This window comes from Lactuca sativa, chromosome 5 (assembly GCF_002870075.4).
Source record: "Lactuca sativa cultivar Salinas chromosome 5, Lsat_Salinas_v11, whole genome shotgun sequence".
Classification (NCBI taxonomy): domain Eukaryota; kingdom Viridiplantae; phylum Streptophyta; class Magnoliopsida; order Asterales; family Asteraceae; genus Lactuca; species Lactuca sativa.
In genome coordinates, this window is record NC_056627.2 from 181,045,945 (window position 1) to 181,118,033 (window position 72,089).

The 72,089-nt window shown below is 36.7% G+C and overlaps 3 protein-coding genes across 14 annotated transcripts in view; all 3 read left to right on the top strand.

Annotated features, from left to right (window-relative positions):
- Positions 1 to 1,492, top strand: part of LOC111897596 (lysine-specific demethylase JMJ26) — a 16,565-nt gene extending 15,073 nt beyond the window's left edge. For all 5 annotated transcript variants that reach the window (XM_023893546.3, XM_023893547.3, XM_023893549.2 and 2 more), the window contains exons 13-14: positions 328 to 389; positions 719 to 1,492. In XM_023893546.3, coding sequence (XP_023749314.1) covers positions 328 to 389; positions 719 to 1,280 — 624 coding nt within the window. In that variant the 3' untranslated portion in view covers positions 1,281 to 1,492. The remainder of the gene's footprint in view (positions 1 to 327; positions 390 to 718) is intronic.
- A 26,185-nt stretch (positions 1,493 to 27,677) lies between these two features.
- On the top strand, positions 27,678 to 43,923 carry LOC111897599 (lysine-specific demethylase JMJ26). Of its 8 annotated transcripts, none has more exons than XM_042902650.2 (13): positions 27,678 to 29,940; positions 30,052 to 30,173; positions 30,487 to 30,583; positions 30,683 to 30,824; positions 31,263 to 31,326; positions 31,413 to 32,166; positions 32,412 to 32,741; positions 32,935 to 33,555; positions 33,665 to 33,737; positions 33,811 to 33,896; positions 40,863 to 40,982; positions 41,368 to 41,448; positions 43,646 to 43,923. In XM_042902650.2, the coding sequence occupies exons 1-12, from the start codon at positions 28,150 to 28,152 to the stop codon at positions 41,443 to 41,445; spliced, it is 4,278 nt and encodes a 1,425-aa protein (XP_042758584.2). In that variant the 5' UTR covers positions 27,678 to 28,149; the 3' UTR covers positions 41,446 to 41,448; positions 43,646 to 43,923. The 8 variants fall into 8 exon arrangements, 6 of the variants coding, with proteins under 6 accessions (XP_042758584.2, XP_042758585.2, XP_023749322.2 ...); XM_042902651.2 differs by lacking the exon at positions 43,646 to 43,923 and adding an exon at positions 41,891 to 42,220; XR_002852330.3 differs by lacking the exons at positions 40,863 to 40,982; positions 41,368 to 41,448; positions 43,646 to 43,923 and adding exons at positions 34,802 to 35,399; positions 35,535 to 35,681.
- Positions 43,924 to 57,054: 13,131 nt separating this feature from the next.
- Positions 57,055 to 60,210, top strand: LOC128125935 (uncharacterized). The gene is made up of 7 exons (XM_052771800.1): positions 57,055 to 57,096; positions 57,238 to 57,435; positions 57,517 to 57,640; positions 57,845 to 57,979; positions 58,069 to 58,542; positions 58,612 to 58,824; positions 59,081 to 60,210. Exons 1-7 carry the CDS (start codon positions 57,055 to 57,057, stop codon positions 60,208 to 60,210), a joined length of 2,316 nt encoding a protein of 771 aa, XP_052627760.1.
- Positions 60,211 to 72,089: the final 11,879 nt, after the last annotated feature.

The window sequence follows — 72,089 nt, forward strand, 5'->3', positions numbered from 1 at the left end:
ATTTAATGTTAGACTCAAGTAAATTTCTTGCTTTTAGTTTTATAATATGTTGTTTAGTTTTTCACCTATTTCTTGTCAATATATATATATATATATATATATATATATATATATATATATATATATATATATATATATATATATATATATATATATATGCTTTTGTTACTTTATAGTTTATAGGATGTGTGGCGTCATTTGGTCTGATTTATATAATAGTTTCTAAACAGTAAACATCATAAGAGTCAATTAGGCTCATAATTTCATCACTTTGATTGTTTTAGATTTGATATGTTACAAATTAAAATTGATTTCACTAATTTACAGGTGAAGAAGATTGCATTTCATGCAGTGGAGGCAGCTGTGAAGGACTTGAAGTTTGTTGCCAAGTAAGTTGATACCATTTCTTAGACTATATGTTTATGGTCATTGGTCAGGTATAAAAGGAGGAATTAAATAAAGAAAATAGAAAATAAAAACAAAACACCGAACTAGTTGACTATCCAACCATGGGTTTGTCATTTTTTATTTTTATTTTTACTTCCCACGTGTCATTTTTTTTTTTGGCTGATCTATATTTTTCATAAAACTTTTCTTATTTAAGTTACATTTATTTTTATGTTAAAAAATTTGTAAATAGAGCCTAATATTGGCATATTCGTATATGTGTATATTATATAATGCCATTTTTGTATCTTTAATTTCATATTTTCTACAGTGGAAGCCCCCAAAAAGATTTAGGACTAGTGGAGAAAGGGACTATTCAGTCCACTCCAACCCAAAAACACAAAATACCAAAAAAAGTGCAAGGGGCAAAATGGGAATTACAGATTGATCGTAACACATGTTCCCATCGTGTGGATAATGAAGAAAACGGATATGAGGTGAATAATGAAGAAAGTGGCGGCAGCATAAAAAGATCAAGGACTAGTAAAGAAAGGGACTATTCTCCCCACTCCAACCCAGAAACACCAAATAGTGGTGGTTCAACAGTTCACCCTCCTACGAGTGGAGATGCATCTAAGATGAAAGGAAAAGCTAAGGTGTCACAGTCTTCTTCATCTCCTAATGAAATTGTTGCAGAACTTCGTGCAATGAGGGTTACAAGAGACAATGAAGTTGAACTCATGAGAAAAAGACTCGAGTTGGAGCAAAAAAGGGAAGAAAGAAAGAATAAGAAGATGTATCACATGCATCTCAATGCATTGTTGATGAAAGACCACTTATCGCCAGAAGATGAAGACATTAAACGTCGTCTCTTGGCGATGTTGTGTGGATAGTGATTGTATTTAGATGCACTTCCATCTTTTTTTTGTGTAATATTGTATATTATGCAAATGTTGTAACATGATTGTTTGATAGTTATACCTAATTATTAATATGGTTTAGGAATGTGGAATGATTTTTCTTTAGGGAAATAGGAAATTGTAAGGGATACATATGTTGTTCCCGATTAGTAAAATCTTCTCTAATTCTAACAACACTTGTTAGACGGTTTTGTTTTGCATGCAACTTATTGATCTTATTTGCATTTTCAATCCACTTCTTAGCTTGTTTCACTTCTTTCATCGCTTCTGTAACTCATTTTTCTTTTTCATTTACTTGTTTTGCTAGATTGTCTGCACGTTGATTTAGTGTGCGACTTGGTCCAAAGTCAAAAATCAAGGTCAACAATCCATGTTGACCCAACACGTCGTGTTTCTCCATCATCCAAACAGTCGGAAAAACTCCAGCCAACATGTCGTGTTGTTTTCTTCGATTCCAAGAGGGCCCAAAGCTCAGATCTAGCCCATAATATGGTCTAGAATAATAAAGTTTCCAACTTTATCCAATGAGACTACCCAAAAAGTTTAATACTCAATCCATAAAGTTTACTTATGCAATGGCTTAACCAATACGTACTTAATCATTAAAGTCCGAAGTACAAACATTCCAGAAGTGATTCTAGTACCAAAACCATCCCAAAGGTTGGTGCTTTATAGACATACATGTCTAATGCATGTCTTGAACCCATGTTAGGTAAAAATGGGGACTTATGACCTAATCTTTATGCATGACATCAAAACTTGATTATAATCCAGATCCAAAACACTACAAAGTCAACTTGACCAGGAGATTCAGAAAGTTGCAAACTTTATGAGATCTAACAATTCCATCATTCAAGAACAAGAAGTTAAAGGGACAAAACTAAAGATCTAACAACTTGAAATGATAAAAATCGAGTCGTGGATACTTACAAAGGTCCAAAAGAGTGCCAAGGCGAAGAATGGGGACTTACTCGCTGATCTTTGCTTCCTTCCTCCTCCTTCTTCCTTCTTTAGCGTCAAAAAGTACCAAACTAGCTCAAAAATGGAGGAAGATTATTAGGGTTCTTTCAGGGCTGATGGAGGACAAACCCTAACTTCCTTATCCCTTTAAATATGAAGCACAAGCCCGAAAGATTAGGGTTTATTCCAGCAGTCAACACATCGTGTTGACCTTAATGAAAGCCGCGTTTTTTTTTTCTTATCTAGACACGCCGTGTTGGTTCCTCCAACACGTCGTGTCCAATCCTCAAAAGGGGACTATTCCCAACAATTGTTCCTCAAGATTTCGGGTGATACAATGAACTTCAAGCTTAAGAGTTTTAAGAGTTTTACAAGACTAGCATCTTAAATCAAGTTGATTTCTTGTTGGTGTCTCAGAGATTTCCATACTCTCCATCAACTTCCAAGCCTCCCCTTGAGGATTCAAATACTAAAAAGGTTGTTATGCTCTTCTTCTTTTTCTTTGGTTCTTGTTTTTGTCCAAACTTTGCAAGAAGATCTATGGTCGGTTATAACTAGTTTATAATTGTTCAAAAATACTCAAGTCTTCTGTTGCTAAAATCTTGTTTTTTGAAACTATTTTTTGAATAAAAACCCAACAATTGGTATCAGGCCATCCTTGCAAGTTTGGTTAGATTTTATGATTTTTGAAAATCTTAGTTTTTAGAAAATATGGATAACTTGTTTTTGTAAGAAAATGAGTTCATACATATTTTCTATGATAACTTTGTAATTGTTTGTAACACCCAAAATCTAGAAAGTAATTATGGAAATAAATTATCCTTGCTAAAGGCCAACTTGTCGAGTTTAGGGAAGGAAACTCAACGCGTTGGAAGTCTTGGGCACACGCGTTTTTGAGAATCAACTCCACGAGTTGGTGAAGGCCAACTCGACAAGTTGGATGCTGTTTGAGAAACCCTAATTTCAGGGTTTTGCATCCTATTTAAACACCTTAAGTTCTAGGTGTTGGCCTCATTTCCAGCCTCCATTGCCCATTACCCTAATCTCAAAACCCTAAAGCTTCCTTGAGTGTTATGAGCCCATTTTAAGTGCATTTTGGGTGTGTTTGAAGCTTGTTGAAGGAAAAGGAGCTTAGTGCAAGGTGGTGATTCAAGATGAGCTTTTAGATCTTGATTCTCTGCTCCATTTCCATCAATTTTTGGGTATAAAGTCTCAACCTTGCTTATTATATGCTTAGATATCCTTGCTAGGGCTAGTTTCCATGGTTTAGCTAAGTTTGAGTGGTTAATGGGGTGTTGGTCGTCCTGAAGGAGTTATTCTTTCAGATCCATGGCTCTTGGGAACTCTTGTGGCATAAAGGTGCTAACTTTACTGTCTTAAGGGCTCCATGCATCCATTAAGCCCTTCTTTTGGCCTCTTTTGAGCTTTTGAGCTTCTTCTAGCCTTGCATGAGAGTAAATGGGTTACTTAATCAAGTCTTTGGTAATACAATACGTATGCTTATTTCAACATCTAAGATGCTTCTAATTGATGATAGCAAAGCTATTATTTGAAAAATATTGTCTTGATTGTTATCGTTTTATGAAAGTCTGTCTCTGAACTTAACTGTTATATAAACTTTTGCATAAATGTGTTGTTCTTTAGCAATCACGTATAAAAGTTGCATTGGAATTTGTTTCTCCTGAAAATGTTGGTGAATGCATCCGATTGACAGAAGATTTTCGTCTTCTTCCCCAAAATTGTCACACCCCAAAACCAAGAACGGCGGAAACGTTCTGGGGCGGAGGACGTCATGTAAGGTAATCACAACACAGTAAATGTAAATAGGCAAACAACATCATCCATTGCATTAAATGTATAAATTTAATACATGTGTGTTCTGTAAAATTTTAGACACCAAAAATATAACGTAAATCAAAATAACAAAATGATGAGTCTTGAGTACGCTCCATCATCTCAAAAGCTGGCATCGGTACCTGTCTACTGATGACCTGAGAATACAAGTTATTTTGAAAGAGTTTATCAACATTAAGCTGGTGAGTTCATAAGTATTTTAGTGTCAATGTTCATTGTCAAAAACGTTTGAACTTGTCCCAATGTATAAGTTTGTAAAAATGTAAATAAATGTTTAAAAGTATTTGCAAAAGTTTGAATCTCTCAGAAAATCCTATATTTTCTATAATAGTAACCTTCTACCAAGGCTTAACTGTTTTGTGAACTCGTCTGTTGTAAAAGTGTGTGATTTCCCAAGTATAACTATCATTTGATAAAATATAGTTTGTACATTAATGCTTAAGTGAGATTATCACCAAAATATGTAATGGGTAAATCATTGTAGTACTGTAGTTTTGTATAATAAGAACTACTGTTGTACTGATTACTACTACCTTAAACCGGATTTATATTAAGGTATAACGTGATAATTGCACCATACTATCGACTGATAACAACGACATAAAGAACGGTCGTAATAACGGAATGACGTTTGGCACCCGCAGACCTGCAGGTCCGGCTGTAGCTAGCAGCAAGGTGTAGGATAGTCAATCCAGTATAGATCTATACGCAAACTCAACGCTCTCCCTCCAAGAGAATTCTGGCTACAACTCGGGCCATGACATTTAAGGCATGCTCCGATACAGTGGATCACATTTGTTATCGTATTCTTGCATGTGTGATGAAATGTTTCTTGTTCTAGTATAGTTGTATATGTTCTCGTAGTATAGTTGTATATATTCTCTTCCTAGTATAGACTCATGAATGAACTGACTCATTGATCTAGCAGTTGTAATAGTTTGATTCTGTGTTACCCCGATGGTAACTTGTTAACAGTGCGTTTAGTACATATGATTATGGAAGTACTTTCATGTCTATATATGTATATTTGATATATAATTAATATGGAAACGACCTTCGGATGGTCACCCAAAATCCTATCAGACCACATCCAAATCGAGGAAAAGGAAACAAGGTGGATAGCCTTCCTAAGTCCTTTAAACATTATTTATACGTCTATACATATATGGGCATGCAATTTGTAATATAAAAGCATAAATAAGTATTTATAAGGCATTTGAAACATAAGTATTATTTTTAAAGAAAGATTGACTTGATGTCAATCTATAAAACCATTTGAAGGTGTAGATTTGATTAAAACAGTTTAAGTATAAGGAACATTTGCTTAAATCACAGTTGCAGTGTAAATTCGAAAAGTAAATGGGTTTGGAAAACATTTAGAAGTAAAACAGTTTGATAGATAGTTTGAATAGTGATAAAACCACTGATTTCCCTAGTTATTAATCACATGTGATTAGTACAATCACAGGTGAATGAAACAATAACTATAAGTATTTAACTTGCATTCCCCCCCCCCTTTTGAAAGCATATAAAAGCATTTAGAATATTTAACAGGTTGATTAAGGGGTATGAAACTCACTTGAAAGTTTGAAGATAGCGAGATGGAAAACCGGGCAGAGTTTCGTCTCGGGAAACGGATTTTCCTCGGGGTTCTCGGGAATCTCGGGAGTAAAATCGACCTTCGGGACTTGAGCCAAAAAGACCAGAGCTTCGGGTTTGAACGGACACGGAAAACGAGGCAAAGTTGGGAGAGAGAGAAGAGAAATGAACCCTTTCTTTGGAAACCCTCGCATTCTATTTATAGGAAGGCTGGTCTGCCTCGGTACGCGGGGCGTACGCTCGTACGCGCTGCGTACGCGTACGTCATGCATGACCGAAGCCTCGACTGCCTCGGTTCGGATGGGACGGGTTGTTGGGTTCTCGGGTCGGATGGGACGGGTTGCTGGGGAGGTGGGTCGGATGGGACGCCGGGTCGGATGGGACGTCGGGTCGGACGGGTCGGGCGGGTCGGATGGATCGGATTCCTCGGATATGGCGACGTGGACGATCCGAGGCCAATCCTCTCGGTTACGCGGGGCGTACAGGAGTACGCAGCGCGTACTTCGGAGGAGGATGCTGACTCCCCTTCGGATAATATTCGAATTTTGAATTAAATAAATAATTAATTTATTTAATAAACTTCAAAAATCCATATCTTCTTCATACGAACTCCGTTTTCGATGGTCTTTATATCCTCGCGTAGGTGAGACTACGCTCTACAACTTTCGTTTAGACTTCGTCGGCAAATTCCAAAATTATATTTTTATTATTTATTAAAAATTCATCGTGTTTAAGGAATTTCTTAGAAAATTCATAACTTCTTTATCTGATGTCGGTTTTTGCCAGACTTTTTACCGCTGGAATACCATTGACGAGACCTTCGATTCTCGTTTAGGTCATTCCGGCCAAAAGTCGCTCGATTTCCGATTCGAGTTTTTAGCTGTCTGTTGCTAAGCCGAACTTGGAAAAATCACATCTTCGCTATATGAAGTCGGATTTGGGCGTTCTTTTCACGTACGATTATGTTTCAAAGACATTAAATCATAGAAGGAAATTAAGTAGAACTTATTTATACATGTTATTATGAAGGTAACTTTTTATTATTCAGAAGTGGTTACAATACTTGACCCATTTTGGTCGTTACAAAGAGTTGAAATATCGGGTTGTCACATCATCCCCCCGTTAGAGAGAATTTCGTCCCGAAATTTAAAGTAGCAAAGATGCTAGTGAACATGAAAGAGATGAGGGTACTTTTGTTTCATCTGATCTTCGCGTTCCCATGTGAATTCAGGTCCCCGCTTGGCGTTCCAGCGAACCTTCACGATGGGTATGCGACTTTGTTTTGTTTGTTTGACCTCTCGGTCCATGATCTCTATAGGTTCTTCCACGAAGTTGAGGCTCTCGTTGATTTCGATCTCGTCGAGTGGGATTAGAAGAGTCTCGTCGGATAGACACTTTTTCAAGTTAGATACGTGGAATGTAGAATGTACGTTACGAAGTGCGTCTGGTAGTTCGAGTTTGTAAGCTACGGGGCCGACTCTTGCAAGAATCTCGAAAGGCCCTATGTACCTCGGATTAAGCTTTCCACGCTTGCCGAAGCGTATCAAGCCCTTCCAGGGTGAGACTTTGAGGAGGACTCGGTCTCCCACCTGAAATTCCAAAGGTTTCCTTCGTTTATCAGCGTAGCTCTTCTGTCGGTCTCTGGAGGCTTTCAATCGTTCACGGATCTGAACGATTTTCTCTGTTGTTTCCCGAATGATCTCCGGACCGGTGAGAGTACTGTCGGAAGTTTGCCCCCTGGCTAATTGGGTATCACCCACCTCAGCCCAGCACAGAGGGGATCTGCACTTACGGCCGTAGAGAGCTTCAAATGGAGCAGCCTTGATGCTCGTGTGATAACTGTTATTATAGGAAAACTCGACAAGGGGTAAATGAGTATCCCATGCCTTCCCAAAGTCAATCACGCAGGCTCGCAACATATCTTCCAGAGTTTGGATGGTCCTCTCACTTTGTCCGTCGGTCTGAGGATGGTAGGTTGTGCTCATGTCCAGCCTTGTTCCTAGAGAATGTTGTAGTGATTGCCAAAATCTTGAGGTGAACCTACTATCTCTATCGGAGATAATGGACATAGGTACACCATGTAGCCGTACGATTTCCCTAATGTATGTTCTCGTAAGCTTCTCCATCTTGTCGGTTTCTTTGATAGGCAGGAAGTGTGCAGACTTGGTCAATCTATCAACGATGACCCATATGGTGTCAAGTCCACCCGTTGTCTTGGGCAACTTGGTTATGAAATCCATAGTGATCCGCTCCCACTTCCATTCCGGGATCTCTGGTTGCTGCAATAAACCAGAGGGCTTCTGGTACTCGACCTTAATCTTTGCGCAAGTAAGGCATTTACTTACGAAGGTAGCAATCTCTGCTTTCATATTAGGCCACCAGTATAGCTTCTTAAGATCCAGATACATCTTATCTGAACCTGGGTGGACGGAATACCGAGTGTTGTGCGCCTCGGTCATGACCAAGTCTCGGAAGCCACCATGTTTCGGTGTCCAGATCCGGTTCATGAAATATAAAGCTCCGTCACCTTTGGCTTCTAAATTCTTGTCCATTCCTCTAAGGGATTCACTTGACACATTTTCAGATTTCATGGCCTCAAGTTGAGCCGCCTGAATTTGCTTAGTCAGGTGTGAATGGATAGTTATCGATAATGACTTGACTTTGCGACCAGAATATTCCTTCCGACTTAGGGCGTCTGCTACTACGTTGGCTTTACCCGGATGATAACGAATATCGCATTCGTAATCACTGAGTAGCTCGACCCATCGTCGTTGTCTCATGTTGAGCTCCTTCTGATCGAAAATGTGTTGTAAACTCTTGTGGTCGGTAAAGATAGTGCTCTTCGTTCCATACAAGTAATGTCTCCAGATCTTCAGAGCAAACACTACTGCTCCTAGCTCAAGATCGTGGGTCGTGTAGTTAACCTCGTGTGTCTTCAATTGTCTTGAGGCGTAGGCGATGACCTTACCTCGCTGCATCAGAACACATCCGAGTCCTTGGTTTGATGCATCGCAATAAACTACGAAGTCTTCTATTCCTTCGGGAAGGGATAGTATTGGTGCGGTGCACAAGGCTCGTTTGAGCGTTTGGAACGCTCTTTCTTGTTTCTCTTCCCAGTCAAAGGCCACACCCTTCTGGGTTAGGGTTGTAAGAGGCTTCGCTATTCGTGAGAAGTTCTGAATGAACCTGCGGTAGTAGCCAGCGAGACCTAGAAATTGACGAATTTCTGTAGGAGTCTTCGGTGCTGACCAGTTCTCAATGGCCTTAATTTTGGATGGGTCCACGTGGATTCCCTCTTCGCTTACCACGTGTCCTAAGAATTCGACTCTTCGGATCCAAAATTCACATTTCGAGAACTTCGCATAAAGTTTCTCTTTTCGTAATGTCCCTAGAACTTGTCGCAGATGATCGCCATGTTCTTTCTTACTTCGGGAGTAGATTAGGATGTCGTCAATGAAAACGATGACGAACTGATCCAAGTAGGGTCGGCATACTCTATTCATCAGATCCATGAAGACTGCGGGCGCATTGGTCAATCCGAATGGCATCACCACGAACTCGTAATGTCCGTAACGAGTTCGGAAGGCGGTCTTCGGCACATCCTCCTCTAGCACTCGTAACTGGTGATATCCGGATCTCAGATCAATCTTAGAAAAATAGTTCGCCCCTTGCAGTTGGTCGAATAGATCATCTATGCGTGGTAGAGGATAACGATTCTTGACCGTCAGTTTGTTGAGTTCTCTGTAGTCAATACACATACGGAAGGATCCGTCCTTCTTCTTAACAAACAAGACCGGTGCTCCCCAAGGTGAGAAGCTTGGCCTTATAAAGCCCTTGCTGAGCAGTTCGTTAAGTTGACCAGAGAGTTCTTGCATCTCGGCTGGTGCTAAACGGTAGGGCGACTTGGCTACTGGGGTAGCTCCTGGGACTAAGTCGATTCTGAACTCGACTTGTCGTTGCGGAGGTAATCCGGGTAGTTCTTCTGGGAAAATGTCGGGGAAGTCGCTCACTACTGGGAGGTTCTTTAGTTCTTTCGTTTCTAGGTCCGTGTCGACGACGTGAGCAAGGAATGCGTGGTATTCCTTACGCAGGTATTTCTGTGCTTGAATACTTGATATGATGCGAAGACTTGCACCGGGTTTGTCGCCATAGACTATAAGAGTTTCGTTAGACGGGAGGTTTAGACGGACTGCTTTCTCGAAGCACATGATGTCGGCACGATGAAGGCTTAACCAGTCCATGCCAATGATGACGTCGAAACTTTTTATTGAGACTGGCATGAGGTCGATTGGAAATGAATGGTTGTCTAGGGTTAGGGTACAACCTAAGTATATGCTACTCGTATTTTCAGTTTTTCCATTAGCCATTTCTACTGTAAATAGTTCTTTGAGTGCGTGCGGTGGTTGATTAAGCATGCGAGCAAATTTATGGTTTACGAAGCTTCGCTCCGCTCCACTATCGAATAGAATGCATGCATAGGAGTTATCGAGGAGGAACGTACCGGTTACTACTGTAGGGTCAGCAACTGCTTCCCCGTGGCCTATAGCCAGTACCCTCCCTGCTCCTCCAGCATTCCTCGCTTTGGGGCAGTCCCTCTTGAAGTGGCCTGCTTCGCCACATCCATAGCAGGTTGGGCTCGCGCCAGAGCTAGGGACTTGGTTGATAGGTTGTGCCGGGAATTTACAGAATCGGACGGTGTGTCCTTTCTTGTTGCAGTTAGAGCACTGCAATTCACGGCAGGGGCCGTTGTGGTGGTAGCTGCATTTGGTGCACTTGGGCGAACTTCCAGCATACCGACTCACCGGAGCAGTAGTAGCAGTAGTAGGGGTTACTGCGGCATGAATTGCCACCAATTGCTGCTTTTTGGCAGCCTGATGCTTCTTCCTTTCATCCCAGAATTTCCGCTTAGTATCGGCGGGTTTGGAGGGTTCCGGGATGGCTAGGGTGGTTGTGGTTGCAGGGGTTTTGACTCCATGGTCAATGAGTCGTTGTGCCAATCGTTTGGCACTGTCGAAGGTAGCGGGGTTTGACGCTAGCACATTCCCCTGATACGGAGGCACTAGCCCCCATATGTACCTCTCGATCTTCTTCCCCTCGGTGGGAACCATATTGGGGCAGAGGGCCACCAGCTCGCTGAATCGGGCAGTATAAGCGACCACATTGGTGCCCTTCATCGACAGGTTCCAGAGTTCCTGCTCCAGTTTCTGGATCTCGCCCCTCGGGCAGTATTCCTCAGTCATGAGGTCTTTCATTGTTTCCCAGCCCATGTCGTTGGCTACGACGAGAGTTAGGGCTTTGACGTGGCCGTTCCACCACGTTAGGGCTTTACCCTCAAAGGTGCAGGCGGCATATTTCACCTTGCACGCAGCAGGGCATGAACAGATTTCGAAGACTGATTCAGTCTTCTCGAACCACTGCGAGAGAGCAATGACTCCGCCGGTGCCATAAAAAGGCTTCGGCTTGCAGTTTGTAAAATCCTTGTAAGAGCACTCCCTTGAGCGCACAGGGATTTCGATCGGAATAGATTCCACAGGGGTTCCACCTCTGCTGGCATCAGAAGAGTGATACTGAGCCATGGCAGTTGCCACTGCTGCAGCTACAACAGCATTCAGGGCTACAGTATCGATGACCGGAGGCGGAGGAGGTGGTGGAGGTGCAGGATTATTCCTATTCCTGGGAGACTTGCGAGGAGGCATCCTTCAACTGAAAGTTTAAAAAGATAAGAAAGATGGTAAGAATCAATTTGTAAGCAACGCGAGAGTGACACATGGACTAACTAAACATAGTCCAACAGTTGAAAGGGTGCTTGAAACCACAACAAGCATTATAAGTAGGAAAGCACAAGTGTATAGATTTTTCCCCAGATAGATAGATCTCAAAATTTACTGGTATTACTGACGTAATAAGTTCAGGGAAAATCGACCTAACAGTAGGTCATACATCATACCATAAAGAAAAGTTTGACAGTTCTTGGATTTCAAATTTGAGTACGGAAGTTAGAAACATTTTACACACAAGCGCTACTTGGAGCACAGATGTTAAAGGCTATTCTTTAATTAAAAGACGGAGCTGTACTAGACATCAACCAACGGCGATGGGAAAATCCCGGGCGAGTACTGCGGTCGGATACTTGACGAAACACTTCTTGAATGGGTCGATCCTGAGTCCTCTGACAAGCTCGAAGTTCCAATATTTCAGCTCGTGAGGCAGCCAACTGCTATTGCAGGGTTTTATTTGTCCTCCGGGTCCGTTCCATGTCTTCTTCAAGACGGCGGATGCTGACTGTGTTGACATCTGAGTCGGCATCAATCTCTATGACCCGGTCGACGGCTGCTCCACCTTGCTCGACAATACGAGCTATTCTGCGGATAATGACAGGCAGAGCTCGGTCAGTAGAGCCACCATTGCTGACGTTGTAAAAGGCTCGGTCCCCAAAGTATGGTAAGGGTTGACCCTGATCATTACTCCAGCGGTTCAGGTTGTTGACTTTAGGCTCGGAGTCGGATCCATCTGAAAAGCCTTCTGCAAGGTGATCATCCAAAGGGATTGGATGATCAACTTCGGGCTCTTCATCGATCCACCCGGCATTGCCTTCATTGGGAAAGTACGGGTCGCCATGATGGATATCTAGCCATCAAGATCTATGCGATAATAGAGGTATAAGAATATAGTATACGTGTAACTAGTAGCGCAAAATACTCCTATAGTATTTTAAGTTTAAGTTCTATTGATCTTCTGGTGGTATTGTTGGTAAGTTTTTAGACTTGCTAACCTATCACAACCATTCTAAGGCATGTGCTAATCACTCCTAAGATCAGCATAGTTGATCAGGCTATGCCATTCCCAGGACTGACCATACATCCCCGAGCTCACTTGTGATATTTAACAATCGTAATACTTTTGTTCTTGTCATTGTGACACTTATTTTAGTATGAATGCAGACTAGTATACTTAGTTAAATATTTTATTATTTTAAGTATAGACTCTTGGTCAGAGTTAAATCCCCAATGGGTTTATAGTTTAGTATATCTTTTATGGGTTGATATACTCAATTCACTATAAACAATGCTCTGATACCAATCTGTCACACCCCAAAACCAAGAACGGCGGAAACGTTCTGGGGCGGAGGACGTCATGTAAGGTAATCACAACACAGTAAATGTAAATAGGCAAACAACATCATCCATTGCATTAAATGTATAAATTTAATACATGTGTGTTCTGTAAAATTTTAGACACCAAAAATATAACGTAAATCAAAATAACAAAATGATGAGTCTTGAGTACGCTCCATCATCTCAAAAGCTGGCATCGGTACCTGTCTACTGATGACCTGAGAATACAAGTTATTTTGAAAGAGTTTATCAACATTAAGCTGGTGAGTTCATAAGTATTTTAGTGTCAATGTTCATTGTCAAAAACGTTTGAACTTGTCCCAATGTATAAGTTTGTAAAAATGTAAATAAATGTTTAAAAGTATTTGCAAAAGTTTGAATCTCTCAGAAAATCCTATATTTTCTATAATAGTAACCTTCTACCAAGGCTTAACTGTTTTGTGAACTCGTCTGTTGTAAAAGTGTGTGATTTCCCAAGTATAACTATCATTTGATAAAATATAGTTTGTACATTAATGCTTAAGTGAGATTATCACCAAAATATGTAATGGGTAAATCATTGTAGTACTGTAGTTTTGTATAATAAGAACTACTGTTGTACTGATTACTACTACCTTAAACCGGATTTATATTAAGGTATAACGTGATAATTGCACCATACTATCGACTGATAACAACGACATAAAGAACGGTCGTAATAACGGAATGACGTTTGGCACCCGCAGACCTGCAGGTCCGGCTGTAGCTAGCAGCAAGGTGTAGGATAGTCAATCCAGTATAGATCTATACGCAAACTCAACGCTCTCCCTCCAAGAGAATTCTGGCTACAACTCGGGCCATGACATTTAAGGCATGCTCCGATACAGTGGATCACATTTGTTATCGTATTCTTGCATGTGTGATGAAATGTTTCTTGTTCTAGTATAGTTGTATATGTTCTCGTAGTATAGTTGTATATATTCTCTTCCTAGTATAGACTCATGAATGAACTGACTCATTGATCTAGCAGTTGTAATAGTTTGATTCTGTGTTACCCCGATGGTAACTTGTTAACAGTGCGTTTAGTACATATGATTATGGAAGTACTTTCATGTCTATATATGTATATTTGATATATAATTAATATGGAAACGACCTTCGGATGGTCACCCAAAATCCTATCAGACCACATCCAAATCGAGGAAAAGGAAACAAGGTGGATAGCCTTCCTAAGTCCTTTAAACATTATTTATACGTCTATACATATATGGGCATGCAATTTGTAATATAAAAGCATAAATAAGTATTTATAAGGCATTTGAAACATAAGTATTATTTTTAAAGAAAGATTGACTTGATGTCAATCTATAAAACCATTTGAAGGTGTAGATTTGATTAAAACAGTTTAAGTATAAGGAACATTTGCTTAAATCACAGTTGCAGTGTAAATTCGAAAAGTAAATGGGTTTGGAAAACATTTAGAAGTAAAACAGTTTGATAGATAGTTTGAATAGTGATAAAACCACTGATTTCCCTAGTTATTAATCACATGTGATTAGTACAATCACAGGTGAATGAAACAATAACTATAAGTATTTAACTTGCATTCCCCCCCCCCTTTTGAAAGCATATAAAAGCATTTAGAATATTTAACAGGTTGATTAAGGGGTATGAAACTCACTTGAAAGTTTGAAGATAGCGAGATGGAAAACCGGGCAGAGTTTCGTCTCGGGAAACGGATTTTCCTCGGGGTTCTCGGGAATCTCGGGAGTAAAATCGACCTTCGGGACTTGAGCCAAAAAGACCAGAGCTTCGGGTTTGAACGGACACGGAAAACGAGGCAAAGTTGGGAGAGAGAGAAGAGAAATGAACCCTTTCTTTGGAAACCCTCGCATTCTATTTATAGGAAGGCTGGTCTGCCTCGGTACGCGGGGCGTACGCTCGTACGCGCTGCGTACGCGTACGTCATGCATGACCGAAGCCTCGACTGCCTCGGTTCGGATGGGACGGGTTGTTGGGTTCTCGGGTCGGATGGGACGGGTTGCTGGGGAGGTGGGTCGGATGGGACGCCGGGTCGGATGGGACGTCAGGTCGGACGGGTCGGGCGGGTCGGATGGATCGGATTCCTCGGATATGGCGACGTGGACGATCCGAGGCCAATCCTCTCGGTTACGCGGGGCGTACAGGAGTACGCAGCGCGTACTTCGGAGGAGGATGCTGACTCCCCTTCGGATAATATTCGAATTTTGAATTAAATAAATAATTAATTTATTTAATAAACTTCAAAAATCCATATCTTCTTCATACGAACTCCGTTTTCGATGGTCTTTATATCCTCGCGTAGGTGAGACTACGCTCTACAACTTTCGTTTAGACTCCGTCGGCAAATTCCAAAATTATATTTTTATTATTTATTAAAAATTCATCGTGTTTAAGGAATTTCTTAGAAAATTCATAACTTCTTTATCTGATGTCGGTTTTTGCCAGACTTTTTACCGCTGGAATACCATTGACGAGACCTTCGATTCTCGTTTAGGTCATTCCGGCCAAAAGTCGCTCGATTTCCGATTCGAGTTTTTAGCTGTCTGTTGCTAAGCCGAACTTGGAAAAATCACATCTTCGCTATATGAAGTCGGATTTGGGCGTTCTTTTCACGTACGATTATGTTTCAAAGACATTAAATCATAGAAGGAAATTAAGTAGAACTTATTTATACATGTTATTATGAAGGTAACTTTTTATTATTCAGAAGTGGTTACAATACTTGACCCATTTTGGTCGTTACAAAGAGTTGAAATATCGGGTTGTCACAAAAATCATTGGGCAAAAGAAGATAAGTTGGAGGTAAAAGATTATCTTCTTTATATTTTACAAATAATTTCTTTTTACCAACATATTATATATTGATTACTTACAAAATTAATATAACAGAAATTATTATATAACCTGTCCAGCCTACCCATTTTCCCACATATTTAATGTTGGACAAGTAAATTTCTTAATTTTATTTTTATGATATGTTGTTTTTCACCTATTTCTTGTCAAAGTATATATATGCTTTTGTGACTTTATAGTTTATAGAATGTGTGGCATCATTTGATCCGATTTATATAATAGTTTCTAAACAGTAATCATCATAAGAGTCAATCAGGCTCATAATTTCATCTCTTTCATTGATTTCGATTGATTTGTTACAAATTAAAATTGATTTCACTAATTTACAGGTAAAGAAGATTGCATTTCATGTAGTGGAGGCAGCTGTGAAGGACTTGAAGTTTGTTGCCAAGTAAGTTGATACCATTTCTTAGACTATATGTTTATGGTCATTGGTCAGGTAAAAAAAAGGAATTAAATAAAGAAAAATGGAAAATGAAAACAAAACACCAAACTAGTTGATCATCCGACCATATGGGTTTTGCCATTTTTATTTTTATTTTTACTTCCCACCTGTCATTTTTTTATTGGCTGATCTATATTTTTCATAAAACTTTATGGTTTAAGTTGCATTTATTTTTATGTAAAAAAAATTTAAATAGAGCCTAATATTGGCATATTCGTACATGTATATATTATATAATGCCATTTTTTATATCTTTAATTTCATATTTTCTACAATGGAAGCCCCCAAAAAGATTTAGGACTAGTGGAGAAAGGGACTATTCCGTCCACTCCAACACAAAAACACAAAATACCAAAAAAAAGTGCAAGGGGAAAAATGGGAATTACAAATTGATCGTGACACAACATGTTCCCATCGTGTGGATAATTAAGAAAACGGATATGAGGTGAATAATGAAGAAAGTGGTGGCAACATAAAAAGATCAAGGACTAGTAAAGAAAGGGACTATTCTCCCCACTCCAACCAAGATACACCAGATAGTGGTGGTTCAACGGTTCACCCTCCTACAAGTGGAGATGCATCTAAAATGAAAGGAAAAGCTAAGGTTTCACAGTCTTCTTCATCTCCTATTGAATTGTTGCAGAACTTCGTGCAATGAGGGTTACCAGAGACAATGAAGTTGAACTCATGAGAAAAAGACTCGACTTGGAGCAAAAAAGGGAAGAAAGGAAGAATAAGAAGATGTATCACATGCATCTCAATGCATTGTTGATGAAAGACCACTTATCGCCAGAAGATGAAGACATTAAACGCCGTCTCTTGGCGATGTTGTGTGGATAGTGATCGTAGTGTATTTTAGATGCACTTCCATCTTTTATTTATGTAATATTGTATATTACGCAAATGTTGTAACATGATTTATAGTTATACCTAATTATTAATGCTAGTAAAAGAAATCCTGGCCGATGGTTCAAATAAGTTTAGTGAAATCTATGGAGTTTTGATTGAAATTTGTAAATGTCATGATGTTTCTAAATGAGTTTAATCAATAATAATAAGGTTTAAATGCAACAAAATAAAAAGCATACTCCCTCCGTCCCATATTAATAGTCCTAGTTTCCTTTTTGGTTTGTCCCAAAATAATTGTCTACTTTTAAAAATAAATATGTCTTTTACCATAATACCCCTCATTATTAGTTAAATTACCATAAAATTAAACGCAACTACCATAGAATTAAATGCAACAGAAGGATAAGACTGTTATTTCCTTTAATAAAGTTAATGGTAATTAATGTTTTCTTAAACTGTGTGTTTTTTTGTCTGTGGACTATAATTTTGGGACGGAGGGAGTATTTCTATTGATTTGTTCATTTTACAAAGAGAGTGTTAGAGCACAAAGGAAAAGTCAAAACTGAAAGAATGATGAAATTTGTAGAACACATGTAGTAAGAGACCCAAAGTTTAACATTACCAAAATTGATGTGGCAAAAACCCAAAGACACTATACTTAAAGGACGAATTTTGTAGAACACATGTAGTAAGGGCCCAAAGTGTAACATTAGCAAAAATGATGTGGCAAAAACCCAAAGACACCAAACTATACTATTGCCAAAGGTCTAAGGGACTAAAAATGTAACATTTACAAAGTTTTGTGGTAAATGTCTAAAGGACCTAAAAATTACTATTCTTAATAGCCATGTGAATATATATATATATATATATATATATATATATATATATATATATATATATATATATATATATATATATATATATATATATATTACTATAATATTATATAAACCTTATTATTTCTAAAAATAAATTTAAGACGTGCAGATATTTAAGCTTAAAATAAAACCGAACACAAAAGAAAATATAATAATAAAAGTTTAAGACGTTTAGTCTAAATGTTTAAGCATTAAATTTAAATACAATAAATCAATGCATAAGTATCCTTAATTGTCGTGACTTTTTTACCGACCCCATATCTCGCTTATTTAATTTTTAATTTTTTCTTTTTATCTTGATCTTTGACTTGGTCTTTTCGTTTGAATTTAAAACACACCAAACATCGGAGTATGGTTGCGATCTTTGAATTCCAAAATTTCAAATTTCAAAAACTGAGGGGGTGTTTGGGGTTGTTTTTTAGGCTAAAAAGTCATTTTATACAAAAAATCTTTTTGACTTTTGGCTTTTTACAAAAGATGGTTTTAAAATGTGTTTGGTTTATCTTTTGAAAAGTTAAAGGCTAAAATCCTAAAAGTCACAAAAAGTCACTAATTTATGACTTTTGAAACAGCCCATTTTTGTTCTTGCCAAAAGTCACAAAAAGTTGATCTTAAAATGACTTCTTAAGTTACCAAACATCTTTTTTACTTGTAGCTTTTCCAAAAAGCCAAAAGTCCTTTTCAAAAGCAATCCCAAACACCCTCTGAATACAATCACTCTCCAAACAACTTCCACTGGAATTCTTACGCCTCCCATCATCGCCAACAACCTAGATTCTCTTTGATTCCAGGTAAAGTTTTTGACCTAGCTTTTGATTTATGTTAAACCCAAATGGAGTTTTTAGAGCTTTTTATTTGTTCCTAATTTGCAGATTTTTACTGGATTACAAAGGACAATTGAGGTAGTTTTTTGTGGTAAGAAGTATTTTTAGTAGTACTTTATGCAGGGTGTATAAATCTAAGATTTTGAAGGTTCATGAGGCAAAATTGTAAAATCTAAGTTAGAAATGGAGATTGTGGTTATGGTTCATCACTTCATTGGACAAAACTATGAATTACAACAGAATGTGATGACTTTTGCTTTTGTTCAAATGTAGGTTAGAAATAGAGATATTATTATTTCTTTCTTCTAGCATGTCTAACTTTTTTCATTTAAGCTTAAATTTATGCACTGTAGCTTTGGTTTTTTTTTATCATGTTGTACATGACATATATATTCTTTTTAGGGTCATTGATTTTAAAAAGTTGGCTACATTCCAACTTCAAATTTATGATTTTGAACATGCTATCACGTCTTCATGCAAAGAATCTATGATTTTGAAGTTGTTTTACCACTAACTATTGGTAGTCGTTTATCTAATCTAAAAATGGTTCGTGTTTCTATGATAGATCCTTGTTGAATCTATCGTAAACCCCAGGCATTGTAACACTCTTACTAACAGAAATTCTTGATAATATTCATAAAGATAGTTTTCTCACAATTCTAGAGGTGAGAGTCTCTCCAAAAGAAGAACAAAGTTCTCTTACATATTAATTCTTAGCTACTCAAAACAAAATCCTACAGGGAGATAAAATACTAAACAAGACTCAGGGAAGTGGTCCCAAAAAACAGACCCGGGACAAGGTTAGTGCTCCCACATAACCAATAACAGATAAAATACCAAAAAGACCAAACTACCCCTGAAACTTCTAATAAAGCAAATCTACTAAAAGCAAGGCTAAGTTGGGGCTTATCATTCTAACATTGTTGAAATGTTTTTTTCATCCTAACACCGCTTTTACTTTTACATTTTGATAGGAGATTAATAGCAGTAAAAGCACTTAGTCAACTTTGGCAGTTATGCAAAAGTTTTTCATCTTTCATGAGCCATTATCTACAAAATCCGCTGAAGAGCTTGAGGAAATACAAAGAGATGTAAGATTTTAAAACTTTTTGTTGTTGAGTTTGTATTTGCTTTTAGCTCTTACACTTTTCTTTAAAATGACATCATTTGTTCTTATGTCTTTACAGGACCACTGTATTTGGTGCGTTTACTTTGGACTTAAAAAATCATGAAAACTTTTCATACTAACTAGAGAGGTACATGTATGTTTACGAGGTTATATCCATCTCTTCTCTCTCAATGAATCAATTAGAGAAACGACAAGATTTGTTTGTAACGTTTTACTATGTTTATTTATAAAAATCTTTAATAATTTTTTATTCGGATTTTGGGTCATCATGTGAGGTATATGTCTCTACTTTCTGAAAGTATAAAGGTGTAATTAGGTTGATTTTTAAACTACAACTTCTTTTTAAGAAAAAGAAACTACAATGTTGTAAATCTTAATAGTAAGAATAAAATTGTTTTCTTCAAAAATGTTGATCAAAAGATAGACCATGGGTGTAACAACGTAAATTTTCAAAACAATTTTTCATTTTTAAAGCATACATTTACTCATAGAATAATGTCAAAACATACTGTATAAATTGTTATCATCACAAAACGTCTCCCAGAATCTCAAACATAAACTCCATAAGTGTGTACAAATCATGTCGGCGCCTTCCCGCGCTCATCATTAGTACCTGAAACACATAACACAACAACTGTAAGCATAAATGCTTAGTGAGTTCCCCAAAATACCGCATACAACATATATGCCACTCGAGGCTATAATACGACCTTCTGGTCGATGTGTCTCAGCGGGACCCTCCAGTCCCGTAGCTCGTTGGACCCTCTGGTCCGGTCATAGCTCGTTGGGCCCTCCGACCCGGTCTATATCGTTATACAGCATACATATAACACATAGCACATAATCTCATACATAACACATAAGACCCTCTGGTCTACACAATATACCACTCTAGGTAACGTATAGTGAGAAGACTCACCTCGATGTCTCGGTAAGTATCTGACTCGGTAGAAATGTGATCTAGCCTCCGCCTAATCACATAAAGTAAATACTCTCATAAATACAACTGTACTCAACCCTAAAAGTCAACAAGGTCAACGGTCAAACTTTGACCCGACTCGTCGAGTGCACTAGGGCGACTCGGCGAGTCCACACGTGTCCGCTGACTCTCTTAGACCCTCTCTTGGCACATCGAGTACTTCCCCTGACTCGAAGAGTTCCACCTGGCATGAATCGCGAGGCCACCCCGACTCAACTCGCCGAGTCTCAAGAACAACTCGGCGAGTTCCAACCTGAACTCAGACTCCCCCGACTCTCCCTGACTCACTGAGTTATTCCCCAACTCGGCAAGTCCACTCGTTGAGTGATTAACGGGCAACCTTCATACTACTCGCCGAGTCTGTTCTTTGGACTCGGCGAGTTCATGCCATGCACAAACTCTATACAACTCCTGAGGTCAGATCTGTTCCATATAATCATAGATCTGGCCTCCCAAAGCATGATAATCACGTAAAGTTCGGACCTTGGCACTCATATAACATCTAAATGGTCCAAAATGGTGATTTAGCCCCAAAAATGACATTCCTAGCCCATGGTTCCCAAAAGGACTCATAAAGCTCCAAGGGTTAAGGCCTCTGGACCTCTTTGGGTCCAGATCCATAACACAAACTCGAAAAGGGACCAAATGCTCCACTTAATCAACCTCTAAAAGGGTTAGAAAACCATAACACTAAGAATCAACACCAAAAACTGAAGAAGGTCCGAGAATAATACCTCAATACAATTTCTATGAGCTCAGAAACCACCAAAATCGCACCTCCTTCAGCCTCCTCTCGCCTTGAACACTTCCTTCTTGCAAAAACACCCACAAAAGGTTCAAGAATGGCCTCTCCTTCCTCACAAATGCTCTAGATCTCTTAGGGTTTCTCTCTGGGGGTTGGTGGCCGCAAATGACGGCCCTAAGACCCTTTAAATAGGTCTCAAACCCTGGAAATTAGGGTTTCATTAAACAGCGTGGACTCGCCGAGTCCACTCATGAACTCGCCGAGTCCAACTGTGAACTCGCATACGAATCCGCGACCATACTCGGCAAGTCTAGACGCCAACTCACCGAGTCTCCCCTCAACACCCAAAATAAAAGAGAAAAATATAATACCTGGGAAACCGGATATTACAATGGGGCAATTTTTACAAATTTGTTGTTATTCCAAATTACGTAAAGAGAAACATGGCCTTAGCCAAACTACATGTGTCCAAGAATTCGAATTTATATTTGAAGGGTTCTTACTCTAATATTAAGGTGTTGTAGCAGGAGCTGATTCTTTTTACCTTCAAATATACAGTGAGTTTTATCATTTTTATTTTTTCCTAAGGTATGAAGATTGAGAAATAACAATGCACTTTCATTTGTTTGTCTAAATAACATCTTACTTTCATTTCTTATTTTTTTTTATTTATTTTTATTTTATTTTATTTCTTTCCTATTACAATTTTAAACTTTGAAAGTACAATGTTATAATTGAAGGTACAATGCTAGCTCAATCATGATTCATGAGTATGGTTGTAATCCAATTTCATTTCTAATTTTATGCAGGTGGATTTGGGGTCAATGAGATTACATTGTTAAGAGTACAATTGTAAATCAATTTTACACAAACTCTTAATCTTCTTATTAAAATGTATTTGAACATGTAAATATTTTGATGAAAATAATAATATGTTAATGCCAAAATGTTGCTGAAAATGTAAATACTTTTTGTCGAAATGTTGCAGGAAAAGGTAAAATGATACTATGAAAATGCATTTTTTTTTCTTTTGCCATTTTGAAGTCGTTGTCTATACGACGTTTTATCCACAAAGATAAAACATAAAATAAGTTAAATAACAGATCAAGTACTCGATTAAGAGTCCATTTGAGTATGGCATTATGATGTTTCTTTTAATTTGTTTATTGCAAAACTTCTAAAACCTTGTATTATAAAAATGTAATAAAAATGTTTAGTAAGAAAATTTAAACTACACTTGTATTATAAAAATGTTTAGTAATAAAATTTAAACCAAAATATTTCCTAAAACCTATGTTAGTCGGTGTTAAGTTTTCAAAAACATATGGAAGATTTTTTTACTCTTTGTTTTTTTCTATAATTGAAATAAATTGAGTATTTTTTTTTTGTTTTTTTAAGTTATATGTTAACAAGTTTAAACGTAAATGATTGTTCTGTATTTGATCTAGGTCCGAACATACCTGAATTTTCAATTCATGACTAAGATTTTTTCAAACTCATTATTGAACAAACTTTGAAAAAATCAGACTTTATCAACAAAATTGTTAATCAAATATATAAAAGCTAAAAAAATACTAAATTTTCTAAACAATTAACATAAATGTGAATACCAAAGGAACATGAATTGTGCTCACCCATAAAATAAGTATTTTTCAGTTCGTTGTGTTTTTTTTAGAATGACATGTTTCCTAAAAGAATTTCTTCGTCGTCGCTGCTTTGTGCGGGTAACGGCTAGTGTGTGTGTGTGTGTGTGTATATATATATATATATATATATAGAGAGAGAGAGAGAGAGAGAGAGATGAATGATCATTTGAGAACCTATAGTTTCCCGAGAACCCGAGAACTAAAAGTGGAATGTTAGATCAAAACTTTTCATAGCCTAGATCAAACATGACATATTTATAATTATTAACAATTTCAATGGTAACATTTGCTTTTTACAATAAATTACAAGGTAGTTAATAAATAGAAATTAAAATACCTAATAATTAATCAAAATTAATTTTGAAAATACAACTCTCTCTCTTATCGTCTTTCTTTCTTCCTCTCTCTCTCTCACCGTCTTTCTCTCTTCCTCTCTCTCTCTCTCTCTCTCTCGTCTTTCTTTCTTCCTTGTGTTCATCTTCATCCCAGATTTAGAGATGAAATCGCCTAATCTTCCGCCATCCACACTCCCTACTCTCCAGATCGTCAATGACGAATTGAAGAAAAAGCAGATTGTCGATGACCTAAATTGTTCGGTGGTGGATCGACGGAGCACTCGTAGTTGCCGCCTCAACCTCCATCAGATGGTTCTGTCAGATGGCGTCGTTGCCGCCTTCGCCTCCGTCAGATCAACGACGATCCTTCTCTGATCTAATTCAACACCTAATCTCCATGTAGAAGGAGATCAATGGTGCACCTGCATATCTTCGACGATATATCCCCATTTCCTCAACCACGTCTTCTAATCGCGAGTAAATTCTGACATAGTTGGTGAACACAATGCTACCTCTGATTACATTGATTTCGCCATCTCCAAGAGATTGACGTTGTTCGTTTTCATGTTCAATGGCAACAGTAATCGTCAAATCACATTTGTGGATCACTTCGATCTGGGAGTGACTCTATTTGCCTAACCTCTGAGACCAGATTTTTATGAGCTTCGATCTGACTCTAAATTTGGTATCTGCTGATGAAAAGTTATGCATCATATGTTTCTATTGTTGACTCCTGACCTTTGTTTGACCTTTATGAATTATTATTGCATAATCGTTAAGTTGAACCTGTTTTGTCATTATGTTTTTAAAAAGAGTTAAATCCTTGTGTTAATTGTAGGTATAAAAATAGACACGTGTGTTATTGAAAAATATAAATATTTGTGACAACCTGAAAATTTTTGCTTTATAAGCTCAGTCAGTCAACTCAACTGAGTGTCAGACTCATTGGTAATGAGTTCTAGCCTTGTTGAAGATCATTCTAAGGAGATTGAGCCTATTACACTTAAGGAATAAGTGTTAGGAAGTACCTGCTAGAGACATCGTTGAAATAACCCAACCTTAACCTCACCAAGAAGAGTTCACGGCCTCAAGCACTTGAGTTTACGACCCTAAACTCAAGGAGGGTCGTAAACTCCCCTTTATAGGCTCGTATTCTTCAACTTTCTTCATTAGTTCATTTCTACCTCAAGAACACTCCATTTCTCTCTCAACTATCATCCCGGTCTTCATACTTGATCTTCAAAAATCGTAAGTGTTCTTTCTCTAGTTTGTTGTTAATCCTAGTTAACTAGCATCATCTCATGATTTCATCCATGGAAATCATGTTTTCTTAGATCTTCAAGTTTCACCAAGAACATACACTAGTGTTCTTGGACAAAATCAACCATTTCAAACTTCTATATCAGAAGTCCTCCTCCCTATACTTGATATCTAGTTAAGGCTCATACTTAGAACCTTGAAAACACCAAGAATGCATGACCAAAAGGAGTTTACGGCCAAGCCATCTCCCATGGCCGTAAACACCTATAAATGTGTCATTTGAGCCCTAAACTCTTCCTAAGGCTTGGATTTGAGGCTAGAACACTCCCATGTGCTTTGTAAGACCTTGAACCGTCACCAAACTCATCATTTAGAGAGTTTACGGCCCAAGAGTAAACACCCTTGGCCGTAAACTCTAATTAAGGTCAAGTCTTGGATCTTAAACTCATCTAGACTCTTGCTAAACCTTAGAACACTTAAACCCTTGAGACTCCCTACCTTTAAGACCTTAAATGTGACCATTTAGAGAGTTTACGGCCAGGAGTAAACTCCCTTGGCCGTAAACACCTCAACACTCTCCATAGAGTTGGCTTTTCTCATCCTTGTGTAGAGCAAAAGTCCCTCAAGCTTCCCTAGCCTTCAAACCAACACTTATGCATGTTTGACCATGAGTTTACGACCGTAAACTCCTTTGGGCCGTAAACCCATGGTAGTAAACTCATGTTAGAGTCATTCCACTTTCCTTAGTCCAATCACATGTGATTCTAACACTTGGTCAAAGTGTTTCCTAGTCCCGGAAGGTGTTTCCTTTCATATAGTTGCTTATAAACACTATATTCATGCCAATATATGTTATTTATGACTTATTGTGTCTCGGGACCTCATTCGTGGAACTTCTCATCCTTACACACGAATTCGTTGAATCACCCACATCAGGTGAGTTCATACCCCATAATGAATCTTTTAACTATTTTAAATGCTTTTAAGGGGGGAGGGATACAAGTTGAACACAATGATAATCGTGTAATTTTTTGTTATAAACATTTTTCAAAATGTTGCTTATGTCTTCTATAAGTGGTCAAAACATTTCAAAAACTATTTTACAAGTGTTTTTTTTTAAATTTTGGTATAACTTATTTTTTTTTTTTTAACTTTTATTTTATTTTAAAAAAAAACTTTGATTTTTATAAATTTTTATTTATGGATTTTATATAATTTCTTTTTATAATTTTCATAAAAAATTTATGTTTTTTAAAATTAGTTTTTTTAGAACAAAACTATTAGTTTCTTTTATATTTTTCAAGTTTTTTTTAAAAGTTTTATAGTTTTCATAAAAAATTTATGTTTTTTAAAATTAGTTTTTGTTATAAACATTTTTCAAAATGTTGCTTATGTCTTCTATAAGTGGTCAAAACATTTCAAAAACTATTTTACAAGTGTTTTTTTTAAATTTTGGTATAACTTATTTTTTTTTTTAACTTTTATTTTATTTTAAAAAAAAACTTTGATTTTTATAAATTTTTATTTATGGATTTTATATAATTTCTTTTTATAGTTTTCATAAAAAATTTATGTTTTTTAAAATTAGTTTTTTTAGAACAAAACTATTAGTTTCTTTTATATTTTTCAAGTTTTTTTTAAAAGTTTTATAGTTTTCATAAAAAATTTATGTTTTTTAAAATTAGTTTTTGTTATAAACATTTTTCAAAATGTTGCTTATGTCTTCTATAAGTGGTCAAAACATTTCAAAAACTATTTTACAAGTGTTTTTTTTTAAATTTTGGTATAACTTATTTTTTTTTTTAACTTTTATTTTATTTTAAAAAAAAACTTTGATTTTTATAAATTTTTATTTATGGATTTTATATAATTTCTTTTTATAGTTTTCATAAAAAATTTATGTTTTTTAAAATTAGTTTTTTTAGAACAAAACTATTAGTTTCTTTTATATTTTTCAAGTTTTTTTTAAAAGTTTTATATTTTTGTTTTGTTACATGTTCTTTTTAGTATTCTTTCAATGTTTTAAAACTATAATTATTAAAATTTCGGTGTTGAGAACTATTTTCAATTTATAAAATTACTTTATTTAAATTTCAGCTTACTGCAGCAGATGTTAAAAAACAAACATGTTTCTTATTATATGATGCAGCCGTTTGTTCCACCTCTTCTGTTATAGAAGATTACAGAGATGGTCCTTAGACTTCATAAATTTTCTTTTCGTAAAAACAAACAGCACCTTAGTTTTTCAAATCTAAAAGATTAATTTTTTTTTTCACAAATAATAAAAGTTTAATACATATTGATTGAAGGCAAACGGGCAACAAGTTGCGACGCTAGCCCTTTCTGGATGGCAAAACCAATTCTTTTGAAAACAATATTTGTGTATCTAGGAGATATGACATTAGAATGCATGATCCACCTCTTCTGTTATAGAAGATTACAGAGATGGTCCTTAGACTTCATAAATTTTCTTTTCGTAAAAACAAACAGCACCTTAGTCTTTTCAAATCTAAAAGATTAATTTTTTTTTTCACAAATAATAAAAGTTTAATACATATTGATTGAAGGCAAACGGGCAACAAGTTGCGACGCTAGCCCTTTCTGGATGGCAAAACCAATTCTTTTGAAAACAATATTTATGGATCTAGGAGATATGACATTAGAATGCATGATCCGTTGGACTCTATTGAGGAGCTCCACCGCCTCTGGTGCAAAAAAACCAAATGTATCAGATACAAAAGGTACAAACACATATTAATTTTCTATACATACATGAATGCTTTACAACTTTATACGCACAACTGTGCAGCTGTAAAACCCGTGCTTCCTCCTGTATCCATCCAAATAACAAAAGATTAAAATCTTAACAAAATCAAATTATAAGGATCATCGTTAGCCAAGTTCAGGATGAAGTTGGGGGACGGTGATCGCTGACACCACCTCAACTCTTATCTAAAAAAACTTAAAAAGATCATGATTTTCCTGTAACAGATCACAATTTCATAATGTTAATTCGAAGGTTCCAATTCCAGTAAATATTATATATGAGTTGGTTTTAAGGCGAAATCAAATCACAATATCGCCATAACGATAATTCTAGGGTTTCGATTCCAGCCCGCTACCCGTTCATGGTCCTTATTTCTCTCGATTCTTTGTGCAATTGTGTCCTATGTTTGCGAAACCCGCGAAGTGGAGTTCAACAGGCGGCAATCCCTCGGTTGAATACTTGAATCAACAGCAAACCCCCACTGTATTCAAAACCCTAACTGCACCCACCGTTTCTCTTCCTCCTGTATAGTTTTTTTTTTTTTTTTTTCCTCTCGAGTCTCAAAATTAGCTTTTTATTGATGGCGACAACGATTACAGCGAATGGGAATCTTGTTGAGGCCAAATATGATGGTGAAATCGATGACAGGGTTATGGATGTCGATGTTGCTGTTGATGATCAGGAACGATGTTGTGTTGGTGTTCATGTTGACGGTGTACCTTCGTCTTCTTCTTTGCCTTCCCTTCGTACTCTGCCTATCAATAACGAAAAACTAGTAGAAACTAATATTATGTCTTCATGCTCGGCGAAAACAATTACAAAGAATGGGAATCTTGTTGAGGACAAAGATAAGGGTGAAATCAACGGCTTGTTGATGGATGTTGATGTCCCTGTTGTTGATCAGGGACGATGTCGCGCTGATGTTAATGTTGGCGGTCTACCTTCATCTTTGCCTTCTACTCACACTCTGTCTCGCAATCACGAAAAAGTAGAACTTAATATTATTTCTTCATGTAATGTCGTACGTAGCACGAAGGGACTAGTGGCTGCAGAGAACAAAAACCAGGAACCAAAAAAGGAACGATATGCTTCCATTAATCGTGATCGGGGTGAAGAACAGAGTAGATTTTGTGAATATGAAGCAGAGGGGAAGGAGGGTGTTCAGAAAAGAGTTCGGGAAGATGACAACAAGAACACTGATACTGCTATTGAATCCCCTGAAAAGAAGAATAAACAACTTCACAAGCTGTGTGTTTCTACAAAAGAAGAAAGGAAGATGACGAGTGGTGTTGTGAAGTCAAGTGATGATGATAACAAGTCCCCAGAAGAAACAGAAGAAGTTATGGTTGATGCTCAGATTGTTCTTGCTGCTCCTGATCGAGAGGAAAATGTTACCACCGAAATAGTAAACAACAAAGAGGACAATAAAGAGAGTGGGAGATCTAAAAGAAGTACTAGGAATGATGATATTAATTATGCTCAGATTTTTAATTATGATGCTCTTGAAGAGGATGCACGGAAGAAGAAACACCTGCAATCGGTTTCAAAGAAAGAAAAGATGAGTGTAGAGAAACAATACAAGAGAATACAGAAGAAACACCAGCTGTCTGCTTCTAGGAAAGAAAGTACGAGTGAAGGGGAACAAGATAAGAGAAACCAGATGAAACAACAGTCCAAGAAAGAAAAGATGGATGAAGAGCAACATGATAAGAGAATCCAGAAGAAACAACAGCTTCCTACATCTAAGATAGAAAAGATGGATGAAGAGGAAAAAGATAAGAGAATCCAGAAGAAACAACAGCTTCCTACATCTAAGATAGAAAAGATGGATGAAGAGGAAAAAGATGAGAGAATCCAGAAGAAACAACAGCTTCCTACATCTAAGATAGAAAAGATGGATGAAGAGGAAAAAGATAAGAGAATCCAGAGGAAACAACAGCATCCTTCTTCTAAGAAAGAAAAGATGGATGTAGAGGAAAAAGATAAGAGAATCCAGAAGAAACAACAACTTCCTACATCTAAGATAGAAAAGATGGATGAAGAGGAAAAAGATAAGAGAATCCAAAGGAAACAACAGCTTCCTTCTTCCAAGAAAGAAAAGATGGATGAAGAGGAACAAAATAAGAGAATCCAGAGGAAACAACTTCCTGCTTCTAAGATAGAAAAGATGGATGAAGAGGAACATGATAAAAAAATCCAGAAGAAACAACAGCTTCCTGCTCGGACGAAACAACCGCAGTTGACTCCAAAGAAAGAAAAGATTGGTGAAGAGGAACAAGATAAGAGAAGCCAGAAAGCTTCCAGCTCAAGCAGGAAAGAAGATGACCCAAAGCCAAAGCTGTATGCCAAGAATTGGGGTCTAGATGAAAATGTATATTCCGTGTCCCAGGCTTCTTTACTTTTTATCTAAAGAAGTCTGCTTGTCTGCTCTTGCACATATTTAATCAAACATTATCTTTTTTTCTTTTCTATCCATTGGTAGGGAAAACGAGTTAAGGTAGTGTCTGACATGTGCCATCAGTGCCAAAGGAATGACAAGGGCCGAGTTGTTCGATGCCAAAAATGTACTACAAAACGTTACTGTGTGCCTTGCATGACCACATGGTATGTGAGCTTTTACAACCTTTTCTTATTTTTTAGCTGAACAACTCAATTGAAAAATAGCAGTCAATCCCTTTTGTCCAAATTTTCATAAGCTCTCACATGATTCTCATGAGGTTCTATGATGCTTACTGGTCATATACCCTGTTGCATATGATCAGTTGGTTTATTCATATGTAGACTCTGTCATTGCCTCATTGGTATATGTGTGCTTGGAGCCATCTATATTGCCTTAAAAGTTTGGTGCTATTTCTTGGAATTTGTTGTTCTTTTACAATCTTTTCTTCTTATTCTCATTGTTTACTCTGTTCTGTAGGTACCCTAACATGACAGAGAAGATGTTTGCTGAGCGTTGTCCTGTTTGCTGTGACAATTGCAACTGTAAACGTTGTTTGCGTGATGTGCATCCTAAAGTTAGTTCCTGCAGCTTATCTTTTGTTATGGAACTTATTTCTGTTCTTTCTCTTACGCAAAAAAGAAATACTGTACTGAATCTATTTGATGGTTTTTAGGTCAAAGAGAAGATTGATTTTAAACCTAATAATGTTCAGAGAGTTCGATATTCTGTTTATATCCTACATGTGCTTTTTCCATTCTTGAAGCGTCTCAACAAGGAGTTCATGAAGGAGAGAGCAATGGAGTCTAAGATTCAAGGTGTGTTTTTTTATCATTTATTTCAGTGTTCCTATTGTGTTTTGAAGATACAACTCCTAGTTCACATTGTAACTAATTAAAATCAGTACTGCCTCATATATGATTCATGAATAATGATGATTACTGTTCTGTTTCTATAAAAAGAGGTATGGATTTATTGAGCTCATCCCTTAGACACTAGGAAATGCAAAAAAATCATTCTTCTGCTTAACTTCTTAGTCTGAACTCTTGTTGTTGATCATGATAACTTAATTTTTTTTCCATGATCGTATAATGGATGACAAACTTTAATCTTGTTGCTAGTTGCTCGTGTCGCATAACTGCATGTGAACAAAGAATCATCCACTGTTCTTTATATATTTTTTTCTGTTTGGCTTGGTGCATATATGTTTTGTGAAGGATGTTGCATCTTTGTCATAAATTTATCTTCCTGGGCAGGGTGTTCTTTGTCAGAGGTACATTTGAAGAAGGCAAAGTGCAGTCCAGATGAGCGCATGTACTGGTATGTCATTTCATTGATTGCACAAACGTTTTAAGGATTTGAATGTATAATGATTTCCTATTTTGGTTGTCCCATGATGCATGCAGTGACTGCTGTAAAACATCAATTTTTGACTTGCATAGAAGCTGCCCTTCTTGTCAATATGACCTCTGCCTTCAATGTTGCTGGGAATTGCGAGATGGCAACCTTCAAGGAAACAAGGAAAAATTTATCATTGAATTTAAAGATCCAGGTCCTGATTACTTACATGGGGGGAAGGATGAGTATGATGAGCGTAAGCAAAACAGGGAAACAAGGAATACAGCCTGTTATGTTGAGAATGCTGCACCAAAGGAAAAGCAAAGTCATGAATGGAAGTCTTTGGATGATGGCAGAATTCCTTGTCCTCCAGAAAGTATGGGCGGTTGTGGTCGTGGGATTTTAGAGTTGATGCGCATAAAGCCACTTGACAGTGTTTCAAAGTTGTTGGAGAAAACACAAAAACTCTTAAAGATGCACAAACTGAAGGAAGATATGCGTGAGATGCCTGAGGAATGGTGCTCTTGTTCAGATTTCATTAACAAAAGCGATGGTCAGTTACGAAAAGCTGCATCTCGTGAAGATTCAAATGACAATTACTTGTATTGTCCACGTGCTATTGACATTAAAACTGGAGATTTGAAGCATTTTCAGTGGCATTGGTCAAAAGGGGAGCCAGTAATAGTGAGTAATGTTCTAGAAACTACACTTGGGTTGAGTTGGGAACCCATGGTCATGTGGCGTGCTTTTCGCCAGATGACAAATACCAAACATGATAAGCTCTTGGATGTGTCTGCTCTCAATTGCTTAGATTGGTGTGAGGTGAGTTAAGTACTTACATTTATCTGTGTACTATTTGTTCTATAGTAATTGCTGGATATTTGCAATTATACAAGCTTGGGAGAATATCTTCCATCTCTGTCGATTTTAAACTTAATGTTTCAACACTTATTTTTAGAACGTTTTTCGATGTTGTCATGCTCTTTTGCAAGTCGTTTGTTTTTAAGCTAATACTACATTTTAGGGTATATACGGTATGCCTAATCAGTTTTTCTCATGACATGCAGGTTGATATAAATGTTCGTAACTTTTTTAAATGGTATACAGAAGGTCAATATGATGAAGTTGGTTGGCCTAAGATCCTAAAGTTGAAAGACTGGCCTCCATCAAGTTTATTTGAAGAACGGTTGCCACGTCATGGTGTTGAGTTTATCACTTGCTTACCCTTTAAAGAGTACACACATCCATGTGATGGCTACCTTAATCTTGCAGTGAAGTTGCCTAAAGAATCTTGTAAGCCAGACATGGGTCCTAAAACCTACATAGCTTATGGTGTTCATCAAGAATTGGGACGTGGGGACTCTGTAACTAAACTTCATTGTGACATGTCTGATGCGGTATGCTTTTTCTATTTGGCTATGCCAAATTCTTTTGCTTGAAATTTCCTGTTCTGATTTTAGGCAGTTACAAGATCATTAGTGTTGGATTTTGTTTGTTAGGTTTCATTTTTTTTCTTTCGGTTATTGAAGTTGGCATTTGAGTTTGTTTGAGAGGAAATTGGTTTGCTATTCTTTTTAATCTATTTTGCAGGTGAATGTGTTGACTCATACTGCAACTGTGACCCCCAACTCTGAACATCGTAATTCGATAGAACGTCTGAAAAGGCAGCACAAAGCTCAGGATCAGAGGGAACTTTTTGGACAGGTAGGGAAGACACAACGTGATGTTGATAACATGAAGGATTTTACTTCCCAAAAAGGGACACTGGGTAATGATTGTCTTGAATCTAAAGTTGAAAGAAAATTGTGTGATGACAATGTTGAAGAAACAAGCGGCCATGTTTACACTAGACGCAAGTTTAAAAGTGTGAATGGAACAGGTCCTTGTTATGTAACAACTAACTGTGATCAATCAAGTGATTCTGACAGGGATAGAAAACTTAGGAGGAGAAATGCTTCCATTAAAAAAGTTGAAGGACAAAATGGAAATAAAGGATCTAAAAGGAAAGGCAGGAAACAAGTGATATCTTCTGATAGTGAAGAAGGTGATAACCAGGATGTTATATCAGGTAGATGTGTGGATGGATTTGATTTGGGAGATGGAGGTGCTCTGTGGGACATATTTCGGAGGGAAGATTCGCCTAAACTGGAGAAATATCTCAGAAAACATTTTAAAGAGTTTAGGCATATCTTTTGTCGCCCAGTGGAGCAGGTAGTCCTTACTCCTTACTCTTACTTGAAAATTGAAATTCATTTATGTGTAGCATTACATTCCGAAATAGTAATTTCTCTAACTGTTCTATTGTATCTTTTTGTTCCAGGTTATCCACCCAATTCATGATCAAACATTTTACTTAACCATGGAACATAAAAGGAAGCTCAAAGAAGAATTTGGTTAGTGTACATTTACAAGGCTCTGTGTCAGCTTTTACTGTTATAAATTTCTCATATTTTCTGTTCTCATCAGGAATTGAACCATGGACTTTTGTCCAAAAGCTTGGAGATGCTGTTTTTATACCTGCTGGATGTGCTCATCAAGTTAGAAATTTGAAGGTTAGTAACTCACTACTAGTTTCTAGATTCTTTCACTGCATTAAATTTGCTTTATCTGAAATTGGCGACTCGTTAAAGTCTATTTTATGCTAGATTGTTTTTAGACTTTGTAACTTGGGAAGGCATCTGCTTAAAAATCATCTTATAAGTTCTAGGGATGTTAGGTCGACTGCTTATATTTGCAAATTCTTTTTAGGACACCTGTACATTGGAGTAACCTTATTAACTCCAAAGACTTTCCTGTGGTAACTTGAGTATGGTAGATATAAGACATTTAGATCAATTGTGCTTGTGGGGGTTATTCAAGATCCTATGGGTTTGTGTTCTTGCCTAAATCCTAATCCATATAAATTAGTAAATTTTTACATGGTAATCATTGTTAGATGACTGATTCAAATATCAGCTAGCTACAATTATCATGCTTTGTTTACTATTTTCCAGTTTAATGGTTGTTGGTGGGTCCTTGACTCTTGAGGCTTTAGGTAGTGGTGCATAAGTGATAAGAGTTAATTCGTTATGATTAACAAGCATGTGGCTATTTAGTTATGGGAGTATGGTCATATATTTTAGTGTTTTTCAGTTACATAAGCGTTTCTTTCAGAACATTTTATCAAACAGTCAAGAGCTAGTTTTGCCTTGTAGGAAACCAGAATTTACAAAGTCAAATGCAGTAGTATCCTAGACCTAGTCCATCTCACCATTTTGAACTTTTAGATTTTGTTTATGACGCAAGTTATAAGATAAGTTACTGAACAGTTGACTAGTTGGTCTAGATTTGTTTTTCTTCCTAGAATAAAATAGCTCCATTATAATCCTGATTATCGACCCTTTTCATAAATTCTTCATGGTACCTTAGATTCTCTATTCTTTAAAGTCATCCTAAGATTGATGACTAAGTATATCAGATCAGATCATCCTTGGTTAGTGAAGAGCAACACCAATAATATCCTCGGCTTCTCGCTTTTGAATTCAATCATTGAACACTGAACCAGCATCGAAGGCTCGACTTTAGCTGTTACAAGTTGGTTTGTTTGACTATATTGTGGAATCCGAAACAGCCTTGGGAACTTCTGCAACAATTCATCAACTATCATGGTTAGGTAATTGTCTTTGGTGTAACCACTACAAGATCTTAGGCGGCATAAAAGAGGTATGTGGGAAACTACATGGTAAACCTAAACTTGACAATTGTTGAGGTGAACTCATAAAAACAAGCTATTTAACGAGAACAAATGGGGACTTTTCAAGAATGGTTCAAACAACAATCTAAAGGGAGATTAAGATGGGATGCTATCCAAATTAGTTCGGTTATCATCTCAAAGCAAGCTACCCTTAACACTAAGGGGATGTTTGGTAACCTCTGAATGGAACCATCCTCTGAATCGGTCAACATTCGGTGCATTTGCGTTTGGTTGAATCAAAAACCTTGGAAGTCAGGATTCGGTGCGTTTGCGTTTGATTCAGCCTATGAACGAATCAAAAACCTTGGAACCCCTTTGAATGGTTAAGCAATCTTACCTTTTCTTTAATATTAAGAGTCTGGGACCATTTACCAAACAACCCCTTAGTGTCCCTCGTTACACCCTAGAATGATTCAGTTGTATCACTAAATTACGTCCTACTTTGTGTGAATTGCAGGACTTGCACTTGGGAAGGGCGATTGGCAATGTTAAAGTCTGGAAATTTCTTGTGTTTGGAGATAAAATTTATGGAAAAGCTCTGAGGGACTTGATTAGTGCAATTGGCACTTCCAACCAAAATAAAGATGAGATTCATCTTTGGCAACTCAATTAGTGCAATTTGCAACTTCATGCCCCATTTAACCATACAAAAGATCCCATCCATTCAAAGTGATTCATAGCGATGTGGGTCATCTGGAGGAGGGAGTCATTCCCTTCCAACCCGCTGAACCCGCTGCCAAATCGGTTTTTCTCTTTCATTTTTCTTCATCTTTTCCAACCCACGACATGCGGAAATTCTATCTTTTTCAACCCATTCAATTAAAAAAAATACAAAACAATCAAGGTAAAATCTTAATTAGCAATAGAGTTACTGTCGGTACCACTCCCTCTTTAGCAGGTTGTTTAATTGGTTTCATTAAGCCACTTCATCCTCTCTTTACTTTCTCTCTCATTTTCTCTTGTACCATGTGTTTTAAAACTTGTATTTTAGTTGTTTTGTATTTTTTTTAATTGAGTGGGTTGAGAAAGATAGGATTTCTATGTGTTGTGGGTTGGGAAAGATAAAGAAAAAGAAGAGACAAAAATTAATGTGACAGTGGGTTCAGTGGGTTGGGAGGGAATGATTCTCCTCCCTTATAAAAGATCATTTCATGGTCTAGATGGTTTGTTACCTTGATAACCAACATGATTTATTTCCCAAAGTAATTTTCTAGCCGTCTGTTTTGTAAGTTTTTTAACCATTTTCCTTTTGAAATCGGGGTTTTTTTTTTAAAAAAAATCTTTTTTTGAAGTGCAAATTTAATCTACTTCTAAACTACTTCTGAATCCATCTATCTCCCAGACGGGACTTAAACCCTCTACCTCAAAGAGATCAGCTTCACGTTGATGTTGACAAGATTTTTCTATGACTTTCGTGTCGGGTTTCGTGTTGTGTCAATTTTTGCCACCTCTATATCTATCGGATTTCAACAACAATGACAATATTTAGCCCTCTGTTCAAGCAGTTTTTTACCATTTTACACTCAGTCAGTTTCTGACTTCCAAATATGAAATAAATTACTCTTGCATCTTTCAAATGGCACCGACCTCATGTTGATAAGATTTTTCTATGATTTTATAAGATTTTTACAATACAACATCTATTGGATTTTTTACAATTCACTCGAAATCAATTTTCTAAAATAGAAAAAAAGTAGACACTTGTATCTTTCAAATGGCACTGACCTCATTTATGTTCATTGGATTTTTTTAATGATTTTATACGATTTTTACAACATAGCATAGTACACGATTCTATGTCCAATCCTAAATTCGATCCGGTTTTTTCAGTGGAACCGGGAAAACCAAAATCCTAGAACCGTGAACCGTCTTGTATGCTAAAAAACCGGCCCGGTATTGTTCCGATTTGTTCTGATCTAGGTCTGATCTAAACGGTTCATATGCTCATGCCTAACTAGCACACTGCCTCCAACTTCCATGCTTATTATGACTTGGATAATAAATGAATTATCGAAAATAATAAATGCACGGGAGTTGTAGATAATTGTGTCTTCTTTTTAGATCATTTTCATTTACTTTACCGCTTTGTTCTCGAGTTCTACTTAAGGAGGGATATGGAGGGAGTGAGGAATGTCAATGGATTAATCGATGGAAGGAAAGTGAGGGAAAGGAAAGGATTTTGGAGCCATATTTTCTTTCCAAATTTTCCTCCCAAATTGGGAGGATTTTGGAAGAAAGTGAGGGGAAGGAAAATTTTAGTTTTATTTTCTTTTTCCTCCTAACTCAAAAACTTAAAATTTTTCATTCATTTCCTTCGAACTCGGGAACACGGAATAAGGAAATTTTTTCTTCCCCTCTCTTTCTTTCTGTCAATGTTTACCTTCCCTTTCCTTTATTGAATTTACAAAAAACTCAGGAACAAGACGTAATCGAAGCTATGGGGAGTGGGATATGATTAAAATACTCCAACAAGGTCAATCTGTCCAACATCGACTATGACTCTTTATTTGTATGTGTTGCTTTTGGAATTTCATCATTCTTTGTCTAATTTGTAATGGCCGATGATGGATCAAAGTACATTGTTGTGTGGTGTGATTTGAACCGTAGTTTTACAGTTAAACCCCACAAAATGCACCACATAGTGTAGTTTAAGAAAATTACAAACTACAAACTGCACCACAAAAGTTTTAAACCTCGTGTGGTTTGTATGGTTTGCTAAGCAACTCTACCCTCTAGGAAAAGATCATCCACATATACTCTATAACAAAATGGTGTTGGTGTTGCTTAGAGACAAGAAAAACAAATATTTTTTTTGAAGTCACATGCTCACATCTTTTAATTACCAAAAATTAATTTGCAATTTTGGGGGATGTCATATTATTTGCAACTTATGTTGTCAATTGTTCGCCAACTAGGACTCTTAAAAATTTTAAGCCTCTCACCAATCACTAATGAGCACATATCCTACCATTAGGTGCTTATTGAATGTACCTCTCAAGGTCTTTAGGTGTGCCACCTATATCTGCCCTTCAACACAAACTACAAACTTTTTAGATCTCTTATGTCTCTCTATGTTATTCATGTGACCATAGTGTATATACTTCCTACTCTCCCATTCCTTTTTTTACAAGTTTGTGAATGTTACATTCTATGAAGGATCATATTTGTTCTCAAACCATGTCTACCCAATGCCAACCAATTAACCAGAACACATTTTGTGAGGAATGCTCTTATTCATTGCCTAAATGCTCTTGAAATCTTCATAGAGATGCACAACAGGTGAATAAATTCAGGTAAGGATCTTGTTTCTGTGGGTGTTATTTGCTATAAGTGCCAATCTAAAATCTCTCTTAAAAAAGACAATCACTTTGTTGCCAACAACTGCACTGGAAGAGCTTAACACAAAATCAAAACATTTTCCATAACGTCCTACAGACATGGCAATGTTAGTGCAATTGCCATGCTGTCTTTTTGCAGAGAAGAATAGCCTGGGAACATTGCTTGCATCTGTGACCTTTTCACAGGGAAAAATGTCCGATTCTGGAAAATCAGTCAACTACCACAAACACGGAATCCACTCTGATATTGAAAGTGAAACACCATAGTAGTTAGAATAAAAAATGAGCTAATTGCAACCTACGAATTCAACATCTGATGTACTTGAATTCTTCCTTGTCATCTTTGAGCTTTTCATTATCGTCTCTATGATGCTCCCTTGTCTTCCTAGTACTTGTCCAATTCTTCATTGCTTGCTTCTTACACATCTGACCAGAGGAGACCATCACTTGCATCTTGATTTTATGATTTCTACATGCTAATGAAAGGGTTGATGTAGACTTGGCAGTACATACAGATAATGGAAAAAAAAAAAATGGCTCAAAACTGAAATTTTTGTATGTAAAGTAGTGCTGATAGCACCAAAATAATGCTACAAACATTTGGGTGGAGAAGCGAGTGAAGAGTCATTAATGGTGGATCAAACTAGAGGAGGAAATACGATGATGTTAAACGTAATATTTTGACAAGTCCTATGGAAAAGGGAAACTAATAATGTCAGGATAGACTTGCAGATAATTAGTGAAGATGCATAAATATGCAACATTGAACAGTTCACCAAAAGCATCAAAGATTTAATGTCATATTTTGCCGATCGAAGGTTATGTTTATAGTTTGTACTTGTAAGTTGTATAAAAAGTTAATAATATGATTAAAAAAGTTCATTTGGACCGAACCCAACTAAAAGTGTATTGTCAATCAAAAATAGATTGAAGAATATTGTTGTAAAAAACTAGAATGTTTACTGAAACTGAAAAAATATGCGTTTCTAGATACAACCATATAGTCTTACAAGCTAGGCGGAGACTAGCCTACTTACCTTCAATGTAAAGTTGTTGGTTCTAGCAAACTCAAATATGACTGACGCAAAGGACAAGGTTTTTGACACATCACCTATCAATATATGATATTCAGATATAACAACCTTGAACATGATATAACATCAACAACATATCCCATGATCCCATAGCAATGGGGTAAGTGGAGGTAGATGTAGGCAATCATGCCTCCATCTAAAGGTAGAATGGCTATTTTCACATAAAGACCTCTGACATAAGCGAAACGCAAACCTATCATGGTGTAGACACACACCAAGAGTAAGACGAGCACTATAGTATGAAACTATAACAACTGCAAGCTGTAGAGCTTAAAACGGATATAAATATCATAGTGGGGAAAGGGAAATATGTGAAAGAAGTGCAAATAAATACGAAAAGAGAAAGACCAAGGCTGGTTTGCTACCTTAGTTCTAAGCCTCCACAACCTCCTACTCGAGTTAATACATATTTACCTCCACGATCACTTCAACGTATTTTAGTACAAGAACCAATCTCATTTTTACCATAAACCTTAAATTTCTAAAAACAACTAAGTTTTGTAGTCTTTGATACTAGATATTTGTGTTGTAGTTACTGATAAAGGTCAAACAACAACTATCAGTAGTGCTAATGTCAGTGCTATGCCATTTGACAGAGACCTCGTTGGACCTAGAGCTTGAAAAAGACAACCCAACTAGCAAACCCAACATAAATTGTTAACCAGTTTATCTAAAATGGCCGAGTTAGGGTTATTTAATGCAACCTATTTTCAATCCTTCAGCCCTTCAAGTCACAACCTCATCCTCACCACAATGTTGGTCTCTCTCAAACATTTTATTTTTTTGGTTGTATTTTCTTAAACATTGATCAATTATTAGAGTTGTTATTTAAGTAAGTGTATGCTTTTCCTATTTTATTCAAACTTTTAAAATCTAAATGGGTCAATTCGTGTTCAATCTGTTTATCAAACATGTTGGATTAAAATATAAAAATGTTAACCTAGATGGGTGGGGCTGGAAAATCCAAACCCATTAAATTAAACAGATTGGGATTGGGTTAGATTTTCAACTGCTTTTAATGATGCCAAGGTACCAAAGGAAAAGAGATCAACATCTCCTAGTTGCCAACATTGCCATGTACTTGTTGTCATGGTGTTTGTAGATTTTTGCCTCTTATTGGCACTTATGTAATTTCATGTATTTGTTCATTATAGCGTGTTACTCTCATTTTTCTCCATCACAAAATACTACTTATTATGTTTTTCTTATTAAGGTGTTATAATTTTAAAAAACTACCCAATTGTAGGGTTCGAGACTTGCTATTGTTTAAAAGATAGTCTTTGATTGCTATTGTTATATTGAACTTGTTTCTCTATGTGTTATATTAATTGGTTAAATATGTTTTTTGTGTAGTCATGTATCAAAGTTGCACTGGACTTTGTTTCTCCTGAAAATGTTGGTGAATGCATCCGATTGACAGAAGATTTCCGTGTTCTTCCCCAAAATCATAGGGCTAAAGAAGATAAGTTAGAGGTAAACAATCTTCTTTCTCTCTATATCTTGCAAATATTAGATCTTTCATCAACCATCAGCTCCAAAGTCCCTCTTTTTGTATCCTTTTGGTTATTTTTTTTATAAAGAAAACCTGAGGACATACAGTATGCAAATCTTTTTCGTATTTAGGCATTATATTTTATAAAATATACCCAATGCTATAATAGGTAAAAAAGAAAGTATGATATTGTAATTAACAAAACAATGAAAGTGTGTTTTGCTATTTGTTGAACTAAACCTATTTTATAAACAACATAAAAGTCAACTAGGTTCATAGTATCATATCATTTTCCTTTGATTTGTTATAAATTATTAACATTGTGCGATTGGTTGATGCTGCTGCTAATTGATTAATTAATTACAGGTGAAGAAAATGGCACTTTATGCAGTGGAGGCAGCTTTGAAGGACTTGGAACAAAATCTTGTTCCCAAGAAAAAGTAAAAGGTAAAAATTTAACACTTAAAAAATACCTATTCTTAACTTATAGGTCTATTATCAGAGATTCTGTAGTGAAATGAGGCTCATTTTTGAGAGTGAGAGATGGGTGGATGTTTGAAAATTTATGTTGCATTGTACATATGGATCTTTGTTTTGTAAATATGGATGGATTTTTGTTAAGTATATAGTTTAATGGTGCTTTTTTAGTGACCCAAGGGTCAAATTGGTAATTTACCATGAAGATTATGCTTCCTCTCTCTTACTAACTACTAACTACTAAGCATGTTTTACTTCAATTGAACTAAGCATGTTGGAAGTGGTCAATCTTAGGAAGCTTTTTTCCTGTTCCCTGTTTCAAAAGTTCAAGTGTGGCTTTTTTGAGAAAAAAAAATCAAAAAGCATGATGTAATAAGTGTTGGAATTCCATTTATAATTTTTCATCTCATAGATTTTATAGCCATGGAATTCATTCATGCTTGATCTGGACATATCATTGCGCAATTGGGGCATATTAGTTGCCTCTCTTGTTAAAGACACGACTAGTGAAAAAGAATCACAAAGTTCACAACTGAACACCAAACTGAAAGGCCTGTGGAATATAAATGATGATGGTATGGCAAAGTAGCGGGTATTTTCTGGGTTAAGGTTGAAATTAGCCCTAAAATTGTTGTATACTGTATTCATTTAGTCCTTTAACTTGTTTGTTTTGTCTATATTTCGTCCTTATAATCTACTAAAATTGTTGTATATTGTATTCCTTTTTTACACAACTTTTACATTTTTTCTTACATTTGTTTTTACAACCTTGTTTATTTATATGTTTTTTTTTCTTGGCAATCCGTTTTTACAACTTTATTTTTCTTTGTCGTTACATGTTTTTTTTTCAGTTTCATTTTTTTTGGTAAATCCATGGCTCACGGGGTTTGGTAAGGAACTATGAAAAACATGTAAACACAGAGTAAAAAAAAAAGAGTAAATTACACGAATCGTCCCTCGTGTAGGTGCCAAAAGGCACGTTTAGTCCTTATTTTCAAAAATTAACTCGGAATGTCCCTTATTTGGGTGAAACTTGCACGTTTCATCCCTCGTTAGTTTTAATTGACAAGCTTCATCTCTTCTAAGACATGAAAAGACTATACCAACCTTGTATATTATTATTTTTAATTAATTTATTATTTAACTATTATTTATATCTTTTAAAATAAAGATGGTCCCACCTAGACACCTACCACCCTTGGCCTTCATATTATTCATGTTCCAGATCTACTTTTTTGGATTGAGGGGGTGTTTGGGTGAGCTTTTTCTCTTTAAAAGTCATTTTCATAAAAGCCCTTATTGACTTTTAACTTTTGCCAAAAAAAGTTTTAAAAATATGTTTGGAATAACTTTTAGCCTTTTACCTTTTAAAACCCCAAAAAAGTATTTTCTTCTTGGCCAAAAGCTATTCTAAAAGAACTTTTAAAGTCCCAAACATCTTATTAAACTTTTGATAAAAAGTCATTTTAAAATCCAACCCAAACACTCTCTGAATACTTACAAACAATTTCAAAGCATGTATAACAAGATCAAGCGCTTTTTTTTGGATCATCATCGGAGGAATTGATTCACGACCCTGTTTCCCCAAATCTGGCATCGTGTCCCCCCAAAATGTGTTTTAAATCTCTAAACCTGATGTGCAAACACATGACGAGTTCCAGATATGGTTTTTCCGATTGGATAGTGGACACTGTCAGATAATTTGATCGCACATATAGCGGAATCGAATGCCTTTTTTGGATCATCACCGGAAGACATTGATTCACGATTTCAACCCTAGTTTCTTACTAAAAGCTTTAGATTTTGTTTTCGAATTCAGTTTTGGAATTTTCGTCGGAGATGAAGGTTTAGCAACTGAAGATTCATTCGATTGATTTGTTTTCTTATTGTCATCAAATGTTACAACGGTTACTGATTGTTCATTCTCCTTATTTTTTACTTTGATGTTTGAAAAATCACCTCAAGCAAATTGGTGTTGATTTCTTATAGAGCCGATTTTAGGTTTGAGGATATCATCTTGAAAATCAATGCTGATACAGGTTTTAGATTGGAATTTTCTATTTATTACAGTTAGATTTTGGTTTGTTTTGGTTTCAGATTTTAGAAAATTGGTATTGATTTCATCTTCGTTTTAGTATTAGGTTTCTGATTGTGGTTCTAGTTTCAGATTTGGTGGTTGAAGGAGGTAACAATGGTGAATGCCGGAGATGTCGGTGGTGGTGTCGAAATGTATTCGATTGTGGTCTGGTGGAGGATTGTTTCAAAAGAGAGAATGAGAGGACGATGAGGAACGATGGACAAAAGGAGGTGGGACCACAAATATTTAATATCTTTTAAAATAATTATATAATTAAATTAAAGGCAATATAAATAAATTAAAACATCAAAAGAAATTATTAAGGGCAATATAGTCATTTTATGTATGCAGGGATCAAACGTGTAAGTTTCACCTAAATGAGAGACCGTCCAAGTTAATTTTTGAAAATAATCACTAAACTTTGGCACCTGCACGAGAGACGATTCGTGTAATTTACTCAAAAAAAAAGGAAATGAAACTAAAATGCATTGTGAAAAAATATGAATTTGTAAAAATGAATTGTGAAAAAAATATAAAGTTGTAAAAATGACTTGTGAAAAATATGTAAAATGTAAAATGATGCTCCGAAAAATAAGGTTGCAAAAAAACAAAAATAAAGTAAAATAAAAGGAATAGTTTCTTTTTGTCAAATATTTTCTTTTGGTAAAATGTTTTGAGTTAAGAATTAAAACACACTGTTTGTTATTAGAAAAGATAAATACATTGTTTTTGGTTAAGAATAAAAATATGTTGCTTTTGGTTAACATATGCCATTCTTTTGTGACTAAAATAAAAGTACAAAAAAATATTATTGTTTACTGTTAAATACAAAAATATGTTCATGCTTATTATATCTATTAAATTTATCAGACAATGTTAATTTATAAACTTTGTTATCTATAATATTTTTGGTTTATTGACATGAAAGAACAATAAAGTTTTTCGTTTGGTTTTAAAAAGTCATTAAAGTAAATGTTGTATCTCTGACTCATTAAAGTGGAAAGTTACGTGTCATTTACACCATTTTGAAAGAAGCGAAGTGGTCATCCGATAATTAACTGTGACGTCGACTTTCACCTCCATTTGTGTTTTGTTCAACCGTTGAACGAATCAAAAATCTTGGAACTGTCTGTCTTTGAACAGTTAAGCGATCTTACCGTATCTTAAACATTAAGAGGTTGGAACAATTCAGATGCGATTTACCTAGGCAGTTAATCAAGCATTATAGCAGTGCTATAGCGGCGCTATAGTGTTTTGCGGAAGTGTGAGACCGTGATTTACCAAATAGCAGTTTAGAATAGCGATGACGCTATTTACCGCTATACACAACTATTTCTGTAAGCGCTATAACGGCGCAACAGGCGCCATTTCAATTATGTCCATCTTAGGCTATTTGACAATGAAATACATAACTATGGGTTATTTTAAATATAAATATGTTATTTTTTTAGTTAGCCTCATTCAATGATTTTGTTTTAATGAGCCCAATTGCCTTCAAACCTAAATAAAAAGGACATGACTCCTCTTTCCGTCGTAAGCTAATTAGTTTTTTTTATTGCAATTAACTAAATAAAAAGGACATGGCTTAAGTTTGGCAGTTGTCCTTGGTTATAGGAAGTTCGGATGTTGGAGCGGTGTTGTTCAATTTTTCAAGTGTGACCTTGGATCTACGTAAAATCCAAAATTTTTTTGGCAAGTCGTGTCAACTCGGTTGATCCAATCACGGTTCTAACAACATTCTGGATAATTTTAAAGTTTCCTCTGAGTTGGGAAGTTTTATTGGGATAGTTGTGCATTGACGGGATCCTTTTAGTTTTATTTAGGACTCGGCAAATGCTCGCGCGTTGCGTGAAAAACACCTATATAGTTGAAATCTTTACAAATATATATTTTTTAAAAATATAACAATAATGTTGTTATTAAATTTGATATCATAATTCGTATACTAAATTGATATAATATATTGATTATTTTGAATTATATGATAATATATATACATCTATTATAACCGTATTATCTCAATAGTTTGAATAACTTCTACCCTCGAATTACATACGAATAAAATTAAGTATAATATATGGTTTAGTGTTATTTGTAGTTGTTATTATTGTTAATTAATTTTTTAAAATTTATTTGTTTAATTTTTTAATTTCTATCATTATAATTATTTAAAACATCAAACATTGTTTTTTTTTATTTTAAATGTAACAATATAATCATTTATATATAGTTATTTTTAAATATTATTACTATAAGTTATTTTATTGTAACAGCCCGGAATCTCAGGTATTATTAACATTATGTTTTTGGGGTGATTTAAGAGGGGACTCGGCGAGTTGGAGCCCAGACTCGCCGAGTAGGATCGCAGACTTGGTCGCGGGTCCGCGACTGGACTCGACGAGTCCAGATATGGACTCGGCGAGTCGACGCTGTTTAGCGGAAACCTTAACCGTTCAGGTTTGGGACGTATAAAAGGGGTCCATTGGCCGTCATTGTTCGTTTTAGCCTTCTGAGAAGAACCCTAAATCGATTAGTGCAGCAGGAGCAAGGATCTTAGGCCATTGTTGGTTATAGAAGAGTGGGTGTGCAAGGAAGAGGAAGGATTGGCTAAAAGAGCAGCAAGGGGTCACATTCTGAGGATTGGGAATACAGAGAATACATCATCCAGGTAAGAATTCGTGTATGCTCTGCTATATTGATGTATTCATGAAATTAGGGTTTATAGAACCCATTTAGTGAATTGATGAAGTAATGCCTTGTTACCCCACGACTATAATCTTGTATTAGGACCTTTAGAGGTCCAGAAGGTCCCATGCATGTGTACTTCGGGACGAGACTTATCTCAGGAAGCAGTTACTCGTCTGCATGGCATGGACTCGCCGAGTTGTTCTTCAGACTCGGCGAGTAGCTTGAAGATTTACTGGGACTCGCCGAGTTGTTCATCAGACTCGGCGAGTGGAGCCGGGGTGGCCCCGCGATTCTTCCACGAGGACCTCGTCGAGTCAAGAGGGATACTCGACGAGTAGAAAGGGAATATTCAGGAATTTGTGAGGACGACTAGACTCGCCGAGTCGCCATGGTACTCGCCGAGTCCAGTCGAGTTGACCGTTGACCGTTGACCAGAGTTGACCTAAGTCTGACTTCTTAGGGATAGTCACACTTAGATGATATGAGTGCTAATGAGTTATGTAATGTTATAGGAGGGTTGTAGCTCGTTGGTTTGTGCACGAGTGATTTCAGGAGTTGCTAGTTTGCAGCATTTACGAGGTGAGTCTTCTCACTATACTGTACCCGGAAGGGTTTGACTGTGTGACCGGAAGGTCGGTTATGATATGTGATATGTATGCTATATGTGGTATGTTATATGTTATATGTGCTATGTATGTTATGGGCCGGAAGGCGATTATATTATGGGCCGGAAGGCGATATGATGTGTGATGGACCGGAAGGTCGGCGTGGGTAAGGCCGGAAGGTTTACCCAGCAGGGACGGAAGTCCCCTGAGACACATGGACCGGAAGGTCGGGCCTGGAAAGGCGTATGTGCGTAAGTTGTATATTGGGGAACTCACTAAGCATTTATGCTTACAGTTGTTGTGCATGTATTTCAGGTACTAGTGAGGACCGTGGGAAGGCGCCGGCATGATCGATACACACTGAAGATTGTTTTATGATCTTGGGAGTTTGAATAATTGTATTGACCGAATAATTGAACTGTTTATGCCTTGTTTTTAATGGAAATAATTATGTTTTAAAAATGAAAAATTTGTTTGAAAAATTTGAGTTGTTACAATTGGTATCAGAGCCTGGTTTGAGGGATTCGGGTGCACCTTCGGGGGTAACTGAACTCAAACCGAGGATTTAAGGAAACTTTTCAAATAAAGGCATAAACTTTTGTAAATGGTTTTGTGGTAAGCAAGAAAGAAGCAGTGTGTACGATCAGTCAGCGCCCGAACGGTAAAGATCCCCAAAATACCTTACAATATTATATGATATGAATTGTTATGCATGCTAGAAGACTAGGTATTCATGATAGGACTAGAGTGGCCTGATTTGTGATGCCTTAGTCTAGGGAAGTTGCTTATATGAGATGCTTTGCTAGTATGCGGGTAGATAGAGCGTATCAGAAGTAGAGTACTCACTATCTGGAGTTTGGGGAGGAGGACTTGGGATGAACATTGATGCGGTGTGGTCGGTAGTATTGGGCCCGTACTACCGAGGACACCGGGTCAGTGGGAGGCCCAAGTAAGAATCCCTGGATATCTGGGACTGAGTAGGGTTGCGTGTCGGGTACGATTATACTCGGTAGAATCTCTGATAGTTTTATGTTGTATTTCAGAGATATCATGGTTAGACCGCGGCACGGGGCAAGTACGAGCGGTGTGAGTGACGAGGATATTCGTCAGATGATCCACGAGGAGGTGGCGGCGACGATCCGGGCTGAGATCCCGGAGATGTTTGGGTCTATCAAGACCACCCTGATGGAGACGTTCGACGAGCGGTACGCCGCATTGACTGAGGCTGCAACCGCTGCAGCTACCGCAGCTGTGGCCGCTGCTAGGCCACAGGGGAGTGATTCATTGCTGTTCCGAGAGTTCAGCAACACGAAGCCACCAGAGTTCGATGGGACGCAGGATCCGATTGCTGCGATGAGGTGGATCGCAGATATAGAGGGGTGCTTCTATACTTGTTCATGCCCGGAGCACCTGAGGGTACGGTTCGCTTTGAACCAGCTCCGTCTGGGAGCGAAGGACTGGTGGAAGTTCGTGACAGCGAATTTCACTTTGGCAGAGACTACAGCGGTGACATGGGAGGGGTTTACTGCCATGTTCAGGGATGAGTACGTTCCCCCAGTGGAGAGGGAACGATTGGTGCAGGAGTTCTTAACCCTCAAGCAGGGTACCGATTCTGTTGCGGTGATTACACGGAAGTTTCATGAGAGGGCGATGTTTTGCCCTGAGCTGGTGTCCTCAGAGCAGGCTCGGATGAGCCGATACTTGGGTGTCTTGAGGAGGGAGATTCGGGAGTTTGTGTCAAACTCCACTTACCATACTTTTGCTGAGCTTCAGGCGAATGCCAGGAAGCGCGAGATCGAGTTGGAGACCCAGGCTAGGGAGGAGGCCGAGTCTCAGCGGGTGGATCGGCGACCGGCTCAGTTCCAGCCGGCAGCCAAGCGGACCAAGTCCGCTGATTCGAGGACAGGAGGTTCGAAGGGTCGCACTTGCGGGAAGTGCGGCAAGAGTCATGATGGAGTATGTCGATCTGGTGCTTGCTACAAGTGTGGCAAGGAGGGGCACATTGCTAGGGAGTGCCCCAAGGGATTTTCGGTTTGCTTTCATTGCAACCAGACTGGCCATAGGAAGGCCGAGTGCCCTCAGCTTCTTCAGGGATCTGCACCTGCTGCCGGAATTCCTGCGACTCGACCGGTGAAGGCCGAGGCCCCGAGGGCTCGGGGAAGAGCCTTTCAGCTGACAGCGGAAGAGGTCCGCGCTGCGCCCGATGTTGTGGCAGGTATGTTGTAATTCATGTAATTATTTTTATGTCGATATGTTATGCTTATGTTATTATGCGCGTAGGTACTTTCCTTGTGAACTCTGTGCCTGCCTTAGTGTTATTTGACTCGGGTGCGAGTAGGTCCTTTGTGTCCTTGGCCTTTAGTCAGCATATTGGCGTTAGTCGTGAGTCGTTGAGTCGACCTTTGAGAGTCTCTATAGCTGACGAGAAGGTGATTTGTGCTACGGAGGTTCTTCGGAGATGTGTACTAGAGATTTTCGGGGTTGGATTCCCGATTGATCTGATTCCTATCGCGATGGGGGATGTCTGTGTCATCGTGGGCATGGACTGGCTGAGCCGGTTCGGCGCTGTCATCGACTGTGAGCGTCAGTTGGTGACTATACGAGACCCTAGAGGGGGAGTTCTTTCGGTATACGGCGAGGGTACCCGTTCGGGGTCAGCTTTTTGTTCGGCCGCTAGGGCGAGGCAGTGTCTACGGCAGGGCTGTAAGGGTTTCGTGGCGTATGTGATGGATACGCGGGAAGTTTCTGAGAAACCGAAGTCAGTTGAGGAAGTTCCGGTGGTGCGCGAGTTTTCAGATGTCTTTCCCGAGGAGTTACCGGGAGTACCGCCTGTGAGGCAAGTAGAGTTTAGTATCGATCTGGTTCCGGGGGCAGCGCCTATTGCCAAAGTGCCCTATCGTCTTGCACCTCCAGAGATGCAAGAGTTGTCCTCGCAACTCCAGGAGTTGCTGGGAAAGGGATTCATTCGGCCGAGCAGCTCGCCATGGGGAGCACCTATTCTGTTCGTCAAAAAGAAGGATGGTTCACACCGGATGTGCATTGATTACCGGGAGTTGAACAAGCTAACGGTCAAGAACCGTTACCCGTTGCCGAGGATCGATGATTTATTCGATCAGTTGCAGGGAGCATCTTGGTTTTCCAAGATCGATCTGAGGTCAGGATACCATCAGGTGAGAGTACGGGATGAAGACGTCCAGAAGACAGCGTTTAGGACGCGATATGGACATTATGAGTTTGTGGTGATGCCTTTTGGACTCACCAATGCCCCGGCTGTGTTCATGGATCTCATGAACAGGGTATGCAGGCCGATGTTGGATCGGTCGGTGATCGTATTTATCGACGACATTCTGGTGTATTCGAGATCGAGAGAGCAGCATGATGAGCATTTGAGGGAGGTCCTTGAGGTATTGAGGTCGGAGAAACTTTATGCAAAGTTCTCCAAATGTGACTTCTGGTTGCGGGAAGTCCAGTTTCTAGGACATGTGGTTAATCAGAAAGGGATATTGGTCGATCCGGCCAAGGTTGAGGCGGTGATGAGTTGGGAGGTGCCGAAGTCACCCTCTGAGATCAGAAGTTTCCTTGGGTTGGCAGGGTATTATCGGAGATTTATCAAGGATTTCTCCAAGATCGCAGTGCCACTCACCAGATTGACCCGGAAGGGTGTTACGTTCTCATGGGGGCCCGAACAGCAGACCTCCTTTGAGACACTTCGCCAAAGATTGTGCGAAGCCCCGGTATTAGCTCTTCCAGAAGGGATGGAAGATTTCGTGGTATATTGCGACACATCGATTTCGGGATTGGGCGCAGTGTTAATGCAGAGGGGTCATGTGATAGCTTATGCGTCGAGGCAGCTGAAGCCTCATGAGGCGAGATATCCCACGCATGATTTAGAGTTAGGGGCAGTAGTGTTCGCTCTCAAGATTTGGCGTCACTACTTGTATGGGGTTCGATGTACGATATACACGGACCATAAGAGCTTGAAGTATTTGATGGATCAACCCAACCTAAATATGCGTCAGAGGAGGTGGTTGGATGTGGTCAAGGATTATGATTGTGGGATCCTGTACCACCCAGGCAAGGCTAATGTGGTAGCCGACGCATTGAGTCGCAGGGCGGAGAGCACTCCATTGCGAGACGTATGCTTGAGACTGACTGTGATGACTCCAGTATTAGACGCTATTCGTGGGGCCCAGGCAGAGGCTGTGCGACCAGAAATGCAGAAGAAAGAGCGGGTTGTGGGGTTAATCTCAGAGTTTGTCAAGGATAGTCGAGGCCTTATGACGTTTCAGGGTCGGATTTGGGTACCGTTCGTGGGCGGTACGTGTACTACTTTGATGGAAGAGGCTCATAGATCGAAATTCTCGATCCATCCTGGTGCTACAAAGATGTATTTGGATTTAAAGAAGGAATATTGGTGGCCCTGTATGAAGAGGGACGTGGCATGGTTCGTTGAGAGGTGCTTGACCTGCCGTAGGGTTAAGGCTGAGCATCAGAGACCGCATGGCAAGTTACAGCCATTGGAGATCCCCGAGTGGAAGTGGGAACAGATTACTATGGATTTTATCACCAAATTGCCGAGGACTGCTAGGGGAGTTGACGCAATTTGGGTGATCGTGGATAGGTTGACAAAGAGTGCACACTTCCTTGCCATCAGTGAGAGTTCTTCGGCGGAGAAATTGGCGGAGATATACGTGAGAGAGGTGGTATCTCGGCACGGGGTGCCGATCTCGATTGTGTCAGACCGTGATGTGCGCTTTACTTCCAGATTCTGGAAGAAATTCCATGAGGAGCTGGGTACTAAATTGCATTTTAGTACCGCATACCATCCCCAGACAGACGGTCAGAGCGAGCGGACAATTCAGACACTGGAGGACATGCTCCGAGCGTGTGTGTTAGACTTCGGGGGTGGTTGGGATGCGTATTTACCATTGGCAGAGTTTTCCTACAACAACAGCCATCATTCGAGCATTGGTATGCCGCCTTTCGAGCTGTTGTATGGTAGGAGGTGTCGGACTCCCATTTGCTGGGGAGAGGTGGGACAGAGAGTGATGGGCAGCACGGAGATCATACTCCAGACGACAGAGCAGATTCAACAAGTGAGACAAAGATTATTGACTGCCCAGAGCCGACAGAAGAGTTATGCAGACAGGCGCCGATCCGAGCTTGAATTTCAAGTCGGCGACTTCGTTCTCCTGAAGGTCTCTCCTTGGAAAGGAGTGATTCGGTTCAGGAAGAGAGGCAAGTTGGGGCCCCGGTATATTGGGCCATTTCGTGTGATTGCAAGGATAGGTCGGGTAGCCTACCGGTTGGAGTTGCCAGCGGAGTTGGGTCAGATCCATGACACTTTTCATGTGTCGCAGTTGAGGAAGTGCATAGCCGATGAGTCGGCAGTGGTTCCATTGGAGGATATTCAGGTGGATGCGAGTCTGAATTACGCGGAGAGACCAGTGGCTATCAGGGATCGGAAGATCAAGGTTCTGAGGAACAAGGAGGTACCTCTGGTGTTGGTTCAATGGCAACACCGTAAGGGATCAGAAATGACTTGGGAACCGGAGCGCGAAATGCGGGAGCAGCATCCGGAACTATTTGCAGAGTGAGACTTCGAGGGCGAAGTCTAATCCAAGTGGGGGAGAGTTGTAACAGCCCGGAATCTCAGGTATTATTAAAATTATGTTTTTGGGGTGATTTAAGAGGGGACTCGGCGAGTTGGAGCCCAGACTCGCCGAGTAGGATCGCAGACTTGGTCGCGGGTCCGCGACTGGACTCGACGAGTCCAGATATGGACTCGGCGAGTCGACGCTGTTTAGCGGAAACCCTAACCGTTCAGGTTTGGGACGTATAAAAGGGGTCCATTGGCCGTCATTGTTCGTTTTAGCCTTCTGAGAAGAACCCTAAATCGATTAGTGCAGCAGGAGCAAGGATCTTAGGCCATTGTTGGTTATAGAAGAGTGGGTGTGCAAGGAAGAGGAAGGATTGGCTAAAAGAGCAGCAAGGGGTCACATTCTGAGGATTGGGAATACAGAGAATACATCATCCAGGTAAGAATTCGTGTATGCTCTGCTATATTGATGTATTCATGAAATTAGGGTTTATAGAACCCATTTAGTGAATTGATGAAGTAATGCCTTGTTACCCCACGACTATAATCTTGTATTAGGACCTTTAGAGGTCCAGAAGGTCCCATGCATGTGTACTTCGGGACGAGACTTATCTCAGGAAGCAGTTACTCGTCTGCATGGCATGGACTCGCCGAGTTGTTCTTCAGACTCGGCGAGTAGCTTGAAGATTTACTGGGACTCGCCGAGTTGTTCATCAGACTCGGCGAGTGGAGCCGGGGTGGCCCCGCGATTCTTCCACGAGGACCTCGTCGAGTCAAGAGGGATACTCGACGAGTAGAAAGGGAATATTCAGGAATTTGTGAGGACGACTAGACTCGCCGAGTCGCCATGGTACTCGCCGAGTCCAGTCGAGTTGACCGTTGACCGTTGACCAGAGTTGACCTAAGTCTGACTTCTTAGGGATAGTCACACTTAGATGATATGAGTGCTAATGAGTTATGTAATGTTATAGGAGGGTTGTAGCTCGTTGGTTTGTGCACGAGTGATTTCAGGAGTTGCTAGTTTGCAGCATTTACGAGGTGAGTCTTCTCACTATACTGTACCCGGAAGGGTTTGACTGTGTGACCGGAAGGTCGGTTATGATATGTGATATGTATGCTATATGTGGTATGTTATATGTTATATGTGCTATGTATGTTATGGGCCGGAAGGCGATTATATTATGGGCCGGAAGGCGATATGATGTGTGATGGACCGGAAGGTCGGCGTGGGTAAGGCCGGAAGGTTTACCCAGCAGGGACGGAAGTCCCCTGAGACACATGGACCGGAAGGTCGGGCCTGGAAAGGCATATGTGCGTAAGTTGTATATTGGGGAACTCACTAAGCATTTATGCTTACAGTTGTTGTGCATGTATTTCAGGTACTAGTGAGGACCGTGGGAAGGCGCCGACATGATCGATACACACTGAAGATTGTTTTATGATCTTGGGAGTTTGAATAATTGTATTGACCGAATAATTGAACTGTTTATGCCTTGTTTTTAATGGAAATAATTATGTTTTAAAAATGAAAATTTTGTTTAAAAAATTTGAGTTGTTACATTTATACTACTTATTTGAAAACTTTTAACGGTTATAAAAATATCTTTAGGAAATATTTTAGTTAAATTGAGATTATAATTTAGTTTTTGCATTTATCACTACAATTTATCACTTTTAACTATTTACAAAATATTCTTTGGTTTTTTAAGTGGAAATAAAATTTATATTTAAGTTGACACTGTAATGTTATATTTAAATTAACAATTTAAGTATTTTTGTCCAAACTGTTCAAAAGTTGTAGCTTTAAACTGATGATGGTTTACATACAACAAGATTTCAAATCTAATAAATTAAGTATAATATGTTAAAAGTTAAAGACATAACTTTATAATAGAAGTAAAGATATTATTTTAAAATTGAAATTTAGTTTATTTATGATTACACTTTAAGTTTGATATTTATTTAACCTTATTAACCAACGTATAATCATTATTAGAAAGACACTACAATTTATCACTTTTAATTATTTACAAAATATTTTTTTAGTTGTTTAAGGTAAAATAAAATTTATATTTAAGTTAACCCTGTAATGTTATATTAAAATTAATAATTTAAGTATTTTATACAAATTGTTCCAAAATTGTATCTTTAAAATGATAATGGTTTACATCCAACAATATATTAACACTAATAAATTAAGTATAATATGTTAAAAGTTAAAAAAACATAACTTGATTAGTAGAAGCAAAGATATTATTTTAATATTGAAAATTAGTTTATATATGTTTACACTTTAGTTTAATATTTATTTAACCTAGTTAACTAACTTATAATTATTATTAGAAAGAAATTGAAAAGTCATGGGAGTTTCAAATGAATGTGGTGAAAGGAAAAATGCTCCTTTATAATATAGTATGATATGATATAGATAGATATAGATTAGGATATTGTTTTGGTTGACAGAATGTTTCATTAACGATTGAGGTTCATCAATTAGTTGGATTCAATTTCTTTTCACCCTTTTAGGTAAAGTTGTAATGAAGAGGGAATGCAATGAATTTTAGGTTGGTTATGTGTTCCCTTAAAGGTATGTAATATTGGTATTTCATCAAATATTGTCATGAAGAGTGCATGTGTAACAATTGGTATTTTAGGTCGAAAAACGTTGACCAAACCACCACAACAAATTTCTATATTTTGAACCAAGGAATAAAATGACGGAATGAAAAAATGTATGTGGAACATTTTAAAGTATTAAACACTCCCTAAGTATCTCAACCGTTTAAAAAGCTTGCCTAACGATACAAGAATTTGGAAATTTTATTGTTATATAAATACGGTTTGATAATTTACCATTAAACCGAACCGATAAAATTGTTTAAAAATAAGTAAACGTCATTGTTTTAAAAAAAAAAAGACATTTCTATTCTATTTCAAATTGCATAAAAGATCCACGCTCATCTAATTTATAAAATATAAAGCCTATATATATATATATATATATATATATATATATATATATATATATATATATATATATATATATATATATATATATATATATATATATATATATATATATATATATATATATATATATATATATATATATATATATATATATATATATATATATATATATATATATATATATATATATATATATATATATAAATGGCTCGTATGGCAACTCTCCTAAATTGAAGGAAACATTGTACAAATGATAGGAAAGGCAATTATGAGAATATTGAATTGTGCATAACCCTCTATTCACTCCACACGTTTCCATTTCGGGTGTTCCTATATACACGATTTTAAAATCGTGTAAGTTCGATTTTGAAACGTCCCATCATCTTCCGTCAGTTTTGAATAAGGATTTTCAATTTCCTTTGTATTTTTTTTATTTTACTCCCTTCAACTTAGATGTAAGTTCAAAAATATACTTTTTTTTCTAATTTTTGTATTACACTCTAATTTTCTAATTTTTGTATTACACTCTAATAATTATTTTTTTTATCTTCCGTCACTTTTGAATGAGGATTTTCATCTTCCGTCACTATTGATAAATATTTTTAAATATTAATAGAAAAAAATTAATTTGTTAAATAAGAAATATAAACTATGAAACATTAACAAAAATAGAAGGGATAAAAATGAAATTTTGGTTTCAGATTCTTACGATTGATATGTGTACGGATAAAATGTATTGATATGTGTGCCGATAAAATGTATTGATATGTGTGCCGATAAAATGTATTGATATGTGTGCCGAATCATTTTATCGATAAAATATAATATTACAATTTTATACCTTCGGTTTACATTGTAGTTTTAGAAAAAACCTTAGATTTTATCAATTTAAATCTTAAACCCTTAAAACTTTATTAATTTTGAAAACTAACAAGTAGAAACATATTAATTATTCATAAAAGTTGTTTAATTAAAATGATCTCATGAATACATTTACAAAAAAAGTAATAATGAATATTATTAAATATTAATAGAAAAAAATTAATTTGTTAAATAAGAAATATAAATATGAAACATTAACAAAAATAGAAGGGATAAAAATGAAAATTTGGTTTCAGATTCTTACGATTGATATGTGTGCCGATAAAATGTATTGATATGTGTGTCGATAAAATGTATTAATATGTGTGCCGATAAAATAATCATTTTATCGATAAAATATAATATTACAATTTTATACCTTCGGTTTACATTGTAGTTTTAGAAAAGACCCTAGATTTTATCAATTTAAATCTTAAACCCTTAAAACTTTATTAATTTTGAAAACTAACAAGTATAAACATATTAATTATTCATAAAAGTTGTTTGATTAAAATGATCTCATGAATACATTTACAAAAAAAGTAATAATGGATATTATTAAATATTTATAGAAAAAAATTAATTTGTTAAATAAGAAATATAAACTATGAAACATTAACAAAAATAGAAGGGATAAAAATGAAAATTTGGTTACAATTTCTTTCTATATATAGAGGATTGGTATTTCTTATATGGTACACTGAAAGCGACTTGCTGAAAGTAACTTTCCTTAAAAGCAAACATATGATATTTGTTAAAAATATAGATTTTATTAAATGACAAGTTGGAAAGAATGGATGGGTGACACATATTATGAGGTATTTGTACTTAATCTTTCTTCTTCTTCTTCTTCTTCTTATTATTATTATTATTATTATTATTATTATTATTATTATTATTATTATTATTATTATTATTATTATTATTATTATATATGTTTTTCTCTTTGTTATGTTTAGAGAGATGATATTCATCCAATGGAGACAAATGAAGTAGATGAAAATAATAGCTTCAATGAAAGTAACTATTTTTTCGACGGCACATCACCATTCGAAACGGATATTCATCCAATGGACACAAATGAAACAGATAAAAATGAAAGTTTGAACGAAAGTCGTTATTTCTTCGATGACACATCACCCTTCAAAACAAATAAGGTATAAATTCATTAGTATGTTGTTACTGTAATGTAAGCATCAAGTGGATTTGTCTGCTACTGATAATAATATAATTGTCAGGTGTTCAATTCTCGTCAAGAATTGATGGATTGGGTGCAAAATATGGCAAATACTTTAGGTTATGTCATCGTCATAAAAAATTCTAAACGTAATTTTAATGTTGTATTTCAATGTGACCGTGGAGGTACATACAAAAGTACACAAATCTCCAAAAAAAAAACAGGGACAAAAAATATTAATTGTCCATTTAGCCTACAGGGTAAATATTCGTCAGTAGATAATTCTTGGAAGATAAAAATGATATGTGAATTTCATAACCATGAGCCGTCATTATATTTAGAAGGTCATCCTTATCCACGACGACTAACTGAATATGAATGTCGAATAGTGGAAGATTTGTTGAAAAAAAATGTCAAACCAAAAGATATATTATCTGCACTAAAAAACCTAAATCCGAAAAATGTATCTACTCTCAAAACTATCTACAATGCAGACGAAAAACTTCGACGTAGGGAGAGAGAAGGTAAAACTCAAATGCAAGGTGTTATGGAATTTCTAGATCAAAATGGATATGTTTATTATAATCGTGCAAATGTTTTACAAATAAGTTAGAAGATTTATTCTTTGCTCATCCAAGATCATTAGAAATATGGCGTGCATTTCCACATGTCTTGTTAATGGATGCAACATATAAGACAAACAAGTACGGGATGCCTCTATTGGAGATTGTTGGTGTAACTCCAACAAATATGACATTTTCCATTGCATTTGTGTACATGCATGAAGAAAAACAGTCCAACTATGTTTGGGCTTTAGACTGTCTAAAATCGGTAATGGAAGGATGTATGTTGCCGCGTGTTATTGTGACTGATAGAGAAATGGCTCTCATGAACGCATACACTATTATATTTCCAGATGCTAAAGGATTACTTTGCAGATGGCATATAAATAACAATATCATGAAGAAATGCAAATCATGTTGGGATGTTCTTTATACGTCATGGACGAGGTTGGTTAACTCTGAAACAAAGGAAGCATACAACAAGAATTTGGCACAAGTTGAAAAAACTACGAACAATTATCCAGGTATTTTTAAATATACATTATAATATGTTATAAATCATTACATCAACTGAAATTTTTTATGTATTTCAGATGCATATTCTTATCTAAACAAAACATGGTTGACACCACACAAAGAAAAGTTTGTGTCTGCATGGACCGATAAGTTTCTTAACTTTGGCAATCACACAACTAATAGAGCTGAAAGTCAACATGCCAAGTTAAAAAGATATGTCGAAACATCACGATCAGATATCGCCAAATCATTGAAGCGTATTGCTGATGTTGTTGAGTCACAATACACAGGTATAAAAGCGAGTCTTACGCATAACAAAATTTTCATTATACATCGGTACTACGAAATACCACATCTAAAACCATTGTGTCGTTTCGTTTCAATTTATGCACTTGATATCATTTTCAAAGAATATGAGCGGTCCAAAGAATTTGGATTTGTTTATGAAAATTGTGGATGTCAAGTACGTACAAGTTATGGGCTGCCATGTGCGCATGAACAAGCTATATTTGTTAAAAAAGGTCATTGTACCGCTTCATTCAGTAGATAAGTTTTGGAAGAAACTTGATTTATTAGAATGCAAATCGTTAGAAGATGATAATTTGGGTTGTGCAGTTGAGGTAAATATGTTTAATGCTCATTACGAAAAACAATCAAGACCTGTTAAGTTAAGTTTAGCAAGGAAGTTACTAAACTTAATCACGCCGTCAACAACTTCAGTTTCTGAACCTGCTACTCACAAAAATACTCGTGGGTGCCCCTCCTTAAAGAAGAAACCTTTCAAGAAAACCCATATCGATTTAAACCACGACCCACCAACTCAACATCCACCACCTCAAGATCAACCGACTCAAGCGCCACCAACTCAATATCCGTCTCGACGTAGCATTTCTACTTATACGCCTGATTATATGCAGTCTAATTTGTTTGATCTAAACCAGGAGCCGGATAGGCACAGTACGTACTCGTTCCGAGAACCTCCAATGTTCAACTCAACTTTTAATCAGGAACAATCGATGCATAGCTCGTACTTCAACCAAGAACAAGTAATGTATAATTCAGATCCACTTATGAATGAAATTCCGTATGAATTTCATCCATATGTCACAAACATACAAAACGTGAGGGGAGATGGAAATTATGGATTTCGTGCAATAGCTGCGTGTCTCGGTTATAGTGAAGATAATTGGCGTCAAATCCGCTTAGATTTACAGAATGAGTTGTTAGCACACCCAGCTGAGTACGCACAGATTTTTTATTACGATTTAAACACCATACATCACTCATTGAATTTCAATGGATCACATTTCGCACTAACAGATCATTGGTTGATTATGCCGGTCACTAGCTTTCTCATTGCTAACAAGTATAATATAATAGTTATTTTTCTAAGCAAAGATAGTCCATCAACATGTTTTCCACTATGGCTTGGTCCCCAAGACATCTCAACTCATAGAGTTGTTGTTATTGCTCTTGTTAGAGGTGATCATTATGTGAAGGTTGATTTACATGGAGCATATCAAATGCCTACTATTTTACCACTTTGGCGTCACAACAGATCATCACGGTCTGCTGGATGGGAAACTGTTTATGCTGCTCGCCTGAATTCCTACATTTCTCCATTTGCAACACACAATAATTGTAACAATTCTACAGTTATAATATCTGATAATTAATAAAATCAAATTTATGTTTGGTTTTTTATAGTTATAACATTTCTCCATTTGCACTGACGCATTCCCATCAAATTCTATATTTTACATTTTTGACAATTAATATCTTCAAATGGTCAAATTTAGTAACGGACATATATGAGTCAATCAATCATTCGTGTATTTGGAAATTGATTCGTGTATTTAGAAATACCCTATTTTTATTCAACACCCCACAACTTATAATAATAATTTATATTGATCATAAAACTCTCTATGGGATGATCATACTTTATCATCATTTTTTTATTTTAATATATATATATATATATATATATATATATATAAAACATTTTTTATTTGGTGTTGAACACTTTAAAATTCTCAATCATTAAAAAGAGATAATGTTGAAAATAATAATAATAATTGCCATGTGTTTTATTATATATATATATATATATATATATATATATATATATATATATATATATATATATATATATATATATATATATATATATATATATATAATAAGTTTAGTTAATAAAACAAATTAATAAACAAAACAGTAAAATAAAAACTATAAAGTGGAAAGTAGAAGGTAGATTTTGTTACTTTAATAGAAAATAAGAGGTATCAAATGAAAAGTTATAAAATATATTAAAAACGAAATTGAACATTAATAATCTCCTGACAAATGAAGTGACGTTCGTGTATATAGAGTTTTTTTCGTGCATTTAGAATAACCCTTCCATTTCTCTCTATAGTCAAATCATACATGGAAGCATAATTGAATTATGACAGCACTATTCTAATAATCAGAAGATATAAAAAATGGGTTTTGTCCTCAAATATGGCACCCATTAAGGAAGAGTAGTGTCCAACGTCACCTTCCTTACATAGTACAATCATTACCCCCATGCACACTCTTTTACACCACATGACGGAAACAAACCCCTACACTCCAAAAGTAAATAAATAGCCAAGGTTTTCGCTCAATTGTTGCAGCCATAACTCACGTAAAAACTCCTTCACTCCCTGCATAATTTTTGTTTCAAACTCAATCCCAAAATATCTCTCTTGGAAGTGTTCAACTTACGATTTCTAGCAAACAAAGAAGAGGTAGGAGCCTCAACTTCCTTCTTGTGTCATCAGTTTGTGGACTGTCACGAGAAGCCTTCCAAAAAACAAACTAATCTTGAGCTTAGATCACGCAACAAAGGTGAGTCTTTATGGACCCATTTTCTTTAAGTTTTATAAACTTTTGGGGGGAGATACATACATGTCTTGCATGCTAAATATGAAATTTTATTATCACTATATGATACATATTTAACATTATTTATAATGGGTTAGCACACTACACTTTAGTTATATTGAACTAACATGCAAATGAATCTATAAAATGGTTACACGTATTATAAACAAATTTTCATATTATATTATGATGTAATAAAACATCCGTATAAAGTTATTATTTGTAGATATAAACATATGTTCTTGGGTATTATCCTTGTGCCATAAGTCTATCCATGGGATATTTAAAGCTAAACATTAGTCTTAGAATGGTCTCCAGTAGGATAATAGAAGAAAAATATGGAATTAGGACCTAATTTGTTAATATAATTACAAGCAAGATCAAAAATGTAAATATAATAAGACATAACTAGACTTACATATAGATAAGGATTTAACTAGATTAATGTTATGTATATATGAAAATAATATATGATTATTTTTATATAAAATTGATATTTTATATAAAAGGGAGTTAATAAAAAGTTCTTGTAACATTTTATAAAAATAAGTAGTTTTTATAAAACATGATTATTTTATATAAAATTGATATTTTATATAAAAATGGAGTTCATAAAAGATCTCGTAACATCATATAAAATAAGTAGCTTTTATAAAATATGATTATTTTTATATAAAATTGTTATTTTATATAAAAATGGAGTTTATAAAAAGGGCTTGTAACATTTTATAAAATAAGTAGCTTTTATAAAATATGATCATTTTTATATAAAATTAATATTTTATATAGAAGTTGAGTTTATAAAAGGATCTTATAGCATTTTATAAAAATAAGTAGTTTTTATAAAATATGATAATTTTTATATAAAAATGATATTTTATATAAAAACGGAGCTTATAAGGAGATATTGTAATATTTTATAAAAATGAGTAGTTTTATAGAATATGATAATTTATATAAAATAAGATATTTTATATAAAAAGAAAACTTATAAAAAGGCTATTAACGCTTAAAGGAAACAGAATGGAAGTAATGTTTTTATGCCTTCAATGATATATACATACATATTTACATACTATTAAAAGTATATGTATAATAGTGTATGTACAACTACATATATTGGAATGAGGCAACAAAGAAATGCAAATATTGTTAAGGCTCGGAATACAAATGATGACAAAAATCCTAGAATGTAATGTTATTTGAATCCTGTAATATTCGATGTATGTTGTTAATAATGAACCAACGTTTCACGTCACAGCCTCGGTGATTCCGCCATCGGTCGGGGTGTGACAGCATGTAGACTAAGTATGATTGCATGAGAACACTTGTTTTGGATTTATGGCATGGTTCTTGTTTGATTTATTGCTTTCGAATTAAAACAAGTGTTTAACTATCTTTATTATGTGGTTGCGTACGACCATTTTTTTCATCTAACTTTAGGTCAGTAACAGCCCGGACCGTGGAAGGATTGTGTGTCTGGAATTGCATGGATCGTGTTGTGTTTAATATGTGCTAAGAGGGATGTTGTATGGGTTCCTGCAAGTTGGTGGGGTGATGATCGAGGACCAATAGGCCCACTGAGGTGTCGACTGTGAGCCTTCAGGCCCGTGGAGGAGTGATGACAAGAACAAATTGATACTATGAGCTTATCACTCCAATTGTCGATGGTGTCACGATGTATCGTGAACTAGTGTGTACACAACTATGTGGATTGGACCCAATAGTTGTGTAGTTGAGACTCTTAGACCTGTTGGCATGGTTTAAGGATTTGAGCAATATGGGGAGACCACTATAGGATCAGTGGCCAACATGTTTCAAGTAATACATTTAATAGTATGTTGCCTTGTTAGGAAGTCTTAGTTGTGTATCAGAAGTTTTTTTGTTGATTGTTTGCTTTCGTGGATCATTATTTATTTTCGTGGTTTGTTATTAGGAGTCTGGTTACCAACATTGGACGATGTTTATGGAATTTCGAATAAGGTGGTTCTTTGTGGATCTTTTGGATGACTTATATGGTGATGGTACACCTATGGTGATAGGAGAGTTTGGATGCCACATAAGAATATGGGTTGGCCATTGTCACAACTAGCATTTTAGCTAGGAAATTCTATTCTCGTGTAATCATTTAACTATTGTAAAACATATACTCTAAGTAAATATAAATCAATGCTCATTTAAATTCACCTTTCATGTTCATCAAAGAGTCTGAAAACCCTAAGAATCCCGGTTTGAATCCATATTGGACTAGGATTTCCTTATTGGGCCTAATGGACCAATAAGTATTCAATTTAACTATTTAGGGCTTGGAAAGCCTATTTGGATTCTAAATGGACCCAATTCACAAATCTATAACATTTTAGACCATTTGGGCCTAGAATGATTCGTTCTAACCCTAATGGGCCTTATTGGGCCATAGTTAATCCAATTAACCTTAATGAGCCATAAACCCATCCTTTTATTCTATTTGGGCCGTAAGGGTTTCCAAGGGCCCAATGGGCCGAAAATTTTATGATTAGGCTCCAAAAATCCTAACTAAATTTTAATGGACTCAAACTATTCCATTCCTACCTTCTTTGCCCAAAATCTCAACCCAACATCAATTAACAAAAAAAAATGAAATGAGGGTTGACTTTGGAGGTGCCACCTCCATATTGTTCACCATGTAACAATGCATGGTCTCCCATATTTCCATGCAAAGTCACCTTATCCTTCTATCCCCTATCTTCTTGATATCTCGACCGAGAGCTAAGCACACACACACACACATTCTTCCAAACACTTCTTAACGAATCTCCTTCTTCCTTCAAGATCTCGAAAATTAGATAGAGTTCTAAGGATCTTCATCAAGTCATTCCAATCTTTGGTAAGTTATTATCAAACACAAGTATCTTCTTTCATCTTAACATGAAAAACTCCTTCTTACATAGTTTTATTCCATGATCACACCTTAGAAGCTTCATAAGCTCGAGATCCACTTCAAGGTTAGGACCAAAATCCTTTCCATTCTTTCTTCAAGAACTGAAACATCAAGAAAAGGTGAGCTCATACCCCCTTGTTTTTGGTTTTTACATGATTTTTGGGGGAGAATACAAGTAAAATGTGTAGATCTATGTGTTATATGCATGTCTTGTGTGATTTCTTAGTTTAGGTTGTAAAAATATGTTAGATCTTGGCAAATCACGACTTCTTAAGTAACATTGAGTTAAGATCCATGAACCAAGACACCTTATACACCAAACTATCAAGTTAAAAGTGTTATATGTTTAAGATACAAAAATTTAAGGCAAAAACTTTGTTAAGGGTCAAAATTGTCAAGAAAACAAAAGATAAGGGTAAAAAGCGACATTTATGTTTTTATAGGGAAATAACAAGTCCTACTTGTATAAAAAGGTATTTTTATGTTAAACATACTTTCCAAAGGGCCAAAAACATAAATTTTAGCTTAATGGGCCAAACTTTTGGGCCTCACGGTTTTGGGCCCAAAATTGCAAAAAAGGGAAAGTTTTGGGACTAAAATGTTATTTGAGCAAAATTTGAGGCATAAATGTAAATAAACCAAATTTAGGGGTGAAAATAACATTTATTTCCAAATTGGACCAAAAATGTAACTTTTATTAAAATTGGGCCGAAACTATAAATTTTTACAAACAAGGGGCTAAAATGCACTTTTCTGTAAAAATGGGCCTTAAATGTCAAAATATATATTTTTTGACTAAAACCGTGAATTTCTAGACATTGGGACAAAATTACAATTTTTTTTACAAATTATAGACTAAAGTGTCATTTTTACAAAACTTTGGGCCTTAATTGAAAATTTTGAAACTTATAGACCAAGAACGTCGTTTTCACAAAAAAGAATTTTTTTTATATTCAATTCAGTAAACCACGAACTAAAACAAATAACAAAAAAATAACAAATGGACGTAATACAACGATAACAAATTTATTGGGCCTAATATTCACATTACATGGCCAATGGGCCTTAAGGGCCCATTCATGTGTATATTGAGCCCAATATTTTTCCATGACATTTTTATTGGGCCTTACGATCCATTCACATGTTAATTTGAGCCAGAGTTATGGGTCAAATGTTTATTGGGCCTTTGTGGTCCATTTACATGCCTATTGGGCCCATATTACCCACTTACATGTTATTGGGCCTTTGTGACACAGTTACATGCTAATTGGGCTTGGACTGAAATTCACATGCTTAGTAAATCGTAACTATACCTTTACATAACTATTGAACTTTGTATACTTATAAATGTACCTTTGGATGGTTAACGCATAACATACATGTAAACATTAAACATAGTACGAAAGGTTGAGAATCTAGTGAGACGTGTCGGTTGGCACCTTGAATAAAAGTTAGAAAAAATATTTTAACCTAGTATGAAGTATATTTTAGATAAGGGAAAATGACACATACATCCTATAAACTTTCTAGGGTTTACCTTTTTAGTCACTTAACTTTTTAAATGGCTTTATGAGGGAACAAATTTGGTTTTATCGGGTCGATAGGTCATTTTTAACAAAACGAAGGGGTAAACCTGTTACCCCTATGCCAAATCATTAAATTGATGTAATTATTTATTTGTTTATTATAAAGGAATTTGACAACCCCCCCCCCCCTTCTCTCTCACACACAAACACACATTGATAAGAATCCTTTTTCTGGCTGACTTCTCCATACATCCCCAAATCAACATATGAAAATCGACTTATCCACTAATTCTATGGTGAGAGCTCTGCATTTGTTTTCGTTTGTCCCAAATTACCACAAGAAAACCTATTGCAGAAGCAATTTGGTGAAGAGGTTAAACAACATGTTCTCGCAAGCTACAATGCAAAACCGCCTCGCCTCCTCTGTGTGTTCATCCTCATCTCCAAGTTATCTGATCACCTTTCAATAGCCAATTCAGAATTATCCCTGCTGTTTACCTTGATCTCATCTCCATTTCCGATCACCTATTCTCGCAAGCTACGGTAAAACGGAATGAGAAAACCCCTTTGACGATGTCCCAATAGTGGCAGCCACCGTTGAATTAGGCTTTTTCTTCTTCCCTCTAAGCCAAATCTTTGGCACCGAAAAGCTTTCCCTATTGCTTCTTCCCGACAAACCCTCATCCTCCCCCTACGCTGATCCACAACCCAACGGTGGATACACATAAGCACATGGTGGATACAACAGCCCGTTTGCAATATTCTGCCATCAACGTTTCCTCCGGGAATAGATCTGAACTTGGTGACGTGTTTCCAGATCGCCGATTAGGACAGAAGTGGAGTAATTTATGATAATGAATTGTAGAGGGTGTTGTCTTCATAAAATCAAAGTTTCAGTATGCGTATTTTTCATCTTCTTATGTATACCTTCACCAACACTAACAATATAAAGATTGGTAAATCTCTCTCTCTCTCTCTCTCTCTCTCTCTAGAGTTTCACGATTATAGCATGATTAATGGAATTGGATAATGAATTCGATTCAATGAAGTTAAACAAGTTATTTTGAGTTGATTCTTATGTAGATTTTGTGATTTTTTTTCTAGAAATTCGTAGGTTAAATTTTGATCAGCAACTCTAGTTGACATTTACCCATAGAAGTCAAACAAATTGCAGAGTTAACATTTTCTTCAGAAGTGTGTTTGACGAATTGTTTAAGGAAAAAGTTTTTACTTGTAAACAAGTGAAAAAAGAGGATATGGTGTGTGTGTGTGTGTGTTTATGTGTTCCATTCAACAATTCCTCAACATTGACTATGGTAGCTGACATTGTGAACTTTACAAGCCATGTCATCATCAGTTGCTTATTTGGTAGATAGAACCGGTTATTTCAGGTTAAGGTGACCAAAAAGACAGGTCGCTTCACAATTTATTCCCTCATAAAGCCACTTAAAAAGTTAAGTGACTAAAAGGGTAAACCCTAGAAAGTTTATAGGACATATGTGTCATTTTCCTTTTAGATAAAGGGTTAGAAGGGGAAAGTTTTAAAAATTAAAATGTCAAGACCTTGGGCATATGGGTCAAATAGTTATTTTTGGAAAACTAGAGGGACTCTTTGTGTAGTTTTTGAAAATTGGTCATAAGATGCCCGTATGTACCCGACATATATACCTGACAGAGTTGAGCTATCCTTCTCCCATTATTGTTTGAACCTTGACATACTCTCCTTCAAAAACAAAACTGTAACCTTTAGATCTAAAGGTCTAGGTGTGTGTGTGGATGCAAACGGGAAGGAACGACTTGGAGATTGCCTTCTCCGGTGAGACCTTCCCGGATTAATGTATGGTGAGAAACAAATGATAGGGAGAGTTGGGATTCCCTTTGATGAGAACTACGAATTATTTGCTATTCCTATTGTTTCATTTTCCACTTGTGAGTTTGAGAGAAATACAAATATGAGTAAGAAAAAGATTTTAGGTTTGACCTCTGATGAGCATGAAGTCGTGTGTGTTCATATATGTAGAGATACATGCTCTTAATTACGTTTTCCGGTGAGCTCCTATGATGTCGAGGGGGTGTAAATGGGGTTTGTGGTTGGTTGTATCAGAATACGTAGCGACATAAGTCCTTATGTTCAAAACTTCTAGTGATATGGTTTCAACCCATCTTAGGTTTCTTGGTGTTTTAAACAAGAAGAAACTAAGTCTAGCATGCAGCCACCATGAGTGAGAGAGTAGAATGAAGTGAGGTTCAGATTGTCTTGTTTGACTTATTTTGGTCGCTGCCTAGGCTTGTCGGAGTATAAATTATCCAACGATAAAGAGGGATAGCGAGGGAAAAGAAGATGTTTGTGATTAGGGTGGGTCTAAAGACTGTAAAATTGAATTCACCATTTGCATGGTTTGGAGCTTTTCGGGAAAGACATGGCTCAGGGGCGGACGCAGAAATCAATAGTAGGTGTTGCCGATTTTTTTTTCCGGTCAAACATAATATAAAAGTATGTTGCTATTAATAAACTTTGTAGTTGTGTTGTAGTTATGTTAATAGCAACATACTCTTATTACTTTGTTTAATAAATCATTTCATTTTCACTTCTTTTTCATATTTATAATATTTATAGCATCTTATTATGTAACGTCCCATTTAATTGTTTCAAAATATGATGGATATATTTTTACGAGAAACTATATAATTAAAAAAAAAAAAAACTAAGTTTTATAATTTTGACAAACTAATTAATTAAATAAATAAGGTATAATAATAATAATAATAATAATAATAATAATAATAATAATAATAAATCAATTTACTTAATTAATTGGGATTTATAAGTCTAGGGATGTTTTGTGCAAATTTACGAAATCAGTTTTGAATGGATATTTTGAATTTAAGGTATAAGCTGCCATTGGACTGAACCTAAGACACCAAAACTGACAGTTTTTGAAAGTTTGTGTCTTTTTCCCCTGCTCTCGTTGCAGCATTAGCAGACACGGGTTTTCCATTTGTGAACCTGTTTATGTCGAGAATCATAGAAAGCAAATGTCCCCAAACCTCCTACGCATTAACTTTGGACCTTGTCTTCCTCATTTTTTTTCTTTTACGTCGTTGATAGGTTATTTACCCACAATAAATAGAAAAAAAAATCGAAAAAATCTCCAATAAGTATGGAAAAGTTAGGTGTTGTCGGTGCCAAACCGGGCACCTAACTAAAACCGCCCCTGGGCCGTGGCTATGGATTAAAGTTGCTATCTTCAAGAAAGGTACATCACAACTGCTATTTTAATGTAATGACAATTCTCGTAGGAGCATGTAGGCATGTTTATTTTATGTATTATAATAATAACAAAGTGAATCATGTCTAGTAATAATATTAAATAGATGATATAAGCATTTGAGGTTTAGATCAAATTCAAGGCAACATGTTAATACGTTAATACTAATGGATTTAAATAAATTTAAGTTCCAAATAATTATGAGGTTTAAATTAAGGATTGAGATGGTTTAAACTTTAAAGGCTTAAGCTATTAAGTTGGATTAATTAAATGAAATTTAATGTTTTTGATTAAATAAGTACAATATTACGCAACATATTTTATCTTACTAATCATTAGAGCATGTGTTTATATATCCCCAAAAAGCCAAGGAGATGTTCCTTAATAATAGGTATTAAGAAGTGGGGAAATCTACAATCAATTGCTATAACAATAATAAAGTGAATAAAAGTATATTATGATGTATTAATAAGTAATACTTAAAATATGAGCTAAATAAGGATTGTTAATATGGTTGTAGGTGTTCAGAGAGCTGGAAATCCACCCTAGCCATTTTAGTGAGTTTGTTATGTGTTAGTAGTTTTAGGTGAATCTTCTCATTATATTTGTGGGTCGAAATTACCAATGTCGGTCCACCGGAATGTGTTATGTAGAATGTTGGTTATCATTGTGACTCTCGCATGAATGTTTGTGTTGAAATACATCCTAGGGCTGGACCCATTGACATGTATTAGGTTGAAATATATCCCATGGTCGGGCCCATTGATATGTGTTGGGTTGGAATATACCCTAGGGTTGGGCCCATGATTGTATGTTGGGTTGGAACTGTAACACCTGGTTTTGAAAGTGCTTCGTTGCTAGGGGTTGCGGCCTAATCATCAGTTGTCATAAGGGTTAGGGCCTTGGGAAAGGAAGGATTTTGCCTATTTCGGATGTGGGTATTAGGGTATACGTGACCCAAGTGTTTGATTATGTCTTCGGAGGCCAAGGGTATGATCGTAATTTGACATATCGACCTTCTAGAGATTTTGGTTTCTTGGTCATAAATTTTTAGGTAATGATGACTTGTTAGAAGCATAGGGATTCTCGCCACCTTTTCGTGGATATAAGGTTCATTGGAAACAGACCTCGGATGAGGAAGTTATGAAACTTTGAAGCTATTGGCAATATTGGTCCCTAATGGAGATAAGTGACAAGGCAATCCCATGCATGCATGGTATCATGCGTGAGAGTACGCCCAACATAAGCTGGGGTACGCCAAGCGTAGAAAGGATAAGTGGACGCGGGTGTAGGAGGTGTACGCCCAACGTACAAGAAGTACGCCCAACATACGTTCAGAGTCCCCAAACCCTAGTTTTTAGGGTTAAGCACTATATAAAGAACATTATGTCTCAAAGGCCAACCTCCCTTTCACCCTAAATCAACTACTATGAAACCCTAATCCATACTTGAGTTGTAACGCCCCGATTCTCATGTGTTGTTTTAAATAAGATGTATTGGGTTAAGCTCTACTCGACAAGTTGTTTGCCCTACTCGTCGAGTAGCAGCGGGGTGGGTTCGCGTGTTAAGTGACCTACTCGACGAGTCCATATTGGGACTCGGCGAGTAGGAGCTGGCAGTTGAAACCCTAAATCCTGGGGTTTGCACCCCTATTTAAAGGGACCTTAGCCTCCCTTGGGCCTCTTTACAGTTCTAGAGAGTCCTGGGAGCCCTTATACATGTGTGTGTGCCATTGTGTGGGTGTTTGAAGCTTGGAAATAGAATCTTTGAGGAAGAAAGCTAGGAGTGCGAAGGAATTGAAGCAAGGAAGGCGTGGGAAGCAAGATATACCTCATCTAGCATCCTTTGGAGGTATCAAAGTGCCATCCTTACTTCCCTTTTTCCATTTGATGAGTTTCTAGGGCTTTTTATGGATTTTCAAGTTGGTATGATGAGCTATGGTCTAGATCTGAAGTTGTAACTTCAGATCTGGACCCTCTTTGGATTCTAGAAGCATAAAGTTATAGTGTTGGTCGAGATTGAGGTCCCTCTTGTGCATGAAGCCCCATTAAGAGCTTAGATTTGGCATTTAGAGCCTTTAAAGCCATGCATGCACGTAAAGTTTACAACTTTACGTGATAAGCATGCCCTAGAAGCTTGGATCTGTGATTTGGAGCCGTTGCATGGCCCAAAATAGGTCTGTATGGAAAAGGGACTAAAGGGACTCGGCGAGTCGCAAGGTTGACTCGGCAAGTCACTTGAAGATGGCCGTGAACTCGATGAGTTGGATGAACAACTTGCGAGTCCGATGAAGATCGCCTTAAGACTCGACGAGTTGAAGAACAACTCGGCGAGTCAGATGAGTTTTATCTAGGATTTGTTTGAGGGTGTATCCGTCGAGTTGCAAGAAGGAGACTCGACGGGTGGCCTTAAGGTGTGGTCAAGAATCGAAGGACTCGACGAGTCACCCCGATGACTCGGCGAGTTGGAATGTGCTTCAAGGGACTCGGCGAGTAGCCAAGGGCACTCGGCGAGTTGAGGTCAACATGGACTGTTGACCTTGACTGAGGACTTTGGCTTGATCAGGGGTTGTATAGTGGGTTATGGAGTACCTTATAAGATTAAGGACTTGTAAGTATATTGTACTATGATCATAGGTGGTGGAGCCTGTGTCGAGTGATCCGAGAGTTGGAGTTTATTTCCGAGTTGACATTGCGATGTGAGTTATCCTCACTATATCGATAAGGTCTACGGCACCAAGGCCGGCCCTTTAGTCATTATTGTTATGGTATGCTATATGTGGTCATGATCTGTTAGATCGGAATTAGGGTAGACAGTATGTTATGCTCTTATGATCCGTAGGGATTGGCATGTTAGTGACCTGTTAGGTCGGTACTCTAGTTACAATAGAATTCTATGATTGGTGACCAATGATAGATATGCTTGATGTT

Bases quoted from the DNA above. Each gene is read 5' to 3' on its own strand.
- LOC111897599 (XM_042902650.2), top strand. From the start codon at position 28,150: ATGGCGACAACGATTACAGCGAATGGGAATCTTGTTGAGGCCAAATAT. The intron at 30,825-31,262 runs GTGTGTTTTTTT...CTTCCTGGGCAG, and splicing joins AATGGAGTCTAAGATTCAAG to GGTGTTCTTTGTCAGAGGTA. The intron at 32,742-32,934 runs GTATGCTTTTTC...TCTATTTTGCAG, and splicing joins ATTGTGACATGTCTGATGCG to GTGAATGTGTTGACTCATAC.
- LOC128125935 (XM_052771800.1), top strand. From the start codon at position 57,055: ATGACAAGTTGGAAAGAATGGATGGGTGACACATATTATGAG. The intron at 57,097-57,237 runs GTATTTGTACTT...TGTTATGTTTAG, and splicing joins TGGGTGACACATATTATGAG to AGAGATGATATTCATCCAAT. The intron at 57,436-57,516 runs GTATAAATTCAT...TATAATTGTCAG, and splicing joins CACCCTTCAAAACAAATAAG to GTGTTCAATTCTCGTCAAGA.